At 40.0% G+C, this 70,691-nt stretch overlaps 6 protein-coding genes across 9 annotated transcripts; 5 read left to right on the top strand and 1 right to left on the bottom strand.

Annotated features, from left to right (window-relative positions):
• Positions 1 to 18,974: 18,974 nt before the first annotated feature.
• On the top strand, positions 18,975 to 20,815 carry LOC115742886 (ankyrin repeat-containing protein BDA1-like). The gene is made up of 3 exons (XM_048284829.1): positions 18,975 to 19,541; positions 20,410 to 20,588; positions 20,749 to 20,815. Exons 1-3 carry the CDS (start codon positions 18,975 to 18,977, stop codon positions 20,813 to 20,815), a joined length of 813 nt encoding a protein of 270 aa, XP_048140786.1.
• Positions 20,816 to 24,501: 3,686 nt separating this feature from the next.
• LOC115742885 (F-box protein At3g07870-like) lies at positions 24,502 to 25,698 on the bottom strand. The gene has a single exon (XM_030677406.1). The coding sequence runs from the start codon at positions 25,696 to 25,698 to the stop codon at positions 24,502 to 24,504; it is 1,197 nt and encodes a 398-aa protein (XP_030533266.1).
• A 4,875-nt stretch (positions 25,699 to 30,573) lies between these two features.
• On the top strand, positions 30,574 to 30,939 carry LOC115742884. Its single transcript, XM_030677405.1, has one exon. The coding sequence runs from the start codon at positions 30,574 to 30,576 to the stop codon at positions 30,937 to 30,939; it is 366 nt and encodes a 121-aa protein (XP_030533265.1).
• A 2,486-nt stretch (positions 30,940 to 33,425) lies between these two features.
• LOC115742977 (uncharacterized GPI-anchored protein At1g61900-like) lies at positions 33,426 to 38,119 on the top strand. Of its 3 annotated transcripts, XM_030677550.2 has the most exons (8): positions 33,429 to 33,946; positions 35,027 to 35,197; positions 35,290 to 35,898; positions 36,203 to 36,448; positions 36,565 to 36,576; positions 36,845 to 36,988; positions 37,080 to 37,140; positions 37,664 to 38,119. In XM_030677550.2, the coding sequence occupies exons 1-8, from the start codon at positions 33,895 to 33,897 to the stop codon at positions 37,674 to 37,676; spliced, it is 1,308 nt and encodes a 435-aa protein (XP_030533410.1). In that variant the 5' UTR covers positions 33,429 to 33,894; the 3' UTR covers positions 37,677 to 38,119. The 3 variants fall into 3 exon arrangements, with proteins under 3 accessions (XP_030533408.1, XP_048141321.1, XP_030533410.1); XM_030677548.2 differs by lacking the exon at positions 37,664 to 38,119 and having other exon boundaries at positions 33,426 to 33,946; positions 37,080 to 37,647; XM_048285364.1 differs by lacking the exons at positions 37,080 to 37,140; positions 37,664 to 38,119 and having other exon boundaries at positions 33,426 to 33,946; positions 36,549 to 36,576.
• A 9,775-nt stretch (positions 38,120 to 47,894) lies between these two features.
• LOC115742999 (protein DETOXIFICATION 40-like) lies at positions 47,895 to 55,471 on the top strand. 2 transcript variants are annotated; one of them, XM_048285362.1, is made up of 8 exons: positions 47,895 to 47,941; positions 48,047 to 48,426; positions 48,748 to 49,379; positions 51,140 to 51,196; positions 51,732 to 51,970; positions 54,120 to 54,238; positions 54,335 to 54,421; positions 55,140 to 55,471. In XM_048285362.1, exons 2-8 carry the CDS (start codon positions 48,082 to 48,084, stop codon positions 55,203 to 55,205), a joined length of 1,545 nt encoding a protein of 514 aa, XP_048141319.1. In that variant the 5' UTR covers positions 47,895 to 47,941; positions 48,047 to 48,081; the 3' UTR covers positions 55,206 to 55,471. The 2 variants fall into 2 exon arrangements, with proteins under 2 accessions (XP_048141319.1, XP_030533433.1); XM_030677573.2 differs by lacking the exon at positions 47,895 to 47,941 and having other exon boundaries at positions 47,950 to 48,426; positions 54,120 to 54,235; positions 54,332 to 54,421.
• A 5,093-nt stretch (positions 55,472 to 60,564) lies between these two features.
• LOC115743000 (protein DETOXIFICATION 40-like) lies at positions 60,565 to 67,346 on the top strand. The gene is made up of 8 exons (XM_030677574.2): positions 60,565 to 61,133; positions 61,587 to 61,962; positions 62,804 to 63,059; positions 65,302 to 65,358; positions 65,729 to 65,967; positions 66,135 to 66,253; positions 66,384 to 66,470; positions 66,987 to 67,346. The coding sequence occupies exons 1-8, from the start codon at positions 60,789 to 60,791 to the stop codon at positions 67,050 to 67,052; spliced, it is 1,545 nt and encodes a 514-aa protein (XP_030533434.1). The 5' UTR covers positions 60,565 to 60,788; the 3' UTR covers positions 67,053 to 67,346.
• Positions 67,347 to 70,691: the final 3,345 nt, after the last annotated feature.

The raw sequence follows: 70,691 nt of genomic DNA, 5'->3' as shown, positions 1-70,691 counted from the left end.
CAACAAGATAACTGTGGGCTACAAGTTTCCTATTCCAAGATTGGATGACATGCTGGATAGGTTACATGGCGCTAAGTGGTTCTCGAAGCTGGATTTGAAGAACGGATATCATCAGATTCGTATTCGGCCCGGCGATGAGTGGAAGACAGCTTTCAAGACAAAAGAGGGGTTGTATGAGTGGTTGGTGATGCCGTTTGGGCTTTCTAATGCTCCAAGCACTTTCATGAGGCTTATGAATCAGGTTTTGAAATCTTTTATTGGCAAATTTGTCGTAGTTTATTTTGATGATATCCCGATTTATAGTAGAACCGAGGAGGAGCATTTGATGCATTTGAGGGAGGTATTGACAGCTTTGCGGATCAATAAGCTGTTTGTAAATCTTAAGAAGTGCAGTTTTCTTACTAATAAGTTGTTATTCTTGGGATTTATTATCACCGCCGAGGGAATAGAGGTGGATGAGGCGAAAGTTAGAGCAATAAGAGAGTGGCCAGCTCCTAAAACCGTTTCCGAAGTTAGGAGTTTCCATGGGTTGGCTACCTTTTATAGGCGTTTTATTAAAAATTTCAGTACTATTGCGGCCCCAATTACAGAGTGTATGAAGAAAGGTAAATTTGTATGGGGGGAGGAAACCGAGAGTAGTTTCGCTATTCCGAAGGAAAAGTTATGTACCGTGCCTGTTACGGCTTTACCTAATTTTGATAAACTGTTTGAAGTGGACCGTGATGCTAGTGGAGTGGGCATAGGAGCTGTTTTATCTCAAGAGCGCAAACCAATTTGCTATTTCAGAGAGAAGCTTAGCGAAGCGAGACAGAAGTGGAGTACTTATGACAAAGAATTTTATTCTGTCGTAAGGGCGTTGAAGACACAGGGAGCATTATCCCGGTTGGAAAAGAATTCGTGCTATATTCGATCATGAAGCTTTGAAGTATCTCGAATAGTCAGAAGAGAATTAGCAAAGACATGCACGCGCGTTGGTGTCAATTCTTGCAAAAATTTCCTTTCAGATTACAACACAAGTCGGGTGTGCAGAACGTAGTAGCCGATGCGTTGAGCGTAAGGGCTGGCTTGCTGATTACGTTAAGCCAAGACATTCCGGGATTCGAGCAAATGAAAGATCATTATGCAAGCGATGATGACTTTGGACAGATTTGGGGGTCATGTGTTCCTGGGCAACCCGTGCAAGAATTCTATGCCATGGATGGTTATCCGATGTGAGGTAATCAGCTTTGCCTTCCTTGGATCTCATTACGAGAGAAGGTAATTCGTGATTTACATGAAGGAGGTTTAGCTGCACATCCGGGACGTGACAAAACTATTGTTGCCGTTAGGGAGCGATTTTACCGGCCCCGATTGCGTAGAGACGTCAGCAGGTACGTGCAAAAATGTTATGTTTGTCAAACCGCTAAAGGGCAATCTAAGAATACAAGTCTATACATGCTTTTACCTGTTCCCGACAATATATGGGAAGATCTGTCTATGGATTTTGTGCTTGGTTTGCCACGAACCCAAAGGGGCGTAGATTCTGTTTTTGTTGTAGTAGACAGATTTTCCAAGATGGCACACTTCATTCCTTGTAGGAAAACGTCCGATGCAGTAAGTGTGGCCAGATTATTTTTCAAAGAAGTGGTTCACTTGCATGGAGTGCTTAAATCTATTACTTCTGATAGAGACAGTAAGTTTCTAGGGCATTTTTGGAGGACTTTGTGGAAGCTCTTTGACGCTTCTTTGAATTTTAGTAGCACAGCATACCCGGAGACCGATGGTCGGACAGAGGTGGTCAATAGAACTCTGGGCAATTTGATTCGAAGCATCCGTGGAGACAAGCCGAAACAGTGGGATATTGCTTTATCTCAAGCAGAGTTTGCTTATAATAATGCAGTCCATAGTTCTATTGGCGGATCGCCTTTTTCCGTTGTTTATACAAAGGCGCCTCAGCATACTCTAGATTTGATACATTTGCCTAAGCAAACAGACAAAAGTGTTGCGGCGGATCATATGGCTAAACAGATTGTAGAAGTGCATCATGAAGTCGAGGCGAAGCTGGAGGAAGCTAATAAGAAGTATAAGGCAGCTGTAGATAAGCACAAGCGAAAGCAGGTGTTTGAGGTAGGTGATCAGGTCATGGTGTTTTTTCGTAAGGAGCGGTTACCAGCTGGATCTTACAATAAATTGCAGCAGAAGAAGTATGGGCCTTATACTGTCGGTAGAAGAATCAATGATAATACTTATGTCATAGACCTTCCACATAGCATGGGCATATCCAACACTTTTAATGTTGCCGATTTGTCGCCATTCCATGAGTCAACCGAGCCGATGTATCCGGATTCCGATTCTAACTCGAGGACGAGTTTTTCTCAAGTAGAGGAGAATGATGCGGATGTCATTAGTAATACGTTTCTGGATCGATTGGATCAACACAAATCTAATCGGAAGGCGAAACGGTCTTGCAGCTAGAACCAAGAGATCGAGTCGACGACGTCGGATTGAGCTCAAATTCGGTAGGCTGAAGCGAAACGGCGTCCCGATCAATACTCACCGCCTTTGGCTGTGACTAACGATGAATTTTGGCCGTTCGAGAATGTCTAGATGGGTTTTCCTATTTTTTTTTAGTATTTTTCGGGCTTAATTTTATTTCGGTGGCACTTTTGTAATTTTTTGTTTTTTAATATTTTGATTCCTAATTGGACTAGGGTTAGGATAACACCCTATAAAAGGTGTTTATCACGTTTTTTGAACACATCATCAATAATATTCATAGAATTTTCGAGATTTCTCTCCTTTAGCAAGGGTTTTTTTGCGTTATTCGCCGAATGCTGCGTCGGTTGTGAGCAGTGATGGGCGGTGATTGGTGGAGGTCGGCCATGGGCAGCGGTGGTTGGCTGTTGGTGGCTGGGGGGGGGGGGTGCGGGTGGCGGTGGTCGTGGCCGGTGGTGGTTAGCGGTGGGCGGCGGCAGAGGCGGGCGTGATCGAAAAGAGGGTTAGGGGAGAAGAACTTCTTGTTGACACCTAAATTTTGATTTTTTTATTAAATTATTCATTTCAAGCATAAAATGAGAATTAGTTATAGTTCTCACCAAAAATTAATTCCCCATGCATTGCATATTTGTCAGTCATGTAGAGCTTAATTGAACATAGCAACTGGACCAAACTTAGTTTGAAATTTTCGACTAAGGCTAGAGAGTGTGCCGAAAATTCTAAGAGGGCTTGAGCCTATTTTCAAGTTTAATTCAGCTCACTTTGCTCGCCTAATTGTTAAAGGCTTTTAATTAATTATTCATTTAATTAATTAAAGCCCAATTTGAGTCCGAGAATGCATAATCAAGCCCACAAGAGCATGAAATTGGGCTAGCCCATGACAACCCCTCTTGTGGCCAAAATTATTGATGAGTTTTAATGAGATCGGACTCTCGAAAATCAGAATTTTTAATCCGACGGTCGATGATGAGTCCTACTTCAACTAGGACTAGAAAACCCTTAGTCTATAAATAGAGTGCTAAGCCTAGGGTTTAAGAGGAGGCCAAATTCAATATTGGAACACACGGCAGAGACGGTGAGAGGGAGAACGTAAGAGGAGTTGCGGAGAGAAAAGACAAAAAAGAACGAAGTTCTTTGCTTCCTCCTCCATGGGTTGACACGAAGGGAGAATCAATATCAGCCCATCTTTTCTTCGTGCTCATTGAAGCGAGTCTATCGCAGCCCCAGTGATCGTCCCAACAATTTCACCCGACGGTGATTTATTCCTCCACCGCCGGCAACAACATCCCGGTTATTGACTAATCACCGTTGCTCTAGTTATTGCCCGATATTACCCAACGTGCTCGCGCAACCACCACGACGGAATCAGCGAGTCGTGCCCTACAAGCTCCAGACGATTTTTGCAAGTTCTCTGGCCAACGCATCGGCGACGTAGCTCCTGTTCTAGCCGATTTACACGCAGCACCGCTCGTGGACACCCCGTGAAGAAGCCCTCTCTAACCGTTGCTCCTTATATTGCCAACGACACCAACAATTCATAAAAATTCGAGATTGCATCTCGTTTGCTGGGTGTCTTTGTTTGCGGGTCTTTAAAGTGAGTTCTCACACCACGACTAGTTTTGGCTTCACGGTGTACTTCCTTGCAATCCCTCCAGTGGTACGCACATAAAGTCAAAGCTTGAGAATCTAAGACCAGTGGACTCCCCTTGAAGACGTTGCGGTATTTTGGCGGCTCCTAAATTAAAAATCTGTTGACACCTAATTTTGGCGATCCCATTATTATTATTTGTTAAATAAGAACACGTCTAATTTATTTTCGTCTTATTGCAAAATAGAAAGATAAAAAAATATATATAACTATTTTAAAAAAAAAAAATTTGATATGCCGTTGAATATGCATATTTTTCTTGTTGTACTATAGAATAAAAAAAAATCAAAAATCAAATTTTATTTTATTATTTTATTTCGTTTTTTTTAAAGAAAAAGAAAAAAAAATCAGTTCGGGCCGATTCGATTCAGGCCGGCTTGGGCGAAACCCGGGCCCACAACTCTTTATTTTGTTCTCGCGTGCGGCCCATCCACGCGCAGCCCGGTTGGGTAATTTCCTCCTTCAGCCCATTTTTCTTCCTTCTCAGCCCATCTTCTCTTCTTTTTCTCTTGAGCCCACATCTCTCATTTTTATTTTTATCAGCCCACATTCATCCCCCCACATCACTCTGCACCATCATTACTCACGTCACTCACTGCACGCCTCACGTGGTCTCTCATTAATCCACGTCCACATCAGCCGGATTTTACTCTGGTCCACACATGAAAGCTTGGGGAAGGAGTCAAGAAGAAGATAAAAGGAAGGGGAGAGGGCGGGCTCGGGGTTGGGTTCGGCGACCAAAAAAATGGGAGGAAAGTAGAGAGAAGGGAGAGAGCTAAAGAGGTTTGTGCGGCCCCGAAAAGAAAGGGGAGGTTAAAAAGAAAAAAGGAAAGAACAGGGGAGCTTGCGGGAAGGCTTGCTCACGTTGAAACCGCTCCCCCACGACCGGGTAAGGTTTTCTTCCCTCCACCCTTGCGCCGCCCGAACCCAAAGATCGGCAACGTTTGTCTTTCTTTTCTCCCGCTTTTGTTGGTGTCTTTGCTTTCCTTTTCAAATATATTCGTTGTTCATTACTGCTATAGAGTTGAGTCTCAAGCCTTTGTTGAAAGCTTGTCATCCCTCACACCATTCCCAGCCTCTATTTTAGTTTGCATCAGTAGCTTGAGTGGGTGGGCTTAGCTCTGTCTTTGGCGCGCTGTTTGCTAGTCAAGGACGATGAGGTTGGGGTCCGTTGTGGCATCTCAATGTTGAGTCGACTTAGTTGGTTCATATCTGCGGCCGTTTTGCGTCCGACGTTCAGCGATGTCCCATGAGTTCGAATAGAAGGTGGCGCGGGTAGCACAATCCGACGAGGGAGTTCATGATCGTACCTAAGTGGGGGTCCCGCAGGATAACTCTGTCGAGTCGGTCCAGGTATAGTTTCCGTTTCGAACGCGAAAATAAGTCCCGGTGTTGAGCGATTTGAGCTCGAGCTTAGGTGACGCGAGTCCGAACAATGACAACACGAATCAGAGGCGACACATGAGTAGACCCGAAGCGGTGGCGTTGAAGGTGGATCTCGGCGTTGTTGATCCGGGACATTTTCGGCGGGCGAGTCCAAGCGAGCGAGTCACGGTCGTGTACCCGATAGTGATGCGGTGGTCAAGTCCCGGTGGTGAAACAGTGAGGTTGGACCGGTTCGGGCGTCATGGTGCGGCGATTCTTGGGATGTTGCTCCGTGAAGAAGAAGACTCGTGAAAGCGGCGGCGAGACCAACTAAGCTCGCAAGTATACCCCAACGGTCCGGCGGAGCATGACTCGGTGATAACGCGACGGACAAATCCCGGCAGGTACGGAGGCGATGCAAGCTTGGGCCGAGACGACGCAAGCGTGAACAAAAGTGGCGACGCGTCCGTGACCGATACGGCGCACGAACACGAACCATTGGTGATGCCGTTATGACCAGAAGGAGGTCGGGCGGGACCGGCGTGGAAAACCGGTAGCCGACGAAGCCGTCTTCCAGACCCGCACCCGCACCGGCGGCGTCGGTTTTGTTCATGGCGTAAGCGAAATCGGTGATGCATGAGAGGTGTCGCGCGAGGAAGACGATGAACAGTGAAAATGGGGGGATGACTCGCGTTTTTGTTAGCTATTTTTGGGCGTGCTGGGCTGTTGAAGAAAGAAGAAAAGCTGCTGGGTCTTGAGGTGTGTGGGGTGATCGGACGGGCCGAGGAAGGTGAAAAGTAAGAAGAAGAAGAAGAAGAAGAAGAAGAAGAGGAGCTGGGCTGAATGAAGAGATTGGGCTGGGAAAGATAAAAAACGAGAAGAAGAAGAAGAAGAGTTGGGCTGGTAGAGGGGAAAAGAAAAGAAGATTGGGCATGTGCTATTTTGTTCCGGAAATGAGTAACGTGTGGGCTGAGGGAAAGAAAAGAAGGACTATTGGGCTTTGTGTCTGAAATTATAGAGTGTTTCAAGGCCCGGCGAAATTCAAGGCTTAACTCAAGCTGGACCAAGAGGTGTATGGGCCCATTTTGAGTGGGGGGAATGTGGGCAAAAATCCTTTGTGCCAATCGGGCCCGTTTCTGATCTTCTCTCCCGGGCCGGCTCGGTTCGAATGACTCGATCTAGGACCGGGTCCGAGAACCCGACCCGGACCCGGTCCCTTATAAAAATAAAAATAAAATAAAAAAAAATAAAAAAATAGTAAATAATAAAAATTCAAAAATTAAAAAAAATAATAATAAATAAATAAAAAATTTCAAAAAAATCAGAAAAATTTTAGAAAATTAAAAAAATGGTTTTCATGACCTTTTTACCCCTAATGTGAATTTTAAGCCTAAAATTGGCTTTGATTGAAGACCGATGTCCAATCCGGTCTGACAATCGTTGTAATTCGACCTTCGAGTCGAAATTGTTTGTTTAAATATCGCCATTATAGATTTGGTCCGCATGTGCTTATCCTAATCTTTATTTGGCATATTTACCTGATTGAGTGTTTATAACACTGTCTTCCGAAAAATTGCACATTAATCGCTTTCCCTATATGCTAGGTTAAGGATAAATAGGTAATTGCATGAAATGACAGAAAAACATTATGCATGATCATTTAGTACCTGGTTAGATACACGATAAGTTTAAAATGATATGCAGAATGTGTGGTCATCTTAGGGAATATCGACTAGTTAGGTACCGAAAGGGCGCTAATTATCTAGTTAGCGTAAATAAGTCTCCGAACCTAGAAGTTCAAGTTGCGTAGGAATCGAGATAACTCTCCCGTGTCTCGATTGGTTTCTAGCCAACCCCAATAAGCTAGTGGCGACTCTTAATAGCATTTTAGTTTGCTAATCGGTAAAAAGAAATCCAATGTCACGCGAGGTGGGACTTGGGAGAGTCCACGCCATTGATCTATGGCAATACCTCTAAACCCCGCCAAACCCTCGCGGGAGGCCGAAGGCGAGGTCGCGACAAAATCAAACCTAAGTTGCGAATTGGTAGGGCTTGGGAGAGTCCGTATTAGGTTAGTTAATTCATCTAATTAACCTAATAATCCATTAACCTAAATTAATTTTTAGGTCGCGACGACTTGGCGACTCAGCTTGGGATTGTAATTTAAATTTTTCAAAAATTAAAAGGTGAGCCAAACTTTTCATGAATTTTTCGAAAATTAACATTAATTTTCGAAATTTGTAACCACCTATAATTTTGGGAAAATTAAAATTTTGTGGACTTAAGCCGTTGATTTTCATGATCTATGCCTTGATTGATTGATTGTGAATTTCCTCCCTATTTTTGAGTTCATGGATTGTGATTTGCCTTGAATGTGATTGATTTTATTTTTGGGCCGATTGATTTGGGGTTTGGTTGATTTTCATTCGATTATATCTTGGCTAATCATACTCCATTGTGCTTCATTTTTCTGATGATTTTCTGCAGGTTTACTTGATCTTTTTTATTTATTTTTTTTGCATTTAATTCAGTTGCTCTATCTTTGTTGGAAAACGTCATGATTGAGTGAATTATAACCTGTTGTGCGTGACTCATGGCATTGCATTGGACCTTAAAATGTTAGATGAACCTAGGATGGTGTCCGAGTAAGAATCTGCCTAGCCTCGGGATGGAGGAATGGACGATCTTACTCTAGACCCCGATTATGTTGAGATCTCCCCGTTCAGGCCCGAATCTACGGGCACGAGAGGATTTCTTGACATCCCCCAAGCTCAAGAGGTGCTGGATACGACTTAGATCGTTAAGTCAGATTCGCCCTCGAAAGCTCTAAAACACCTGGCTAATAAAGCATGCATATGTCATTTCGCTTGTCCCCGAACTCATGATCGTCATTTTAGCACATGTATTTTCTCCCCTCATTTCATGAGTCGGTCCATGGCAAATTGGGTTTTTCTTTATGGTCTTGTCGAGTCCCGTCTTTTTACTTGTATCTTTACATTCCTAGGTCTCTTGTTTAGGAAATTTTTTTTTTTTCCTTTTCGGTTTTATGGTGGTCATACTTTGATTACACTTTTAGATTAACAAAACAGCTCTGTTTTCATTCTGACCTTGCTGTCTTGTACGAATTTTTACACCCCTTTCACGTTGGATTCAATTTCCACACTTCAAACAAAAAATGTTCATAAGATCTTGAACCATCGTCTCAAAAACTTTCGTGGTAATCCAGTGTGTTTTCTATTTATCATGGAATTAATGGCTGGGGTGGAGCAGGCTGGGATCTAGCACGTTCTCAGACTACAGATTCATTTTGCGATTTACTACTAGTAAACGTGCCGTATTGCTAAATTTCCAAACATGAAACTTGTAGATCTATGTTTCAGCTAATAGTCTGAAAATTTTCAGAATTAAATTCACAATTTAAGGTGGTCCTTCGTTCTTTTAAAGATAGGCGGACAGAACAGTTTTCTGGACGTGATTTTTCGGAAAGACACATTAAACTGATTTGATCTGCTCATTTCTTGTCTAATCGGCCTACATGAAAGTTGTTCATCAGCCTCTCGGCTACAAGTTCTTAAATTTTCATACCATTTTGACAATATTATGATTTTTCACGAATTGTTTGCCGAAATCCGACGAAACTGGAATTTCATGATAAGGGTCACGAGCCAAGTTTTAGTGGTGTTCACAAGTCTAGATTAACCATGGATCGACTTGACGTCTCTCACAACGTTGTACTCATCACATTATCATCCCTTTAAGGGTAATTTATCATAGATACCCCGCACACTTACATTACTCGATCAAGGAGGAGGCAATATGGCCTACCGTGATGAAATTGCGACTCTTGTCAAACAAGAGGTGAAAGAGCAAGTGAAGGAGTCGAATGAACAAATGAACGATCTAATTGATCTCATTGGACGGATGGTTTATCTCTTGAAACATCTGGTCAAGGCAAAGCAGACATCTCCTCCAAACAACACCAATTCCTGTTTTGGTGTACCCGGTCCGAATCCAAAGACTCTCCCCGACCCGATCGGGTTCAACCAGTGTTCTGGTCCCATCTTTCCCGATGAATGACATGCCACTCAAGTGCCCGTGGAAAACAGCTAGTTCAAGATCAATCTCCGATCTCTGGAGAATCTATTCAACTGTCTCAACCGATATTTGTACTTTAGCCAATATTGCTGAAAAAGGGACTTATCCAAAGGGAGGAAGATTTCTCCGTGGCTAAAGATGCACGAAGTGTGGATCCAAGCAAGTTCTGTGATTTTCACTTTGGCCGTGCCGGCCACTCGTTGGAGGAATGCTTCACATTGAAGACACGGATTCAAGATATGATTGATGCGAGGAATCTCATGTTCCGTAATCGGGAATATTGACGTGGAAGTCCAGACTCGCTAGTAGTCCCAAGCATTCGGTTGGAACATCCAGATTCGGTCAAAGATGGAGGCAACAAGGAGATATGGGATACTTTGGGGCACCCGAGCGGAGGATACAACTTCATGGTTAAATATTCTACACCTCCGAGTCATAATGCTTTTCCTCACGGTGCTACCTGGAACACATGGGATGATTAGCTCTACTAAAGGCCGAGAGAGTTCATCTTTGAGGAAGTGGGCGTAGACCCAAATCGATTTAATCTAGGGACAAGGGGTAGATTTATAACCCGAACAGTGCATGAAGTCCAGCCGACCACCGGCCAGCCTCACGCATAAGTATTGAGCCACGAAGCTCATGATCGAGTTAAAAATCCTTGGTCGATCCCAGTTCTTCGACCATATGAGGCGGATCCATGCTTCACCCTCATCCATTGCTTGCGGTAGCTCCATAGCCGGACGTTCATCGATCGTCGGCGTTGATCAAATGTTCGGCGACCCTTGTGTCGGTCGACATTACTTTTGGCTGTCCCCCGATCAGCCCAAATGACAATCCTTGGGGCAATCCTTACCCGATCCCTCAATCGGCTCACCGGTTGCATCACATTAGCCAACTTGTGCACCAATCCATTGGCTAGTCGAAGCAAATCCATGCTTCGCCCTCGACCGATCCGTTGATCATGCTATGTCGGTCGACGAAAGACAGGACGAACCAAGGCCGCCCAATCTCAAAGGGAGTATCTCTTGCCTTGGCCGATCATTTTTGAATATAACATTCTATTTCTCTTTTTGCAGGCATTAAGCTTGGAGACATGTCTATGATTGCTCTCGCCGAAGCAAGTCGACCATTAGAAGTTCTTCAAATTTTTTCTCTTCAAATTTTTGCTCATTTCATCTTTTTATAACCCTATTCATGCACAGGTTGCTATGCGGGATCAAGCGTGAAAACAAACTGTTTGCCAAAGCTCCAAAATCGAAATCCTCGCACCGGCCATGTCGAGGGCAATCCTACATTTTGGCAAAGCTATGATCATCTAACACAGCCCCTCCCGGTTGAAAATGGGGCAAATTGATAACGACCCCCACTTGTAAAAGGGGTATTTTTCTCCGAATCGTACGATTTAGAAAATGACATTTTCCTTCTTGCGGGATAGCATGACTAGATCACCAGTGAATATAGACAACCAGAGCATCTCAAGTCTTCTCGACCCACTTACATGTTACGGGGCAACTCGAGCTCCCTCATTCCTAATAATTTTCTTGCATTCTTTCATACTCTGTTTCCTAAGCAAAATGCATAAGATTTTCATGAAACATGACTGATGCTTGAGAATTGCCACATTTGCATGCTTGAAAAATGTTCTCACTTTGCATGGTTTATGCCAAATTGTTCTTCATGTTTAATTTACCAATTCCGAATAGGGAGTATAAATTACATATGATGCATTGAATGTATAGAATGGGGCATGACAGGATGATGAAAGGCAAGCCATTCCACATACGTCCTACATTACAATCCCAGTGAGTTGAGCAGTAGCTAGATTCCGTATTCACAAGGCAAAGGGTTTTCTCGCAAAAGGTACGATAGTCGATGTGACAGAGGCATTCAGTTCTCTATCCCAAACACTACGGGTGATCCATTGATTAACCCCTTTTGAGCGGTGATTTCATTTCTTTACCCCTGTCAAGAACCACCCCACATCGGGGCATAAATAAGGAAATTCTACCAGCAACACGAGGTAAATGGTTAGAAATTTTCTTGCTTGGACTAACATTAATCTTCGGGTGTTTCTTTGCATTTATACTCGAATTTTAATTCAAGTGCCTTAGGATGATGAAGAGCATTCATTTCTCTATCCTATACACTTCATTCTTTGCATAGCCCACTTGAGCCTGCAAATTCATTTCTTAAACCCCCGTTGGTGATCATTTGCTCATTCCAAAGACGAAGATAGCATTTTCCCAAGGATTAGAGTTGGAGATGGTCGGGTCAACAGAGAATTCCCGAATGGACTCATTTCTTGTATGCTAGTTTTTTTATGTTTACATAATTTTTCTTTGTAAATGTTTATTCTTGTTGTAATTCCTGGTTCAAAATCATGGGATTGTAAAAAAGGAGGGGCAAACTCAGCCTAAAGAAGAAGGGCCCACTCTCGAAAAAAAAAAAAAAAGGAGATAGCAAATGGGAGTCGGGAGCAAGAAAAGTGAAGGCTGATCCCACAAGAAAATCCCGGGCACGAAAAAGCAAAGTGCCTAACAAAAGCAAGGCCAATGCCCATTCATTTGCGGAGTACATTTGAATCTTGAGTATACGTGGCTGTATGTTAAATTGGTTTGCAAAGTGCGATCCCCGGAAGGGCTCGTACCATTCCTTAAGTAATATCCTTTGAAGATGATCATTTCAGAAGGCCAAGATTGGTGATAAATCTGCAATGATCACCAACATCAAGCCATTCTCATATATTTTTTCGAGCCAAAAACTAGCCTTTTCGTTCCTCGGTCCTTTATCCTAGCCTACGTTACAACCCTTCAAAGTCTCTTCTGATTAGGGCACTTGAGTTAACGTAGAGTTAAATGATTTTAAGCATCGCTCGAAGAAGTTCGAGCAAGATTATTTCTCTCTCATTTTTGCGGGGTTCTTGACTTGTAAACCTGGAGCGGATGACGAAGAAATTCATTTCAGCGGCCTTGACTCAACTAGAGTCCCCTTTGTAAACCTTTGGCCTAGCCCTCATTACGGTCCTAATCAAGACCTCAAGATCAGCTTGGTCGTATCAATTGCGAGATTACTCGGATCCTTGTCGAATGCGATGATTGTAAGATTGAGTGATTCTCTTGAATCCCGCAGTCGGGATGAAAAGCTTTTCTCGAGAGTGAGAGAAAGCCCTTTCGAACCGAAGTCCCCCTTTCCGCTTACATTTGAGGTATTCATGATGAGACAACCTCCCCGAACAGAATTGGTGATGCAAACTTGATAGAATAGTTATGCATGAACCGCATTATGAGTTATTATTGCGTTTGCAAACTCGGTAGGATAGTTTGGCATGAAACCATTAAACAAATTTTAGCATGTATGCTTGCACATGTTATTTTTGACATTGTCCGAACAGATGTATTCTCGATGTTCGAGTCGGCTCCCGAGGTCTCGAAATTCATCCGAAGATTATTGAATGAGCAAGTTTTGCTGGCAAATGCCCATCGGGTTCCTCATTTGATTTGATCAAACTCGTCAAAAGGATCGGATCGATTTCCTTATTGACAAATCCCCGGTGGAGCTTTGCAATGTAAACAAAAAATTCAAGAATTTGTGGACGTGCCATCTTGCGTTAACAATTGATCATGTTCATCTCAAGTGATTAAACAGGTACGATACAAGCAATCTCTTTCGTTCCTTGATTAATCGTTCGGAGAACTCGGGTAAGTTTTCTGAACCTCTTTTCAAATTAACAACTCTTCTGATGATAGTTGTTATGATTCAATTCAAGCAATATGCCCCTTTGGTACTTATCGATTCTATTCGGTGGTACTCCTCTCAAATATTGTTCAAATCGGGCAATATGCCTCTCCTGTCGGGACGTGTAGACATATGCACTGACGATCTTGACATTTTATCAAATCATAACGACGTAGCTCTTATGATTTCGGTCTCGAATCACGAAGACATATGCACCGGTGATCTTGACCGTTAGTCGGCTCATAATGACATAGCTCTTATGATTCTCGGCTCTTTTATCAAATCATGATGACATATGCTCTCATGTTCTTGATCTCCCTCATTAAAGTCATAATCTCGATTTGCTCTTGTGGCTTTAATATTTTTCAGATCATAATCTCGATTTGCTCTTGTGATCCGAATATTTTTCCAGTCCATAATCTCGATTTGCTCTTGTGGTATGGATATTTATTCAACTCATGATTAATTTCATGAGATAATTTATCGAACCAGGATCGATTTGCTCTCATGGTCTCGATAAATTTTTGTTAAAGTCATAATCTCGATTTGCTCTTGTGGCTTTAATATTTATTCAGTTCATAATCTCGATTTGCTCTTATGATCTGAATATTTTTCCGAGTTCATAATCTCGATTTGCTCTTGTGATCTCGAAAAGCATATTTTCAACATTACACATATCTTGCGCTGTCTCGCATTAGGGAGAAGTCTCTAGTAACAGATAGGCCTAGTACCTTGAAATCCTTGCATCAGAATCTTGGAAGTTAAGGGAATCATCAGCCTATGAGGTATCCGGTAAAACAGGTATTCTCGTATGCGATCTATGTGCGAGCTTTTCTAATATGAGAAAAAGAGAAGTCTTGCCACATGTTATTTATCGCATTGCATACCATGCATCATTTCTTATCGCATTGGAAAATGGGATTATAACTCCCACCAAAAAATTATCATTATAATTCATCATTTGCATTTGCAAAATTTAGGTTTCAATTTTGGTCTTTGAGCAAAACCTCTACGAGCCTCCACTCAAAGAGGGGCAAATGTTGACACCTAAATTTTGATTTTTTTATTAAATTATTCATTTCAAGCATAAAATGAGAATTAGTTATAGTTCTCACCAAAAATTAATTCCCCATGCATTGCATATTTGTCAGTCATGTAGAGCTTAATTGAACATAGCAACTGGACCAAACTTAGTTTGAAATTTTCGACTAAGGCTAGAGAGTGTGCCGAAAATTCTAAGAGGGCTTGAGCCTATTTTCAAGTTTAATTCAGCTCACTTTGCTCGCCTAATTGTTAAAGGCTTTTAATTAATTATTCATTTAATTAATTAAAGCCCAATTTGAGTCCGAGAATGCATAATCAAGCCCACAAGAGCATGAAATTGGGCTAGCCCATGACAACCCCTCTTGTGGCCAAAATTATTGATGAGTTTTAATGAGATCGGACTCTCGAAAATCAGAATTTTTAATCCGACGGTCGATGATGAGTCCTACTTCAACTAGGACTAGAAAACCCTTAGTCTATAAATAGAGTGCTAAGCCTAGGGTTTAAGAGGAGGCCAAATTCAATATTGGAACACACGGCAGAGACGGTGAGAGGGAGAACGTAAGAGGAGTTGCGGAGAGAAAAGACAAAAAGAACGAAGTTCTTTGCTTCCTCCTCCATGGGTTGACACGAAGGGAGAATCAATATCAGCCCATCTTTTCTTCGTGCTCATTGAAGCGAGTCTCATCGCAGCCCCAATGATCGTCCCAACAATTTCACCCGACGGTGATTTATTCCTCCACCGCTGGCAACAACATCCCGGTTATTGACTAATCACCGTTGCTCTAGTTATTGCCCGATATTACCCAACGTGCTCGCGCAACCACCACGACGGAATCAGCGAGTCGTGCCCTACAAGCTCCAGACGATTTTTGCAAGTTCTCTGGCCAACGCATCGGCGACGTAGCTCCTGTTCTAGCCGATTTACACGCAGCACCGCTCGTGGACACCCCGTGAAGAAGCCCTCTCTAACCGTTGCTCCTTATATTGCCAACGACACCAACAATTCATAAAAATTCGAGATTGCATCTCGTTTGCTGGGTGTCTTTGTTTGCGGGTCTTTAAAGTGAGTTCTCACACCACGACTAGTTTTGGCTTCACGGTGTACTTCCTTGCAATCCCTCCAGTGGTACGCACATAAAGTCAAAGCTTGAGAATCTAAGACCAGTGGACTCCCCTTGAAGACGTTGCGGTATTTTGGCGGCTCCTAAATTAAAAATCAAACCTAAGTTGCGAATTGGTAGGGCTTGGGAGAGTCCGTATTAGGTTAGTTAATTCATCTAATTAACCTAATAATCCATTAACCTAAATTAATTTTTAGGTCGCGACACTTCTTGATTTTTTTTTTTTGTATAAGAATTAGTTCTTGAGTTGAGAATCAATTTTTTTTTAACTTCTCAAATTTGGGAAAAAATAACTTGAGAAGTGAAAGTTCACTTCAGAAGTAAAAATTTCATTGAAAAGTAAAAATTTTTACGAAACAAACTTTTGCTTCAAAAGTTACATTACCGAATGGATTTCTGCTATGAAAGTACCTCCGGAGCAGAAATTCACTTTCAGAAGTGTTATCATGCATGCCCTTAGAGTTTTTTTTTTTTTTTTTGGGCCAATCACCCTTAGAGTTTGAAAGGCCACGATACACGTGCAGTTTATGAATTTGTCTATTGTTTCTTTTTCTCGTTTGTTCCTTATTTCTTTTTCATTTGCCAGTTTCCGCAAAGCTTTAATATGGCTACACTTTTCTTACTTTCTTTTTAAAAATTAATTGATTGTATAAAGAACTTTCCATGTCCTCATCTATTGCAACAACTTTGTAATCTTTCGGATCCAAGCCATGATTTTTCTCCATAAGTTATATAATATACTATCATCCTTCTTCACGGACTCTTGTCCTTACCGGCCCGACTACAAACCTCGTTGGTTTTCCCTTGTTAGGAAAAAAAAGGGAAAAAAATAATATTACGCTTGCATATTTCTTAATTCCATTCGTTAAAAGGTATGCAGATATAACCATGAATAAACTGTCGTGTAGCATCAAATGCTTTTGGTGGTCTCTAGAGTTAGACAAATTTTATCACACATCTAGTAGAAAGGGAAACTGTCTATAGAAACCATCCTCGTCTTTTCATCTCATGACACTTATCTTCCTTTGTATTTTCTAACTAAATCTCAATGCTAAAGCCAGTCTATAAAATGATAAAACTGTACATGACAAACGAATCAAAAGTAAAAGTTTTCAATGAGTACTATAGCTTCAGATTCCATAACCTTCTTGCGAATTGCGCGTTGCTCCAAAATTTTCAGAATGATGGACTGATGATTTCTGGACTTTCCATTCGTTTTGAAATTGATCAACTCGCACGTCCCAAAGCTTCATCTTGAAAAATCCCTGATAGCTCATATCATCGATCGGAAACTGCTTGAGATCCCGTTCAAGATGGACGTTAGACTTTTTAACCCAACCCCAGTTCGCAGCATCCTCCAAAAGCCATATATACCCAAGCCTTTAGCGTGCATACGGTAGGCATATAACCGACCCTTCGACAACAATAAATGCACATTTTCATGTCCCTCACATGATTGATTCAAACTTTCCCGAACGAGGCATTTGAAACGAAACTCGCCATCGTCTATGCTGAAAGCCATGATGAAATGTGAACACGGTGGCGATATGCAATTCTTCCCGATGGCCATCCAGTGTAGACATCCATTTACGACCGACGGACAAGTAATTTCAATGCTTGCCCAGCCCCCAAACGACTCAGACGACTGTCATCTTCTCTTTCATATTGCGCTCAACGCTCGTGTCCTTGCCCGATCTGCCGCCGAACCTTGAGGCAGCGGCAAAGACCCCGTAGCTGCCTTTGCCAAAATCGGGGATGCTCTCCCAGTCGGTCTTCGACTGGGGCTTGCCCTAGACTTCGCACGCAAGCTCTAGCGTCACCACGTGCTTCGAGGAGCTCGAGTCGACGTGCAACCCGGGCATCAAGTCCGACGTATTGAACTGTACCAAGTTGCTTTGAGCAAGGCCTAGCCTCGAGCTCCCCGGCCTGCGTCATGATCGATGGCCTCGCTGAGGAAGGAGGAAGGAGTGGCAGAGGAAGGAGCCACAGGCGGAGGAAGGAAGAAGTAGAAAAGAAAAAACACAAAAGAGAAAAATAATAATAAATAATATTTTTCGGAATTTAAAAAATAAATAAAAAATGAAAATAAAGGAAAATAATTAAAAAATAAAAATTATGTGCGACGGAAAATACTTTCCTTATTATATGGTGGAAAATATTTTCCAGTTCGTTTTCATATTTCATACAAACATCGAAAAATATCATCATTTTCCTAAAAAATGATTTCGTGGAAAATATTTTCCGAAAACACTTCATTTTTCGTGAAACAAACAGAGCCTAAGGGCGTGCATGGCAACACTTGCATTTCCCACTCTTCTTTACATTTGCAATTTCATCGGTCATGAAATTTTGGAAGGCATTAATTGCACTTATAAAATTTTGAGGGGAAGAAGAAACTTGGAAAACCTAAATAAAGGAGTCTTTTGTTCATTGGAGCAAGAGCCAAACAGTATTCTAAATTAAACTTAAATGCGCTGCCATAATTACCAGATATCCAAATCATCTCGCAATTAAATAAGGCAATATGAATGTGAATATATGGAAGAACCAAATCCAATTTGATCAATCATATATAATAAATGAACTTTCGTCAGTATACAACATAACATGTCCTTTGATAATTAGGTACAAATAGCCGTCTTCATAGAAGAACTTCGTGAAAAATTCCCATCTTCATGGTAAGAATAATGAATCGTGCATTCTCGATCTCTTGCCTCTTCTTGATCCTTTTCCTCATCTTCCACCATGTCCAATCTGCAAAGGACATTGTTAAGGACACCTGCAAGAAGCTTGCCGACAGCCATCCAGACTATAGCTTCGATTTTTGCGTGAATTCTCTTGGGTCAGACCCGAAGAGCCACGAGGCGGATCTTGAGCAACTAGGGTTGATCGGGCTCAAGCTTTTGCAAGCCAACTTGACGGACACGACCAAGTACATTAAGCGACTAATGAAGCGAAAATTGGAACAGCGCCAACGCAAAGCGAAAATTGTCCAAAATCGTTTTCTTTTTTGGGGGTTTTATTACTCATTTACTATTGAACATGTGACATGTGTGCTTCGAGACAGCCATGTAATAAAAACCATCAACATGTTAAGTTGTTAACAATCCAATGAAGTGTAATTTTTTTTTTTTTTTAAAGATAGTACCCCAAGTAAAAACTAGGTCAACATATCTTTTCTTTTTTATATGAATTTTATATGACGGAGTGCAAGCTATTAATTTCTGTATACCCTAAAAGGAAAAAGGGTGATGGGATGTGGCTTTACCATCGTGGGGACTGGGGAGTACGAAAGGCTCAGATTTCTCACTAAGAATGGACGTGTCCCCACACGTTTTTGCTTTTAGCTGGACCGATGACCTGCGCAGCGAATCTTGAAGAATTCCCCACGAAGGTTCCTGGAAGGATGTTGATGTTCAAAGCAGCAGCTGAAGGAGATGCAATTGTGAACCCCACCCCGGATTCGTTACGGAGCTTGAGGAGCAACGATGGACAGGAGGCTTTACAAAGCAGCAGCAGAAGGAGATGCAGCTTCTTTGCTCGATCTGCTCAGAGACGATCCGCTGATTCTCGACAGATGTCTGGTGTGGTCTTACAATGAGACTCCACTCCATGTAGCAGCAATGCTTGGTCATGAGAAATTTGTCGGCGAGATTCTGGATCGAAAGCCCGAGCTCGCAGGAGAGCTGGATTCTCAGAAGTTTTCGCCCCTGCACCTCGCGACAGCTAAAGGTCACCTTGGAGTAGTGAAGAAATTGTTGACTGTTAATGCCGATGTATGCTATGCTCGTGACAAATATGGTAGGAACCCTCTTCACATTGCAGCGGTTAAAGGCCGAGTCGATGCTCTAAAGGAACTGGTTCGAGAGCGTCCCGATGCAGCTCGTCAGAGGATGGAACATGGTGAGACTATACTGCATTTATGCGTGAAGCATAATAATGTGGAAGCTCTGAAGCTTTTGGTGGAGTCTGTTGGAGATGATGAGTTCGTTAATTTGAAGAACGACGATGGCGACACCGTACTGCACCTTGCTGCTGCAGATAGGCAAACTGAGGTAAGTAGAAGTGCGCGAGTCTATCTTTATAATATAAAGCACCTATTATAGTCTTCAATTTCCGATCTCCACCAGCCCATCGGTTTAATCTCGTGTTGACCTTCCCATAGTCCTTTGACATATCCATTCATTCACCTGTTATGCAGATAGTAAGTTTCTTGACGTCTTGTACCACAGCAGAAGTTAACTCTCGGGAAGCGGATGGTCTCACGGCACATAAGCTTTTAGCACAGAATGGAGAACCTGGAACGCATATCTCTAGGAGTGAAATCGAACCCGGGATGCTGAGGGCCTCACGCCCGAATGCTAATGATCAGAATATATCATTTCCCGTGCAGCAAAAAGGTTGGAAGGAGAATCTCCATAAGCAATATGATTGGCTCGATAGGAAGAAGAATGCACTGATGGTTGTAGCATCTTTAACTGCAACAATGGCATTCCAAGTTGGTGTCAACCCTCCAGGTGGTTTTTGGCAAGACACCAACCCAAAAGACAATCTGACAAATTCACACGAAGCAGGATTTTCCATCATGGCCAGCAATAATCCGTCAGGGTACTTCGTTTTCATGGCGGTTAACACAACAGGCTTTCTTGCATCCCTCAGCATCATCCTATTACTAGTGAGCGGCCTCCCTTTGAAGCGTAGGTTCTTCATGTGGGTTCTGATGGTGATCATTTGGATCGCTATCATATCCACAGCGCTCACCTATTCTCTCTCAATACCAGCCATTGTGCCCGGTGACCCACGGAATTCGCACGCCTACATACTCGTACTTGGAATATCAGCGTGGATTGGTCTGATGGTGCTGCTTCTCCTGGGGCTGGGGCACACAATACGCCTGACACTGAAGGCGATACGCCACGTCAGGAAATTGGTCGCAAGGAGAGGATCTTCCGCCTCCGTGGTCATGCGCCCAGACCGCGTCTGATGAGGATGCCATACCATGTCAGTTCTCTGAGTACCTTATATGTGAATCTACAGTGGCTGAAATTCTATAAAAGCAGAAGATATGCAGGGTTTGCTTGTTACTCTGTAAAACAACCACAGTAATAATGTTTCTGAACACGTGAAGAGTGAGAAGTATGCTGTGTTCTACCGGTTATGCTATCCCTGTTGAGAAGAATTGGTTCTCAGTTTCATTCGGTCTTCCGACTCAACTTTTTGAGTTGACAAAGTTTGTGACTGAGCTTGTGTTTTTCAGAGCAGGAATTGTTCCATGCCTATCCTAGACAATTTGCAGGACTTCCTTGCTATGCTATCTGTGAAAGTATAGTGCTGTTGTTTGGAGTATTGATGTTATTATGTCAAGTGCTGTGTCGTGTTTACTTTGTACCATGGAATGAAATATGATGCACAGGTAATTTTGCCAAACGATCACCGCTGTCTTGGTATGAATCCTGAATCATCGTGCAACAAAACCACAAATTTTAGCTTCGTCCGGACAGTAGTGTCGCTTAGACCAGAAACTGACTGGTAGCAGGGAACTGATTTACCTTCAAAAGATCAGAGTGCACCTCCCAACATGAGATTTCGAAAGGTTAGGAAGATTCAAGTATCATGGAGATCAGTTCTCTTTGACTTTGTACATGCATTTTGTCTTCCTTCCTATGAACAGAAGCATACTGTGAATTTAGGTTCGTCTGATTTGGACTATGTACCCACACAAGATTTCATAAGATAAGAACTTCATATATAACACTAAATCGACAATTCCTCTGATACTTGTCGTCAGTTCAACAGATAAGGAATTTGCATTTATAAGGGCCAAGCTAGATCAATTCGTTTGAGTCCATTTGCAGACAGGAAGTCTCTTCTGCTATGGTGAAAATCTAGTGGGTTTGGCTTGAATAATTGTATGACAATTTGGACCAAACAAAAGAAATGTTTGACAATGAGATACAAATGGATTTGGCCTGAATGAATGTTTTAAGATTTCTACTGCACTTTTTCCTTCGATCAGCATCTGTTGAGTCTTCCTTTCTGCATGGCAACTATTCTGATTCTGTGATTTTGTTCTCTGAAACAAAAAATGATGAGAAACATATTTAGTAACGTAAACTGTTCCGATTCTGATTTTGTTTCCGGAAACAATTTTGGAGCAAAAACAAGAATAAGAAAAAAGTTGATTCTGAAAAAAAAGAATCACTTTTCATAAATACAAAAACAGTGTGAAGTCCCATATGTTGCTTTCTTTTTTAGTTCTCTCATAACTTTTCCTCGACCTAAAATAGAAATTTTGTGCAGTTACCAAACACATTTCGATTATCTAAAACTCATCCAGGGAACATAATTAGAAAAAAATCAATTCTAATTAGAATCACATTTTCGGATCGGTATCGTTGCCATGCAATTAAGCACATGAGTGCCAGAAGGTGAGGAAAACCTGTATGCTTTGTGTACTTTGGGGCGTTAAGACACATGATCAATTCTGTTTGCTTAAAATATGAAGAAAAGCATTATAATTGCGAACCAGTCCAGAAGAGCCATCTGGAAAAACCTTTTACCGCCGTGGTTCTCAAGGACAGCGTTCAATTCGGTGATGAGGTCTAATTTAGGTTCAAACGATTTGGGACAAACTCAGTTAGACGTTCAATTCGGTTACGACGGAGACGATGCCGTTTTTGGAGAAGTAAATACAAAATGGTGCGGTTTTGCATATGTGGACCAAGTCACTTAAGCAAATGCCACCTAGGAGAGAGAAATGATTAAACAAGGCAGGTAAGTATTTTTAGTTAATCAGATTAGACAAAGCTAACAGAGGGACTTGATTTCATCAACTTGATAAGTCTTAGGACTTGATTACATTTTTGTACAAGTTTTAGGGACTTAATTGTACTTTTGTGATAAATTTTAGAACTTCTTTATGTACGCGCATGCGCATATAGATATACATATTTTCGGCAAAAATATCAGTTCTGGGCCGGCCCAAGAGGGCCTACATGGGTTGGTTGGGGCCGAAGAAGAAAAGCTTATATGGGCCGTTGAGACACATAATCAATTCTGTTCGAGGACAAATTTGTGCTTAACTTTAAATTACCAAGAAAAGTATTTTAATTGCGGACCAATCTAGATGAGCCATGTGGCATGTCTCTCGATTTAGTCTCTCGACAACTCTAGTTATTAATTAAGCCACCCTAGATAGTAGATACCGTCAAGGCACCGCCATGTATTTTCTCTATAATTCTCGCTGGAGTGATTATTATTATTATTATTATCATTGTTACTGTTCTTGTCATTCTTATTATTACAACTAAATCCAGAAATCTCAAAAAAATATTAGTTATTTATAGGCCTTTAGACGTAATTTCTATACACACAAACTAGTACACGAGACGTGTATTTATAGGCCTCTTCCACCGATTTCAGACGACTTGCTTGGTTGTTTACGGCTGTACGTTTATACATTCCTTACCGACCGAGCACAAACCTTATTGGTTTTCCCTTGTTAGAAAAAAGGAAAAAAAATACGTACATAGTTTGAGATTTTGCGTATTTCAATTCTATTTATTAATGTTGAGTTTATGGCTTTTAAATTAGTGGTGATGATATTTTAGATCGTGCACTTTTGTTTTAGGATTTTTATACAATGCGGTTATAAAAGGGATATGTTGAATAATATATTGTAACCTTTGCCTCCACATTCTAACCCTTTCCCTTTTTTTTTAAAATAGTGAAACCCCTCCCTATCTCTTTCCGTGGTTTTTCTTGTTTTGGGTTTTTTGTCTCGTGCGTTTTGATTTCGCTTCATTCTTCGCTATTTTGCGCCTGAACTCGTGCATCTCTAGCCTTGTTCCGCATCAGTAGGTATGCAAATATTACCTTGAATATACTTTTATGTAGCATCAAATGCTTTTGGTGGAAAGGGAAACTGCCGATAAAAGCCATCCTCGTTTTTCCATCTCATGACCACTTATCTTCCTTTGCTTTTGAAACTACTTATCATTTTCTAACTAAATCTCATCACTGAAAAATACCAAATTGCCCCACTTAAAATTTTCAATTTCTCCGCAAACCATCGCCTATTTCATCACCCAGCAATGACCGCCATCGCGACAATGTGCACGGCGGCGGCCGCTAAAGGTTTTGGTAGCAGCTAATGGCGGTAAGTGAGCTTAGCGTTCGTTGGTTACGTTTTGGGCTTTGTTTTGAGAGTTTGCGCGCGGCTTGAAATACAGGATTGATTTGAGTAATGTTACGCATGTCACAGAAATTCCAATGTTAGGTGATCCGGATGGAGCCACGTTTGGGATTCAAAATTTTTCAAACCTCAAAAAAATTCCCACCCACATTTTTTCTTTTCTTTTCAACACATAACGTGGCTCAAATTAGGCCGTCTATTTTCATTTGGACGGCATGATTTGAGTAATGTCACGCATGTCATGGAAATCTCAATATTAGGCGATCCAAATCGGATCCGGATCCCTTATGCAAGGGCTTTTGCTTTTTGTATATAAGGAAATATCCGAAGATGCCCAATGGTCTCAAATGACAAAACTCAAGATGTTAATAGCCAGCCACAACAGCATTTGTGGCCGGCATTTGACCGTCCACTTCCAAATAGCAAGACCCATGTTAATTAGTGCTATTAAAAATAGAGAAGGGCAAGTGGTAGTGGAAGAAATAGGAAGAAGAAACGTGACCATGAGAGTGAAAGGAATACATTCGCATAAAACCGGTCTATAAATGATAAAACCTTACAGGACAAACAAATCCGAATTAGAAGCTTTCCATGAATACCACAAAACAGCTCAACTAGTTGACATCACTTGTCACATATGGGAAAATAGCTCAAATGGTTTAGATTAATATGCAAATGAGAAAGGCCATAAAGCAAACATAATCACAGCTAATAAGATAGTGTCAAATCCCAACTCGTCCAGCAGGATAAATAAAACATGATCATCTAATAAAGACTGCAATTAGTTTGATCCTCGTTGACCAGTCAATCATGTACATTCCTTACCTTTCACAGTAGCCGCTCAATGACACGAGGCTCCCCGTATACTCGGCACTGATCATTTTAAAACCCTTCTTCAGACGTCCAGATTGAACTTTCATGATTCGTTTCGATTGCCGTTGATACCTCAACAAACCCTTTCCAGGCAACATCAACAACAATTGATCATTCCATACATCCCAAAGCTTCGTTTCGAAAAATCCCTGATAGCTCCTAGGAAACTGCTTGAGATCCCGTTCAAGATGGACGTTGAACTTTTTAACCCAGCGCCAGCTCGCAGCATCCTCCAAAACCCATATGCCCAAGACTTTGGCGTACGTCCGGTAGGCGTATAACCGACCCTTCGACGACAACAAGTGCATGTTTTCATGTCCCTCACATGATTGATTCAATTTGCCCGGATGAGGCATGAAACGAAACTCGCCATCCTCTATTCTGAAAAGCATGATGGAATGTGAGCACGGTCCGATCGCCATCCAGTGGAGACATCCATTAACGACCGGAGGAGCGTTTAGTTCACGAGGGCGATACGGAAACGGCCCTACTTCCCTCCACATCATTGGCCCTAAGCTGCCTATACCAAATCGAAACTGATCATCGCTAGATTGATTGAATCTAAGCAGTTGATACTCATTTGCAAGAGAGTGGAAAAAGAAGCCAAAGACCTTGCCTCCTGCTCTCACGGTGATTAGCTCTTGTATGATAGGGTTGCAGATGTAATAAGTAAAGGGAGCCACCTTCTCGAAATCGTATTTATCAGGAGTACCACGCTGGAATATAAGCAAACCGTTGCAGGAACCACAAAGTTTAAGATGTCTCTGGGTCGTCGATGACATGTGTAGAATTCTCGTGGAGCTTATCTTGCCAATTAGCTTCTTCTTTCTCTTGGAGCAGGTGTCGACATAGAACAAATGGAACCCGTCACGCCGATGATACGTCCAATAAAATGCTTGGAAGACAATCAATGGAGCGGCTTTCTCGAGATGGCGTTGGGCAAAATTAGGAGCAGCAGTTAAGGCACACCATCTTCTACACACGCTTCGCAATTTAACCACTTGATCGGCTTGTAGGCGGCTGAGGATATCGGTCACGACCTCATCAGGTAGGCTTTCGAAACCACCGTCCCCTCGAGTAGGGGACGGGCCAGTCAACTGAGTCCAAACTCGTGAAAGCCATGCAACGCAGCGCGAGTTTTCCATAAGTACCGGTAGTAGGAATATCGGCGAGACCGATTACCAATATCAGCTTCAGGCAGAAAAGAAAAAAGAACAGCAAACCGTCAACATCCATAACTTAGGAAGCGATGCTGATAACAAGCTACTGATGACTGTCAAATTGATACATCATGCCTGCTTTTTAAACTTTCACTACTGTCACAATAGGTATGATGACATGATACCAATTAATCAACGATTTGGACGGAGAAAACGAAGAAAACGTGGCAGAGGATCGTCACATTCGTTCTACAAAAGCCAAACGTGCAGTGATTTTCGCTTCGTGTGATCATCCGTCAACGAACGATTTAACCGAGAAAAGAAAGCAGAAACAGTAACTCAAATCACATTGAGAGTGAGAGACAGAGAGAGGGGCAAACCTGATGGATGGACGAGAAGAAACTTTGTAGCCAGAGTTTTTTCTTAGGGGACGCAGAGATATTCTTGTTCAGCGTTTTCCGAGTAGGAAAGGGAATTATATTTGTGGGATAATTTCCTTTCAATCTTCAGTCTTATCTTCTGCTAATGAGGGTGATAAGTGTGATTCAAATACTTCGTTTCAAAGTACTTTCAGATATCCGTCAAGGGCACCGCCATGTTTTTTTTTTCTCTGAAATCTCACTAGGATAGTAACTTCAAATGGATCTAGAATTTTTAAGAAGATAATCATTGTTTTACTGAAATAAAGTAGGAAAAATTTCACAATAACAACTATTATTCTGCTTGATTAGAAATGAAAAAAAAATTCGGAATAAAACATATTGCCAATCTGCCAAAATTACATCTACAAAATGAACAAACAAATGCTGTCGGACCATGATAAATTCAACAAGAGTAATGTTTTAATTGGGTTTTTGTGCTGCTAATATTCAAATTAAGCGCCACAATAGACCTTGATTTTATTTTATTTTTGGTCGAAAGAAACATCTTGATTGGTTGGTAGAAATATTGGTTACTCTTCACTTGTTCTTAATCAAGAGCTTGTTGGTCGGGTTTGCCCTTTCTTCGGCATGATTTACGTGCAAATTTGAATCCAATGGGCCATGGATCGCAAAATTAAACAACACCAAGCTAGAATGTGTCACTTTTAATGAGAATCTGAAATATTCACTTTAGTTATGTTGCCAATATGCTTTTTTGGAAAGTCACAATAAGGGGTTTACTTTATGATTAAGGAATAAGTTCGTGCAGGTGAATATTGGGGAAAGCACAAAAAAAAAAAAAAAAATCCCAAGCTTCTTGCGATGGTGTCAATTCAATCATAAACCTTTTAATTGCACAAATTTAATCCTAAAGTTTTTGATGATTTGTCAATGTAATTCATCCGGTCAATTTTTGCAAGAAATCGCTAACTTGGATGCCGATCATCATATGTGGCATGGCTGATGTTGATGTGGACAACTTGTTTATTTTATTTTATTTTATTTTTGAATTTTTATTACTTTTTTTCCTTTTTATTATCTTCCCTTTAATTTTTTTTTCAACAGGGGGCCGACGAGGGGGTCGGGCCCTCGCCCAGAACCCGAGGGAGGGTTGACACCCTCACCTGTTGGCCGACGAGGGCCGTAACTCCCTAGCTTGGATTGGGGAGGGCCCTACGCCCTCACCGAGATCTTAGGCGGTGATACCAATGAAGATCATAGTATGGAAAGGGACTAAATCTACTAGTATCTCATGGACGATACTTGTGAATTTGGCGCGGTCATTTTTGTTATGAGGGAAAACAACACTTGCAAATGAGAGAATCCGTTGATGGTAAAGGACGCGAACGTTCAAAAGGGCAGTTGAAAGGTGGACAACTTCTCAAAATTGGCCAAGAAATTCTCCTAGTCGAAAGAATTCGTAGCTGGAAATCAGAAATTATATCGCTTTCTAGGAGTGTCAAAACCGAACAGAAAAATCGAATCGAAATTGAAACCGAACCGAACCGAACTGAAATTTCACGCATTTTTTATTCGGTTCAGTTTTTTATTCGGATAATGAAAAAATAACAGATTTTTTCTTTCGGTTCGATTTATTTTACTTCGATTCGGTTCGGTATAACATTTCACCCGAAATTTGATCTTCCCACGACCTCAACATTTTCTTCTCACTCTAACGTTTAACTTCTCTCTCCTCTCTCTGCTGTCCTCCACGTTTTCTTCTCGGTTCGACATTTATCACTCTGACATTTAATCTTCTCTCTCCTCTTTCTCTATTCTCTCCGCTGTCCTATTATCTTTAAAAATTTCAGACTTCGCTTTTACGGCCCAATCCAAAGCTTCACATCTGAAGGCGACGTGTCGTAGAACACCGGCAAGATCCCCTTATTCCCCTTCGACCTCGCCGCGCAGTCCACCATGGGCGTGACTTCGCGGAGGTACCACGAGCTCGACTCATAGTCCCTAGAGAAGATGGGCACATAGATCTTGGACACGTCGAGCGCCTACATGAGCTCGGCACTGATCTCCCTACCGACACGTAGCTTCTCGTTGTCTCGGTAGACGCGGTTTCCGGCGCCTAGCATGCGAAAGAAGGGCCGTACGTCATCGTGGAACGACGTAGTGCGTTCAAGTTGAACTTGAACCTTATTGCAATCATTGTTGAATTCGGTCTTTGCTTCGGATCTAAAAGAAGAAGAAAATCGAAAATTCGAACCGAACCGTACCGCATCGAACCGAATTTTAGGTTCGGTTTGTATTCGATTCGAATAACAATTCGGTTCGGTTTAATTACTTGACCTATCGCTTCGGTTCGGTTTGGTTTTCTTTTCCTAAAAACCCGAACCAAACAGAACCGTTGACACCCCTATCGTTCTCAACGTCCCGATTTAAGCATGGGCTAAACAATGGATGTTAATCTCCTCTGCTCACTTGCTTATGATATGCTCCTACAGTGAAAAAAATCCTTACCAAGCTCTGTACCATCTGTCCTTCTATGAAGGAGTAGGATTGCGCATTTAACGAGTGACTCGATTTATTCTTCCATTAACGTTGTGAAGACCAGCAAATAAGAATCTATTGATTGATTAGAGGTGGTGTATGTCATTCATGCAAGAAAATATGACTCTAGAAAATTGGTCCGGTCCAGTTGATCCGGTTGGATGGTTCCCACCTAAAACCATGTACCGAACAAGTACCTGTAGGTTCCAGAAAACTAGAACCGAGAATCGGACTGGTACCCGCCTGTTACCATCCAAAATCAACCAATTGGGTACGATATGTTGTGTGGATCCCGATTTTTTTCTCACCCCTACCAGCTACTTTAATCACTTTTCATCCCGTTACCACTTTACATCGTCTAGGCTTTTTTTTTTTTTTCCTAAAACAATTATAAGTTCTCGTGTTGAGGTTTCAAGTTGAATACCAAATGGCATCTCACATCAGTTAACATACTTAAAACAAGGTTTGTTTTCTGAAAAACGGAAGCAAAGCTGTTTATTTCAAATAGGAAGCGAAAGGAAACTTGGGGGATACTTTAATTTAAATATTTAATCTTATCTGTTGTTAGTGGGGGAGATACTTAAATCTATATCAAGATTAACATGGTTTTAAATTTTTAATCTTCCACCCTTAACACTGCAAACTAAGTTACTAAACCATTTGAATCTATTGGAAATAGAGTAATGCTACGTGCACTAAACTTGTACCTAGAAATGTGTATTACATGACAGATTGCTCGGTACGTGCCATGCAATTTAATATTCCTACCATAGATAAAGATAATAAAACTTAAGAAAGCAAAACATAATATATCATTTTCAAGATTGTCAGGTTTCCAGATAATTTTCAAAAGCAGTAGAGAGATTAAATCCTCTATTGCTCTATAGATCGGTGATCTTCCAGGTTTACAAGATTGTCAGGTTTCTAGATAATTTAATATAATATACCATTTTCCTCTTTTCCTAATTTTCAAACTTACGCACACTCTTTTTTAGTAATCTTTCTCACAGCGCAAGAAGCTGACACGTGGACGTCGGGAAATTGTTCCGTGGACACGTCACCTAATGTTTTTTTGTTTCCTTCTCGAATATAAGTCAATGACGTGCACAGAGAAGAGGACTATAGACTATATGTGGCGGTGCAAGCAAAGCAAACTTTAATCTCTTTTGATTAATTGGGGAAGATGCCATCCTTCTGTCCCATTCACATTCTCTCTGGATCTTCTTCTTCTTCTTCTTTTTCTTTCATTACTCCTTTTTGTTTTACCTTTCATTTTTAGGGTTTTTGAAAGCCACTTTTGACAATAATTTTATCCCACGTGTAGTGGCAGGCTATGCATCAACCGAGTTCTCGTTTTATATTTAAACTCCATTTATTTCGCGACGAGTGAACTATTTGAAAAAAAATTATACACGAGCAGCATTATTCACTCTTGACTTGAGGGTTGTAGCTACCCGTTCTCTCGAACCAATGCCGCATGCCGCTTGTGTAAATTTCTCTTTTGCTTTGGTGATTTGTGACGTATACTATCGTCACTTTTAAAATTGATGTAAAAGCACTTAATATAAGCATATTACTTGGGATATAAACTAGGTTTGCTACTTTTCTTGGGATATAAGCAATTTGTTTTAGTAATGTATAACCATGTAAGCATTACGGAAATGTTTTAACTTGTGTTCCTAAATGGGTTCCACATGCAGTGTCATATGGTTTGGCCAGCTAAACCAAGTAGTATATCACATGGGCCAGGTAATCCCCCTACACGTGTCACCCTGTCATAGCTCCCTCTCATCTGTTGACTTTCAAGAACAACAACTATATATGCGTGTGTTGGGCAAACATACAACACAAAAACTTGTTTATATGCTTCGAAACTTCTTATACTTTCAAAAGCAAGAGCGCAAACCAGTAATTGCAAGGCACAAGAAGGGCAGCGACAATGGGAAACTGCTGCGTGCACGAATCGACGTCGTCACCGACAATGTGGGCTGGCGACGATTGGGAGTCGTTATTGGCGACGGGCACGGAGGAGGAAGAGCGAGAAGCTTTATTGCGAGGAGACACGGCGACGCTGTGCGGTTCGGCTTCTTCGCATGGCAGGAGAGAGCGGGTGAAGATAAAGATCACGAAGAAGGAGCTCCAGGAGTTGGTGAAGAAGGTGGACATGCGGAAGCTTTCTCCTCAGGACGTGGTGGAGAGTCTGTTAATCGATGCGAGCGCCGGCGGCAGCAGCCACCGCTGCTCCGCCGAGAAGCACCACCAGCCGTGGAGGCCGGCATTGAAGAGCATTCCAGAGGTCAACTAATAGCACGGGCTTTTCTTGATTTGTTTTGACTTCGACATTTCTTATGTTTGCTGTCTACGTAGATATATTCATATTTTGTAATCGAGTGGTTGTTAGAAGGTGAGCGGACGATGTAGTTTGTGGATGGATTTTTTTGGGATTTTCCTTGTTTTTCTTTGGGAGGGAGGGGAAAGGAAAATGAGGTCTAATCATTATTTCATTATTTTGCGTACGAACTTTACTTTCTTGAATGTTACCAATTTGAGTTAGAAAATCAATTTGTAAAGCGACGTTATTGATCAAGATCAACTAGATAATTAGATTGAATTTTAATCTTGAACGCGAAATATAGTCTCAAAGTTTATGACCAAAAATAGCCAAATAATTATATGCTTGTAAGCCGTCATATATGGAAAACTCTAATATTTTATGTTGCTTTTATGAGTAAAAATATGAAACCATAAGTTAAATTTAACTACTTTCAACTGGCAAAGTAATAACATGGTGCATGATAAGATGATATCTTGTTGAGTATAATGTAGCATTTGTACAGAGAAACTAATAAGAAAGATTATGGTAATAAAGGTAGTGTTTTTTTTTTGTTAGCTTGATAAAAGAAAAGAAATATAAATTGACAAGAGAAAGGAGGGTATTTCGGTCATTTAATTAAAAAAAAGGAGTGCCTTATCCAAAATAGGGGTGAAAATAGCGTCGCCCCGATCAATATTCCAAGTTTGAATATCCAAGTGACATTCGACCACCACACATCATTTGATAGACCAAATTTGTACTATTAAAATTTGGTTAACCATTTTATACACCGATCTAGTTTTCCTAACGTTGTTCACAAAAATTGAAACGAAGGCTTCGTTTATTTTGCGGAAAATGAACCATTTGGAAAACACTTTTAAGAAAATAATAGCCTGTATCGCTTGCAAATAATGAATAGGAAGAAAATATTGATATCGTCCACGAAAATGTTTTGATATTAAATTATTATCGATGATGAAAATTTTTCAATTGATTAATTATTTCAGACGGTACAAGCAATCATTTTCATGAAAATACTTTTCAAATCGTTTATTTTCTCCAGAAACTAGAGTTCTTCTATGGTTCGAGCTCTACAATGGGCTTGGTGATCAGTAGAATTCAGTACCGAGAGGCCCATTAACACCATTTCAAGTTGGTCTGCTACACAAGTAAAGGTTCATGGGCCAAGCCCGCAACTAGATAGGCTTGACTTGACCTGGCCTGGCCATATTCAATTACTTGACCAGTGTCCACGTCATAATTCTGGCCATGATGTCACGATGTTCATCTTTATTCTAGGGTTTTTAAAAAAAAAAAATTCTAGGGTTGATGTGGCCCAGAAGGAGGAACCGACACATAATTTTTTGGTTGGTACTGACTTTAATGCCCCAGAAAACAGGCCCATTAATGAAGCCATGCAACCACCGTGACCACCACCGATTTATGGTGGAACCACCAACTGCCGCCACCACATTACAAAAACCCCCGCCCCCACCTTCGCACGGTCAGTCTTTTTTCAAGCACGTGAATAAAATATATGCACTTGTTTCATCCCCCACACCGCAAGAAACGGTGTAGATATGATAATTTATCTTGCTGGTCGAGGAACATTATCAAGGAAAAGCAATAATATGCAAATTATGTCGAGTTCTTTGATTATGAATAAAAATAAAAAAACGCTGTCTAGTAAGAAAAAGAATATATAGACTTATTTTTACGATTGGTCCGTTTGACGAAATCACGAAAAGCAAATTACAAACACATGTTTGCATTCTTTGAAGCCTGATGTAACGCGAGTCCCATTATTTCGTGAAACGCGATTAAATTTTATTCATTAGAATACATTGTTGCGGAACTATGTTATGATGGCTGATATTGTGTGACCATAAAACGAGTTGATGATATCAAAGTCTCCCTTCTTTAAGGTGTGATGGTCAGTGTAACGTAGGAATCTTTAATAATGGAGTTAAGGATCGGAGATCACTGAGAAATTAGCGTACTTGTAGATCTTGCTTCATCTAATTTAAGTCTGGTAAGTTCATTTAAATAAATTGATCAAATACAACTATATGACAAACCTTATGGACTCATTTGCGATTAAGCAGATGACACAAAGTTATGAACTTGTGCCATTAATAGAACTATATGACAAACCTTATGGACTGATGGATCGGGAGTTTATTTATCTCGCAAGGGCTCCATTGCTGTTAAAAAATTATTGCTTTGCGTATTGAAAATCACAAAGTTATGAACTTGTGCCATTAATAGAACAAGTTTGCGCAATAATTTCAGTTCATACTAGGCTGTACTTTTGTTATGAGCAAGAGGGTCCCTCCCGAGTACCGCCTTTTTTCCTTTCGCTGCTTTTTAGTTTTTGGTGGTTAAGAGAGGGGGACCCTCACACCTGTCACGCTTACTCGATGACTGGGGTACAGAAAGCTGAAGGCAATTGATGGCTTTAATGTAAGAGGTTGTAGTATTTAGTATAGTAGTACTGTCGTTCTGATCTTGATTTTGGTTTCCCTTCGGTTTCGGTCCTAATTTTTTATGATTTGCACTTGTGGGGTCTGTTTAATTCTCAAAAACGGAGACAGCTATGGGGAGAAAAAGAAGAAATTGCTGCCTCTGTCCCCACGGCTCTTTAGCACCCGCATTCATGGCTAGTCCTCGCTCACTCCTGCGCACAGACTCAGGCGCAAGCTTTGCTCTTTTCCTCTCCCATGAACCCTTCTCTTTCTTCTCTCTCTCTTTGACTTCGCACACCCACCATACCAATCCTCCTGAATTCGGCTATGATTAATGTTTCTTGACAGCACCGCTTTACACTCTGCGCCCTTTGTTTTCCTTCCTGTTCCTTTGCACTTTCTTGTGACCGAGGCCGCAGCTTCTTTTTGAGGAGCAAGAAAGGGGAAAAATTCAAATGGAGTAAAGGGCAGGGGAGGAAGGATGTCTCCTGGTCTCAAGATTGTGTTTTTCGAGGCTTTCTTGCTGTTTCATTGTGAGTGATCCTCCTATTCTGCTTTGGTGTATGCTGGGTTCTGTTTTGCATTTTGCATCGTCTTTGGATTGTTATCTGGGTCGTGATTTGCATCTCAAGAATTTATCTGGAGTTGGTTGGCATTCTGATCATATGTGTTAACTGTTTGTGAGGTTCTCAGGGTTGTTATCTTGAGCTCAGAGTTGATGTTCATTGGCTGTTTGATCTTTAGCATGTGTAGGGGCTCGTTCAAAGTTGTTTAAGTTAGTATTAATTGAGCAAATTACTAGCGAGCACATTAAAATAGTATTGAAAGCTCAGGATAGTATGGCATCATTTATGAATTGGGCAGTTCTAGTGCTTCTCTTTCAGATTACCTGGTCGTAAGAACTACATTTGAATGGTGAATTGCAGGTCAGCACATTTTGATGCAACAACGTATCCCTTTTGGTTGCAACTAATACTGTAACTTGAAGCACGTCTAGTAGCTGAGATATCAATGGTTGATGCCTTGATAGTGTTAAGTGCACCGCTTACGAAAGTCCAATGTCAAAAAACTGGAGTCAATAATAGAAACTGATTGGCTCGTATGTCAAGGGCTTAATTTTTTTATCAAAATGAGTCCGACTAGGTATCTATAAGCTGGCACTTTGTGCTCCCTCTTATGATATCCTTCAGTTGCGATCCCCAACGGATCGCATCTTAAGCAGTCACTTGTTTTTGGATTCAAGCTTTTCTTTGTAGCATGTTGAGTTTGAAAATCGTGAAACTGCCAATGAGAAATGATCCAAACCAGAACATCAGAATCATCAGCAAAATCCATTGAGTACACTAGAATTAGCAGAAGAACAAGAAGAAATTCAGCATAAAAGACAGAGCTCTGCAGCCAAATGATCAGCAAAGCTTGCATCTGTGACTACGTGCTTCTGCATATGCTCACTGTCTTTGTTTAGTCCTCAAAGTTTGTGAACTTCTTTATAATTTAGGGAACGGTTGTTTAAATTTTGTTCTTTCCTATCTATTTTGATTGCTGTGAATGCCTATCAAGTTACTTTGATGGTGTTTCCATTTACTTCACATTATTGTTAAATTTTTCTGCAGTTCTGCATAAATGTAGTTGCAGCAAATTGAACGACCGCACATTTGCAGACAAGAGAGTGGATGCTATTTTTCCTGAGATATCCCCAACTGGGTCTCCTCAGCCCCTCCTTCCTCTTCTTGCACCTTCACCGTTAGCTCCCTTTACCAACATTACTGTGCCCAAATTATCAGGTACATATTTTGCCCATATTTTGTTTCTCGAATTCATCTGAGCTTTGCCTTTGATGTCCTGAATGCTACCTTGTGTTATGCTCTTGTCGCAGGACTCTGTACATTAAACTTCTCTGCGGCTGAAAACTTGACGAGCATGACCGCCATTGATTGCTGGGCTGTTTTTGCACCTTATGTAGCGCACGTGATATGCTGCCCCCAATATGAGGCAACACTTACAATTCTCATCGGACAATCCAGTAAAACCACGAATCTTCTCGCTTTGAACGGAAGCCTGGCCAAACATTGCCTCTCTGATATGGACCAAATTTTGGCAAGCCAGGGTGCTGGAAATAACCTGAATCAGATATGCACGATTCGCCCATCAAATCTAACTGAAGCTTCTTGCCCGGTGAAAGATGTTTTCACATTCGAGAACACAGTAGAATCTTCAAAGCTTCTTGCCGCTTGCAAGAAGGTTGATCTCGTGAAAGAATGCTGCGAACAAGTCTGTCAAAATGCTATATTGGAGGCTGCAACTAAAATTGCTTTAAAAGCTTCTGATGATCTCTTAAGCCTGAATGAGCAGCATATTGTGATGGATCATTCAGCCAGGATCGATGATTGTAGAAACATCGTACTCAGGTGGTTGGCAAGCAAACTCGATACATCTCAGGCGAAGAAAGTTCTCAGAGGACTATCAAGTTGCAAAGTTAACCAATGTGAGTTCGAGTGCCACCATAGCTCATATGCACGTGTACACTTGTTTCAGAACATGGTTGTACATAAGTTTGAGTGTCTGGAGTTCCAGTGCACATGGTAGGTGCATATAACCCCAGAAGTTCTACGACACCACCATGTCGATTGTGACACTGATAACAGAAGAAAATGTCACGATTGACTCAGTGATGGCCTTGGTGGGATTTTGAGCAGAGATTTTACTTTTTTTCTCGTTTATTGTACTTTCGAGAAAAATGCAGCGATTTCTCTACTTTTCTACTCCTGATCATGCTTTTCTTCTTTCAGTTTGTCCTCTGGTTTTTCCCAACATGAAACATGTTGCGAAAAGCTGTGCCAACAGCATAAGCAACCAGACAGCATGCTGCAGCGCGATGGAAAGCTATGTCTCCCACTTACAAAAGCAGAGCTTTGTCACCAACCTGCAAGCGGTGGATTGCGCTATGTCGATGGGAGTGAAATTACGGAGAATGAATATCTCTAGGAATGTTTATAGCCTGTGTCATATTACTCTCAAGGACTTCTCTGTTCAAGGTTGACTTTGCTTCTCCTGTCTTTTCATTATCCCAGCATGCTTCTATCTCATTACTCGAACACAATACTAACGTTTGCTCTATTTGTCGAATGATCTTGGGGATCGGCAACTACAGTGGCAAATATAGGTAATATGCGCATTACTTTTTGACTTTATCAGTTCATGACTATATTTTCTTTCACATAGCGACGAGGGCCGGTGTTCAGATCTAGGAATTATGCTCTTACTTATGACGAGCCCGACAATTGTGGGACATCTGAGGGTTGAGTATCATATTAAATACTCATGTGCCCGAGTAATTGGTGTAGAAGCTTTATCACCTTTTGCTTGATTCCGCTTAGTTGTACTCTATCGACACATTGAACTTAAACTCATCATGCTCAAACTCTTCCCAGTGTCCGGATGCCTCCTACCTAGTTTGCCTTCGGATGCCACATTCGACAACTTTTCTGGGGTCGGCTTCTTGTGTGATCTGAATGACAACATTCCTGCTCCGTGGCCGTTGACTAACCAGTTTCAAACTTCATTGTGCAATAAAAGTATGTTTCTAATGAGATACAACTCTTTTGTTTCTCGCTAATGACTTTTTCGTTTTTTGGCCCCTCTGACTTGTCATTTCTTGAATTCTAGCTGTCAAAATTCCTGCGCTGCCAGCAGCGACATCAGATCAAAGTGGTAAGCCAATCTTTTTCCCATTAACTACTAGCCACTTTCCACCTGTAATCTGCATACGTTTTCTTGTGGGACAACTATCAATTGGTATAGTTGATGATGATCTGAAATTAGTTTCATAAAGATTGAAGTATTTAAACATAAACATTGATCAGTATTCTGTGTATTTCCATCAAATCTCGTACGTAAGCTCATACCCTTTGTCAAATCTGGACAGTAGATGCAAGCGGACTATGATTAGGATATGGAAGGCTGGTAGATAATTCGTCATCTTTCGTAGTGCTATAGTATGCAGATGCATTTGGAGGGATTAAATTTGGTTAATTGAGATGTTCAAGCTTGTAGTGTACGCATGGGGGCACGCCTTGTTCCATGGCAAGACAAGCATTTACAGTACAACAATGGCATCCCTAAACTGGATGCAATGAAGCAAAAACTTCAGATCAAAATCTTGTTTTGGCAACTCTGGTGTTTGAAATCAGTAACACTTAGAAATTTCCGCATAGTTGCTGCACTTGACCATAATGCTTTCATTATGAACAGGCAAATATGTGAAAAGCCTTGTGCTTTTACCACTCTTGTCAATTCTTACGATGTTGGCGGTCTAGTAAAAATGCGTACGTGCTGGTCTCGCGGATGTCGTTCAAGAAGCTTCTTTCACTTGAGGAATGTGGATCGTAAATCCGCGCTGTCCCTCAACAGCATCTGGGTCCTTTGACATTGCAATGGAGGTAACGACCGTAAAGATTCCATGTCCTGAAGGGAGGTTTACACCAACCATTACCACCGTAAAAGAACATGCATCTCCTTGAAAGTAATCTGGTGAGAGAAACATGACCCGAGATGACTCAAGATTTACCTTACAGATTTGCATTTCTTCAGAGCATATTGTTGCATGAATTGTAATAAATTCATGTAAAAAGGATTGTTATATATTAAAATTAGTATAGATGATACAGTATTATAGAATACATACCTTATGATTGGTTTGCAGATGATATTGTATTGAATGTCTCCTATTTCATGAAACTTGTTAAGATATGAACCGTGCATTCACTACTAGAAAAACACCTTGAAAGCAGAAAATTAACTTTTGCCTTAAATCGACCCATAGGCGGCGGCAACAGCAGCAACAACAACAAAACCCTAAGGCGACAAAATCAGAGTTTCGTCGGTTAAGTCAAACTTAAGTGATAAAATTTGCACTTTGTCACCAGTGATTCAATCAAAGTTTGGACAAATTTGAACCTATGGCGATAAACATGAGATAGAGGAAAAAATTTCGACCTACGGCAACAAAAGATACAATTTCATTGCTTTGGGGTACGTTTAAAGCGAGGAAAACAGTGTTTCTGTTGCCTTTGGGTGTGACCTGAGGTGACAAAATTGGAAGAATTGTCCAAAAAGTTTTAAATTTATTGTATGACCGTCAATTCGGTCATGAATTTTTCAATTTGGTCATTGCAGTCTGAAATTTTTAAAGATCTTCTAATGTAGTCATCCGACTGTTTTTAGCCCAAAATTTCTTACATGCGGTCCAATTAGTGATTACCGTCCTACATAACATGATCAACGATTTGATTTGTTCGATGAGACTTAAAATGATGTCGTTTTGGAAAAGAAGTAATTTTTCTAGCCATTCTTTTCTTTTTTTTCTTCATCTTCCCAAATTTCTTGCTGACGAGGTCATTGAGGCCTCGATAATGATTGGGCACCCTTGCTGGTCACAAGTGAGGGCATACGCGCCCTCGCCCAGTTTTGGGAGAGGGCTATGACCCCCTCACCTGTGGCCGGTGAGGATGGCGACACCATCGCCTGCATCTCCGGTCGGAAATCCAGGAAGTTAGGAAAAAGAAAGAAAGAAAAGAAACGAAAAGAAAAGGACAGATCTCAAAAAATGACATCATTTTGAGTGGAGTCGGATGTGTTAGATCTCCAATAGTGGTACTTAGGATGATCGGCGCATGTGTCAGCAATTTTTGGTAGAAACTGACCGAATGGTCCACATTGAAAATTGGTCACAAAATATTTTAGAACTACACGGATGAAAAGTTTAGAACTGAATTAGTGGTCGTGCAATAGGTTTATAACTTTTCCAACAATTTTCATCGGCAAAATTAGCATTTGCTCACCTTTGGTTATGGCCCAAGGCGAAAAGCCTAGTATTTGGTCGTCTCTAATACAACAAACATAAAAATTCTCCTGCTCGTTGGGCCTAAAACAATATGGGCTGGAAGTTTTTCAGTCCATTGGGCCCAAAAAGGAAATCTTGTAATTTTTTCTTACGACTTTTACCGCAGCCGGGCATCTACATTGGAGTGGGATCAATGCCGAGATGACTTTTTGATGGATTTCATTGCTTTCTATGTTCGAATTTTATATTCTAGTCTTCACAAAACATAGTAAGGAAATAGTCATAATCATATTCCAATTCAAAACAAACGAACGAAGGCAATGAAAAATAAAAATATTCATTTTCATGCATCGCCTGAAAATTAAACTTGACATGATTAAGCAAGACAACCTATGCCGAAGGTGACAAAATTAGGACCGAAAGCGACAAAATTCATAGCCATTTTTTTTCCTTTTGATTGCACTATTCAGATGTTTGTATTTGTCTTTCCATTAATGTAATATGCACAATCGCCGCAATTCCTAATTGGAAATCGTGCATGAGCTTTTTTGTGCGCATCGCCCCGAAAATGAAACAATGTAATATCCATAATCGATGTGATCGAGTTAAAACACTTAAGAGTATAAATTCGTTTGGGCACATAATTTAATGTTAGATTTAGTTATATGTGATTGAGTAATTTATCACGAATTTGGCAGTTTGGCTCGTGACTCTAGAGAGAGTCCTCTTGGTTTGATGCATGACCAATGACCATAGTGTTAAAGCTCCACTTACTATAAGATTAAAACTAAAATAAGATAGTCACTCATGATATCTGAAAAGATTCGAGATAATTAAAGAATCTTCATATGCTTAATTAATGGTAGACATTTACGGTAAAAAGAAAGCGTTTTACTTGCCATTGTCAGATGCTTGTGAATTGTTTTACATGAGCTTAATTGTTAATTCGAGGAAGCATTTAGCTTTTTAAACTCTTTGAACGAGGGAAAGATCATAGGATAGAGGGCAAATGACACAAATGATTTATGAACTTTAACAAAATGTGTAATGTTGTCCCATAATTCTTCTACAGATAAACTTAAGCCCAACATGTAGTGTCGTCCCTGAATTTTGAATTTGTTCAATGTGGTCCATGAGCTTTTGGTACATAATCAATTTAGTTCATGGATTATATGAATATGTTAAATGTTGTCTCCGAACTTGAATTAATGGAAGGGCAATATTGAATATATATGTAACATATACAAAAAATTCAGGGACCACATTGAAAAAATCAAAAGTTCAGAAACTATATCGAACATTGAGCTAAAGTTTAGATACCACATTGCACTTTTGGCCAAAATTTATGAACCATTTGTGTCACCATTCCTATGACAAACATACAATGCTCTCATAAACATACTCTACAAATATGAAAGATGTTATTTTCGTACAATTAAGGATAAATTACTAAAAAAGTCGTAAATCTATTGCAATTGTGTCAATTTAGTTCTAAACTTTTTTTTTTCAATCACTCATAAACCTTTACATTTATGATAATTCAATCCATTCGGCCAATTTTAGCCAGAAATCGCTGATGTGGCATTGATGTGACAATTTTTATGATATTTTAATATTATTTTTTGAATTGACACAAATGCAAGAAGTTTATTATTAAATTGGCAAAAAAAAAATTAGGTATGAATTGACGTAATTGTAATAGGTTTAGGACTTTTTTCGGTTATTCTAATGTACATTTAATATATCATAATGAGCAAAGTCATGCACTTTAGTCAAGCCTTTTTGGGGTAAATCTCATTTTTTAACTTTCCACCTCCTATAATTTTGAATTTAGATAATAATTTTTATTTTCAAAATTTGCAATGAAAGTACAAGTTTTTACAATAATGGACTATGAGCATTCGATGCGATTTCCAATTTGAAACAATGCATTGAATATTTTTTCCCCCCAAGAAAGAGATAATGGAATATGCGTGATCGATGGGATTGAAAGAGAGCGTTCTTAGTTTGATGCATGACCATGGTGTTGAAGTTCCACTTACCATAAGATTAAAATTAAAATGACATAGTTACTATTTAATGTCTGACAAGATTCTCTTTCACCAAAGGACCTTCATATGTTTTATTAACAGAGTTTGCTAAAATAATCATCTGTCATATTATAGAATGATCAAAGCAGTTGTTTTTAATATAATAGGGCTAAGCGGAGCGAAAAAGGGATCTCAATATATGTTTACTAATATTTTTTTTTTAAATTCATCAAACCAACAGTAGGACCTAGAAAAGAAAAATATATATATTATTCCGTGATGCACGTGGTCTCTCGAGAGCAAGGAGACCAATACACCACTTATTTTCAACGTCAACGACTTATCCAAAGTCAAAGTAACTTATTTTACTTTCCCGCCGGATCCGAATTTTAAAAGATTACACGAAAATTATACGTGGATATTCATGTCAGTATTTTCCGGATGTTTGAAACTGTGCTCTTGGATTATAGGACAAAATTTTATCTATCTGGTTTGATTTTGATTGCACACCGATAAGCATCACTTGATCCAGAATCTAATGGTTATCCGCCTACAAAATCATGGATTTATACTTTCTACCTAGATTTTGGCAGCATAAGGAAATCTCTACACAAAGCAAACTTAAGATGCTAACACGAATTCGAGATTTAATTTTGTTGCTTGTATTAATTTTGTTAAATGATGGATATTTTTCTTTCCCCTTTGCAAGTGTAAAAGAACATTTTACATTGGTTATGTTCTTGTAGTGACCTAAAAAATTCGAAAATTTCCAGGCTAATGGATTATCAGATTAATTATTTAACTAACCTAACTCGGACTCTCCCAAGTCCATACCAAATCGCAACTTAAGGTTCAATCGATTAATATGCAATGTATTTTAATTTTAGAGCCGTCATTAATCATTTATGGTAGGTCGATTAGAAACCTAAATAAAATAGCGGGAGAACTATTTTATTCCTACGAACTAGAGATTAAGAGTTCGGGACTTCATTGCGCCGGATTACTCTAGTGCCCTTTCGGTACCATTTTATTTTATGAAAAATCATTTGAGAAGGCAACATTAATTGATTTTAACCTAAGTCACTAACAAAGGTTATCATGCGGGTGCACAATCAATTAATGAACATCCAGAAGTTAATATAATTAAGGGAGTATGCGTCACACAAGATAGTTCTTTTATTTTCGATTTTTTTTATATGAATGCATGAAAAACTATGCTATATGCAATGCCGTGTTATGAATTAAATGCAAGACTAAACAAGATGACATGCAAATTAAATTAATATACAAGTGAGACCATGGTTTAATTAAATTAATTACGTGACATGTAAATTAATTAAAACCTAGACAGGCAATTCTACTACGCAATATAAGCTAAAATGCAACCTAATATGACATGGCAAGAAATAATGACATGGCAAAGATGACATGGATGACGTGGCATGTATGACATGACAAGGATGACGTGACAAGGATGACGTGGCATGGATGAATGATTTTTTTTTTATATTTTCGGATGAATTAATTTCCTAAAATAGAACTATGCCAAAACAATATTTATCTTACATATTTTAGAGATTAAATTGACCTAAACCCTAATATATTAAGATAGATTATTTTAGGCATAAAATTCTATTTAAACATGCAATTTCTATCCTAAAATGAAATCTAATCTAATTATTTACGAAAAATATTAGATATGCAATTATCTACATGATGCTATTTTTTGAAATATGCAATTTTCGAATATGGAAGGTGAATGAATGCAATTTTTTTTAGAATTTTTGAAATTACATACAATCCAAATCAAATTAGGTAAGTGAATATGTCAATCAATGCAATCAAGAAAGTGGATATATCAATCAAGTTTTGAAATATTTGGTGAATATTTGAGTCAATCTTTAATTCGTAATCCTATGATTAATGATTGAACCCAAATCCTTGCCTAATCGAGTATTCCATCAATAATCCTAAAGATGGACGTTCTCGATCGTGTGACAAGTTGCGGATTAGGAAAGAAAATTTTCCTAATCTACCTGCATTTTGAAAAGATATCCACTTTGATGCAATGCGATCAAGATATGCAATAAATCACAAAATAAGCAAGTGAATATATCAAAGTTCAAGATAGGAAATTTACCTTTTCTTGCAAAATTTGTACTTTCCGCAAATTGCACACCAAGCTTCAAGCGATGGACCGAACGGCTAGGGAAATTCGTACGCACGATTAGGATTAGCAAAGTGAAATCACAACAGCTATTTAGCACCTTAAACAACACCGAACAGTGGAGATATTGCGCCAAAAAAAGTGACAATCGGTCTCAAAGGACTAGCAAAATCTGCACTGAACCATTAGCAATAACACCCAAAAAACTGCATTGTTTTTTAACCTAATAGCGACTAAATTGAGCACCAGTGATGAAATCAGCCTTAAACGACAAAGTATCCAACACCAATGCACAAGGACTTCAAATGCTAAAATCTAGCTCGAAGGACACCAGACAGCAACGGAAAAAGGCTTGGACAGCAGCTGAAACCAGTGTGGACAGCAGCGATTTTGGACCTTGAATAGCAATCGGAAGCACCGAACAGCAACAAGGGATCTTCGGTTGATAAGTAGAGGTGTTGAACAGCAGTAAAAGACCTACGACCCAGCAGGCAAAGGTGCCGAACAGCAGCAAAAATCGGCCTCGGGGGGAAACCTTCAACCTTTCTCACCGTTTTTCCTCTTCACGCCAATCTCACGTGAATTTGATGTACGTGCAGAGAATCTTTGCTCCCCTCTCTTTAGTCGCTCATGGGTCTCTTTTATAAGCGACAGAGTCTAGGTGAATGAGAAAGAAAGAAGATTTTGTTTCCTTTTGTGGCTTTTTTTTCTTTCTGCTCAAGCCCATGGACACGTGAAGATATCTTTTTTCTTTATTTTATTTTTTTGTGTATTGCAAGTCCATATGCCCCCAAGAAGAACGTGCCATGCTTTCATAAAAGATATATTGCTCAAATAATAGGGTGAACTATGTCTTTACGTATGAGATTGTCTCTTGTGCAATATTTCTTTTTGTCCTCTCACCCGAAAAATCTGCATCCTCATAAGATCTGAGATCTTTTCACCAATGGGCTTGGACGAATTTTCATCATTATGGGCTTAGTCCTCTTAATATATATATATATATATATATATATATATATATATATATATTTGTGGCTATATACTGACAATGAAAGTAACCCCCAATGACATTGTAAATTTCAAGGATTTCCTCCAATTATTGCTAAAAATTACATGGAAGCTTGGGTCCATTGCTTGTCAATTTAAGCTCAATTTTTTTGCCGTCGATGCAGATAAATGTTAATGCAATGCTTGAGAAAAATTAAATATGTTATGCATGAAAATTATTTTTGGCGAGAACTAAAGCTAATTCTCATTTTTTTTTTATGAAAAATGAATAATTTAAGGAAAATCAAAATTTAGGTGTCAACGACTCCTAGTAGAATTTCTACATTTATTCTGTCTTGCAATGAAGATGATTAACCATTCATATTTACATTGAATGTGAAAAAAACTTTTCTATTGAATTGATGATGTTTCTAATAAGTGTCGTTTTTTCCCCTTATTTTTGTTTTGTTGAGTTTATTATTATATTAAGGCTCTGTTTGTTCCACAGAAAACAACTTCCAAAAGCAAGTTTTTAGAAAATTTTTGACGTTTGGTTCACAGAAAATAAATTAATCAAGGAAAATATTTTTTACCAATAGAAAAAATACCTTCAAAAGTGGGGAAAATGACTTCCTCTTTTCAAAAAGAGGAAGTCATTTTTTATTCTTTTTATTCTTTTTATTCTTTTTCTTTTTTCCTTCTTCCTTGGTTAGTCACCGGCCATGGCGACGACCGGTGATCAGCCACATAAGCGGCTCGAGCTTGCGATCCGGCCGAGATTTGGTGAGCTCGAGCTTGCCTATGGCCGCCGCCGGCCTATCACAGTGGAGGAAGAAGGAAAAATAAAAAGAAAGAAAAGACTCTAAATAAAATATTAAAAAAATTAGATTTTTTGTATTTACACAAATTGTTCACGTTGGCATGAGCAATTTTCAGCTAAACGACGTCGCAGAAAATCAAATTATAATTTTCTTACCAAACGACGGAATGTGTTTTCAAGATCATTTTCAGGTCTCAATAAAATAATGAAAAATTTTGTTATTTTTCTGAAAAATGACTTCTCAGAAATCACTTTAAAAAATATATCACATTTTTTGCAAAACAAACGGAGCCTTAGTTAAATTTTTTTTACCAGACCAGGAATAAAAAAATTTCTTGGGAAACCGGACAAAATAATTTATCCAGTTTCCATGATAAAAATGTGTGGTGGAGGCAGAACCGTTGCTTTCTTAGGCTGGCATTGATGGTAGGCATTGACCATAAAGACAAAGTGCTGTCATAGCACTGTTCAGATTCGTGTGCATTGTCAGCTCAACTGGTAACTCGAACAGGCATTTAGCTTTTTAGAACTCTCTGAATCTGGGAAAGATCAAATGATAAACATACAGTGCTCTCATAAGCATACTTTACAATTATCAACATGTTCTTTTCGAACATTTAATGTGTCATGATATATAAAATCATGTACTTTATTCAATCTGTAAGAGATGGGATTTATCTTTTAACTTTCAGCTTTCTATGAATTTGAATCTATATATATTTTAAAGTTTAGATTTCGAAGTGAAAGTCACAAGTAAAAGTTTTGAAATAATGGCATGTGCGCAGTCGACGATACTCCTAATTTGAACGCACGACACCCTTTTTCTGTGTTTCACCAAAACAAAGGGAAAAGTTAAAAAAAAAAATTAAATCTATTACATTGATACTAATTCAATTTTAAACATTTTAATTAAATCAATTTAGTTAGAAATCTTTTTCATATTGATAACAATTCAGTCTACCCAACCAATTTAGGCCGAAAATCATAGACATTAATGTCGGTCATCCTACGTAGCATGGCCAACACCGATGTGAACAAAATTTTGAAATATTTTCTTTTTTTTTTCCTTTTATTGTCCACCGACCCGGGGCCATAATCGGCAAGGGCTGGCTTAGTCGGTGAGTGGCGAGTGGCCACCGGCAAAAAGAAAAGGGAAAGAAAAAAACAAAAAAAAATTGAAAATATTTACGTCGGCGCCGATTGTGCCACGTAAGATGGCGTCCACATCGTTGATTTTCAACCTAAATTAGCTAGATAAATCGAATTGGTACCAATGTGAAAATGTTTATGCCTAAATTGATTTAATTTAAAGGCTTATAACTGAATTGGTACAAATGCAATAGGTTTATAATTTTTTTTTGTATTCCCCACCCCCCACAAAAAAAGTTGACGATTCGAGCTCTTTGCCGGCTATTCAAGGTTACCAGGCGGATTTTTTGAGATCAAACTCGAATTCTTTTCTAGAGGCAGCAGCTGCCACATACTCGATCCAATCAAATTGTATCCATGAGCTTTTCACGCATTTCAAACGGCGAAGAGCTCGATCCCAACTTCTATATTAGGTTAGTCTTTCTTTTCACTAGAGTCAAGTCGAGCTATGTCGAGTATATGGAAATCGAATGCTCAAAGTATCCCCGAGCTCAAAACGGCCTTGACCTATCAATCATTCATTTCGAAACTTCAAGTTCGTTCCTCGTCCAAGACAACAAATTGACAGTTTGTTCGGATCCGGCTGAGCTCATGGAGGAACGATGGCGACGACTGGGGTTGAACATTCAAGAGCACCCGCGGACAGTCGTTGGCCCAACCCCAAGCGACACCTGCAACAGTCAATTTACTCACGACTCACGAGTACAAATCGAAGTGAGACTTTCCTTAGCTCCTCGAATTCGTCACCCATGATCGAAAAAACCATCTCTTTCGTCAAGCGGTTCCCTTGATTGCGTAAGCCACGACGCCATCGCAACAGTTGCTGCTCAAGTAGAAGAGTCAATGGCAACCTTAAAAACTTGCCCCAAAAAAGAAAAAAAAAATTTGGTGCAACTAATACTCAGGAAACACTCGGATTATCATTATAAAGGGGATGATTGTCCAAAAAATCTTAAACCTATTTAATTATGTCAATTTAGTCCCGAACAACAATTTGACAATTTAATCATAAACCTTTCAATTATGTTAATTTAATCTTAAGTCTTTTTAAAATTTTTCAAATTACTCCTAAACCTATAATTAGGACAATTGGCCAAAATGACTATATAGATAATTTTAAGGACTATATTAACAAATCTTCGAAATGTTCATGATTAAATTGACACGATTGAAAGGTTTATGATTAAATAGCCAAAATTATCAAAGAGTCCAGGACTCAATCGGCACAATTGAAATATTTAGGAGTGAATTGGCCCGTATTTTTCAGACATTTTTTTCATAAAAAAAAAGGGGAAAGGGAAAGGGTTGGTGAGAAATTGACACGTGTTATTTCTTTTTCATTTTGATCCTTAGTAAGCTGCGGGAATACATAGAGCCACCAAGAGAGATGTTGACAGGGGCTGCGTTTGATTCTTCTTCTTCTTCTTAGCACTCTTGTACACGTGTACGCTCGCATGCACAGTCGCCATTTCGAATCTTCTGTGGCCCACGTTCTTCGCTTCTATCCTCCATCTATAAGACTTAGAATTTGAGCAGATTATTTGGAACCCTTTTGATTTCTGTACGTTCACTCTCTCCTCTCCATCTCAATCCACCCACTCTCTCTCATAAACTGCTGAGAGAGAGAGAGAGAGAGAGAGAGAGAGAGAGAGAGAGAGAGAGAGAGAGAGATGGACTCGAGAGGAAGAGATGGCATAGCCAGTGATGAAGGCGACCTGCACCAGCAACCGCTGTTGCAGCCCAAGCAGCAGCCGACCTCGGCGGAGCCGGTGAGCTCGGCCCTTGAGGACATGCTGTCCGACACCGACTTGCCCTACTTCAAGCGCCTCCGGCAGGCCACGTGGATCGAGCTCAAAACCCTCTTCCGCCTCGCCGCTCCCGCTGTCATCGTCTACCTCCTCAACAACGTCACCTCCATGTCCACCCAGATCTTCTGCGGCCACCTCGGCAACCTCGAGCTCGCCGCCGCCTCCCTCGGCAACAATGGCATCCAAATCTTCGCCTACGGCCTCATGGTACGTAATCATTTTGTCCATGGCATCAGTTTCAATAATCTTTCCTCAAAGTTACGCAAGCATGTTCTACATGATTTGTCCCGGAACCTTAAAAGACCTCGGTTAGATAAGTAAGGTCCGTGGCGGAACCAAAACGTGGAGAAAGAATTGTACTTGCCCCAGACTTCCATAAGTTTTTTAACATTGGACGTAGACTCTTCACTCGTGTACAACAACTTTAACTCGCATAGGCCTAATGAATCGCTTCATTAATGTTCTACTTTGTCACTATCAATTGCAAAAATTGCTGGCCTGTGCATTGATTGATTGTCGGCCGTGTAGCTCGGGATGGGGAGCGCGGTGGAGACGCTGTGTGGGCAAGCCTATGGCGCCCACAAGTACGAGATGCTTGGCATCTACCTCCAGCGGTCGACCATCCTCCTGATGGCGACTGGGATCCCGGTCATGTTCATCTACATATTCTCCAAGCAGCTCCTCCTCCTCCTCGGCGAGTCCACCTCCATCGCGTCCTCGGCAGCGGTCTTCGTCTATGGCCTCATCCCCCAGATCTTCGCCTATGCCGCCAACTTCCCAATCCAGAAGTTCCTGCAGTCGCAGAGCATCGTGAACCCTAGCGCCTACATATCCGCGGCCACCTTCGCCGTGCACCTCCTCCTCAGCTGGATCGTGATCTACAAGCTCGGGCTCGGCCTCCTTGGGGCCTCCCTCATGCTGAGCTTCTCGTGGTGGGTCATCGTGGTTGCCCAGTTCGTGTACATACTGGTGAGCGACCGGTGCAAGCACACCTGGAGGGGCTTCAGCTCGCAGGCCTTCACGGGCCTGTGGGAGTTCCTGAAACTCTCGACGGCGTCGGCGGTGATGCTGTGCTTGGAGACTTGGTATTATCAGATTTTGGTTTTGATCGCCGGTCTGCTCCAGGACGCTGAGATTGCCTTGGACGCTCTCTCCATCTGGTACGTCCCAAGCTGCCCATGTTTTCTCTTACTATGTCGTGGAAGCTTTCGGTTCTTCTTCTTCTTCTTTTCCGATTCTTTCGACCCATTATAGATGGGTACTATTGACTAATACTAGGCATGCTAAAGTCGGTCTACGACAAGGACAACTTAGAATAATACGGAGCTTTCTTCCGGAGGCATATTTCACGTGATCCACTCATTTAAAGGCGCACTTATAAATTATCACATCACGTAAGAGAAAGCACCAAGAAAGTCTTAGACTCATTGCATTGACACTAATTCAGTTCTCAACCTTTCGATTGGACCAATTCAATCCTTAGCCTTTTAAACCGATACCAATTCGGTCAATCCGGCCAATTTCAACCGAAAATTGCTGACATGGACACCAGCTGCCTTACGTAACATGACCGGCGCTAGCGTGGACAAATCTTATAAGGAACCCTTAGGTTTTCGGGGCATTACCCTTTTCCGCGTCATATACTAAAATAGTGATCCCATTAAGTTATCGATCATCAATTTTTGATATAGTATTTTTTTTTCTCAATTTTTTTATTTTTTTTTATTTTTATTGTTTCTTTGTTTCATTTTGGCCAGCGAGGGTGACCCCTCACCCGGGGGTTGACGATGGCCTGGGCGAGGGTCACGATCCTCACCGGCTACCATGAGAAAAACACAAAATAAAAATAAATGAAAAGAAAAAAATACTAAAAATTAAAAAATTTATTTACATCAGCACCAATCGATGCCATAGAGGATGGTTGACATCCACGTTAGCGATTTCCCGCTAAAATTGATCGGACGGATTGAATTGGTATCAATGTAAAAAGGTTTATGATTAAATTGATCCAATTAAAAGATTTAAGACTGAATTGGTACCAATGTAATATGTTTTGAGACTTTCTTGGTACTGATCCCATCACTTAATACATCAAGTTAGGTACCCATAGGCCGACCGATGCACAAGCCGGCCACTGTACCCTATGGTTAGGTGAATACGGCTTTAGGATGGCAAGTTGGACCAGTGCCTACGTACTTGGTCGTTCCGGACACAAGAAAGTGAGATGAACAACGACTTGTTATCGAGCGAGCCGCTTTCATGCAAACGGACAACGATGCATTCATTGCGGCTCGATTCGTCCGTTCACCATCAACCGCCGGTGGATTTCTCTCCTATTCTACAAGAGCACATGATAATTTTTCTCTTACATCCTTAGCAAAATGTCCAAAACCAAAGACAAAGTAGTTGAAAATTCCCCAAAAATAGGACAGGCCGGGCCGGTCTCTCCTTTTTTTCCAATACCCTTTTTCGAAGACAACGGGAAGCGGAAACAGGCCAAGGGGGGCAATTCCCATAACTTACATATGGATTTTGCTAGCATAACAATTTGAGAATAACGGCATGTTATGGGCCATAAGTTCTTGAAAAAGTGGACTCCGTAATAATTTTAAATAATAAATTTTTATATTTTTTTCGTGGCTTAAAACAGAAGGATAATTTTACTGTTACCGGAAGAATGTTACATAATCAGTTATCGAATTTGAATGAAAAGAACATGTGTTACTAGCCCATTTAAGCCAACCATCTCGTGCCGAGCGTCGCGTGGATAATTCCATCCTAGGCGACTAGAAAAATCAAAATCTCTCTTGACACACCTTGTTTTCCTCCATCCTTTACATTGCTTTTGTTTGTTCTAATTATTGTCCCTCTTATCTTGGGAACCAACTGATCAATTTTTTTGTACCAATTGATGTTGCAGCATGACAATATCCGGATGGGTCTACATGATTTCTGTGGGATTCAATGCGGCTGCAAGGTCAGTCAAGAAAGTTATTGCAAGCATTGTCATTGGAGTACAGAAGCAAAAACCGCTTTTTCACGTCCGTTCTCAGTTCAATTAAAATTCACATGCCCTTAACTTTAATTTGGTCAGGCCATTCGTGTTGTTTCGTATTAAATCATACTGGCTCGATGTTATTTTTTGCATCACTACCTAAATATTTTAATGTGACCACGGAAAATTTACCATCATAAATGAGTAAAATGCTGTCAAGTCATGTTAGGTTTAAGCTAGTCGAGCTGGGTACGGATTTTACCTAAATAAATACCTGTGTCGTGTTCTCATGTCACGTGAAGAATTGCAACCCTTAATCAGCATGCAAGGTCTCATGATACTCGCACTTGGGTGAAAATCTAAAACACAAGAGAAGTCGGTATTACATTTGCCCGACGTATATAAATTTCACATATGCATTCATTACATCCTAAATAGTGTCTATCAATATGTATTTTTTTTATATTCTTGTGAATTTAGACACATTTTTTTTCCTTTTTTTAATATTTGAATGCAGTGTGCGAGTGAGCAACGAGCTAGGAGCTGGACACCCGAGAGCAGCAGCATTTGCGGTGATAGTGGTGACGTCCAGCTCGTTCCTCATCGCGGTCTTCCTGGCGATCGTGGTGATGGCGTTGCGCCACGTCATCAGCTACGTCTTCACGAGTGGGACCACCGTCTCCGATGCCGTGGCCGAGCTCTCTCCCTTCCTCGCCGTCTCCATCGTCCTCAATGGCATTCAACCCGTTCTCTCTGGTAAAGTCCCATCACATTTTACTCTCTTTTCTTTGTCTTCCTAAAACCGATACAATTCGAACATGTTTATCTCAAATTATTTTTCAACTCGCGGAACTGAAATTTACCCTCGGCCGCAATCACTTCCAAAATGATCGTTAAGTGTCCTATACGTCATCCATTGAGGTTGTCATGCCGGATTTGTTTTAAGCATGAGTTTGTCAAATTGGATGACATGAGAGAGACCGATGGTTGAGTTAGGCGGAACTGTAGCAGTGTGTTAAATTAGGACCATGATATCACTTTAAAGGTTTCCGTAGTTCGGAATATAATTAAGGATAATTTTTTGTACCAGTTTAGAACTTTGCATGATATTAATCTATTTAAAAAAAAAAGTGAATTCTAAATCATTGTTCACATATACAATTGGAAAAATCAACAGACGAATGAATCATGACAGAGAGATATTTTAAACTCATTCTACTAAATCAAATCGACATCTGAACTCTACTTGAAACAAGGTATATTTCGCAAACTTTTCGCCCTAGAATCAACAATACCTCTTTCATACCAATGGTGGAAAATAAATATATAGTCTTCAAATATGTCTACTTTAAGTTAGAAAATTTTTAACTTCTCAATGTACAGGGATTGGAATGACTAACATAAAATTCCACGCCGGCGCTATCTACCGTATAAGAACTATAATTTATTCGAAGACTATCGCAGAAGACCGAAATGAAACGCAAAATGAGAAAATTCTTTCAACATTGCAATAAACAAAAGACATCTTTTAAACTAATTAGATTCCAACATACGTCATGTGCTCGGAAAGCAGTGGCCAATTTGAACCGTAACTCCTCCCAATAAAGACAAGAAAGATGTACGTTGGGACCCCACGAGTAATAATAAATCACTAGCTAAGTTCTTGCTTGCTTGTAATTATAGGCTTTTCAGTGTCAAGCAATCTATTGATTAAGTAGTTGAGAATTGGCTTATTGTGCTTGGTTAGTGGCAAATATTTGTGTCTAATCAATCCCTATGATCATTTGTAACCTCTAATTGCTTGACTTTAGTTTGATAAGTCATCACTTATGTGGCAACAATCAAATCCCATATAATCATTAATCAGCACATGGTGCTTAACTTTAGTGTATTTTTTTTGGACGGATTACTTTAGCTTGGACTAGCCCAAATCTCGTGTCATACCCGAGTTGAAAATACTTTTTGATTGAAATATTTTGTTCTGCTTTCGCGCGCGCACACACATATATATATGGAAAATTGCAAAGGTTAAAGAAAAATTGTATATTTATATAAAGTAATCAAGCCCTTCTTTGTTTTTGATTTTACTAGAATAATGGGATGGAGCTTTCTAGTGCTTGTGTGGTGATGTGGTCCGAACACAAAAATCCATTCCACCTGCTTGTCTATTTGAATGTTAGATCATGCTAGATTTGATTAGAACAGAAAGTCATCGTCATCCATCCCATTGGATTTGGACTTTGTACTTTGGCATGATGTTGGTGTCGATTATATTTTCAGAATGAGTTTTTTCTCTTTCCGCGACGAATTACCTAAAGCAAGTACGATAGAGACTCCATTGTTGATTTATTTTCCTTCGTAATTTTCTTATCATTAGTAGAAAGATCAGAAAAACTGGCTGAGTCACGACCTAATGAGGTCGTCCATTAGCGAATAGTCCTAACATTTTGGAAAGAACATGGTAATGTGGCTGCTCTGTTGGCCGTTCCCAACATAGAAACCAAATCAAACTAGAATGAAAGAAGGGTATGTCAGTGTTTCCACTTGCAACATAAAGAGTCCAACAAGTCATTATCGTCGTTTTCATTATTACATCCATCTAGTGATCCCTCTGGTGAAAGATGACGAGTGTGAGGAATACGATAATGGGGTCTTGTCGGGATGTTCTTGTTCGTCTCTTCTCTCTAAGTCTTTCTCTTTTTCTTCACCACGAACACCAACACAAGAAGCAACACAGCAGCTAACAGTCCTAGGTTCTGTTTGCTCTTTCGTGGGCTGGTCGTTGAAAGTATCTGTCTGTGAAGACACACTTGTCTCGAAGATGAATTTGCTTGGAGGAAAATGATCTTGATCACGAAAACTTATCTTATCTTCTGCGTCCTTTTTAATATCTTCTTTTATATAGGGGTGGCTGTTGGGTGTGGGTGGCAAGCTTTTGTTGCGTATGTCAACGTGGGATGCTATTACATTATCGGAATTCCGCTTGGTTGTCTCTTGGGCTTCAAGTTTGATTTTGGAGCTAGGGTATGGAACTGAGAACTCTCACGAGCTTAATAACATTTCTCGGAAGATTAGGGTTAGACGAATGATAATGATCTAAGAGATTGGGTTGTGGTGCAGGGAATTTGGTCTGGTATGATTGGAGGCACTATGATCCAGACTTTGATTCTTATCTGGTTCACGTACCGGACAAACTGGGACAAAGAGGTAACTACAATGGGATTTCCCCCAACTGTCCTTAATTTCTTTACCTAGGTTTCATGATCGTCATCATGCATGCATGGACAGACAAGATAGAAAAAAAACAAAAATATCCTTCTGGACCTCATGATCGATGAGTGGGCAAGGTTTATTTTCTTTGAGCTTTCAAAGATGAATGATGGGAAGCTGATAAGTATCACTTTGGGTCGAGTAGGTTTTGGCCAACTTTATAGTGATGTCTGAAGTGAGTTAATAACTCTAAGGCAAAGGAGTTGCTTAACAAAAGATAAAGTCGACCTAACGTTCTTGGTTGACTTGTTTATAGCCTGCGATTCTCGACACTTTAATATCAGTCTGAGCAAATCTACGTTTCGACATGCGGATAAGACAACGTACTCGAAGGGTGAACTCTGAAAAATCATGTACAGCACTCCTAACGTAATTTTAATTGGATTTGATTTTCACTGTGCTTCCAAATCATGGTTGGCTATTAGCTATTGGTCACACTTCAAATGTTCCCATCTAATGAATCCTAGAAGTCACATCTTTAGCAAGTGGTTTGCTTTCAAGAATTAGAATGCGACAACCGCAAATATCATTATCTCGAGGAATAGGCTCGAATAGAAAAGATCATTTTGCTGAATAAAGCCATGATTATTCTTCTCTTTGTATTTTTTTTTTCTTATTGTAATCTTAATGTGCGTATAACATTTGGATTTTTCAGGTTGAGAAAACGAGAAGTCGCCTGGATACATGGGAAGACAAGAAAGAGCCTCTCTCACATGAGTAATGTGGATCTTCCAGCATGACAATTTTCCAGCAAAAATAAAGGGTGAAAAAAAAAATAAGAAAATCAACATTTAGGACAAGATACGAGTACCTTTCTTGATTGGAAGCAGCCATTCTTGGTCCCCATGTTCTTTTTTCCTTGTTCTGTCTTTTCATAATCTAAGCTTGGTTTATTTTCATTGTTATTTGGAGGCCTCAGCTCGTTGACTTATTTGTATTCGCCCATCATTAGTTGGCCAAAAGATTTTCCTTTCACCATCCAAACAATTCCTCAAGTTTCCATGCATGTTTTCTACTCTTATATATACCTACAATTCTTTTCTCAACTCGAAGTTCTCAAGAAAAATTAGGGTTTGTACCCACCCCAGTCATCTCGACATGCGAAAGGACGAATGTATTGCTACCGCAAATCAATTTACGTCTCGTGTGAGCCGAACACGATCATGCAAGTATTACATTGCTCTTAAGGTGGATTGATGAATAGATTGCTTTTGTCATCAAGTAAGGGTTGGGCTAATCAAGATTACGCAGCCCATACGGAGGTTGTGTCCAGATTCATGGGCAAGCACCACCATAATGCAGAATGTGCACTACTGAAAGATATATAAGCTTCTCAAATATTGTCTCAATGCTTCTGGGATAAGCCAAAAACTTGAGTTACAATTTCATAGCTCGGGGCAACATAAAGGAATAAATTTATCTGGATTTTCATAAATGCTACAAAAAATACATATATTGTAAAATTGTATTAAACAACAAAGGAAAAATTGTCAACAAAACCCTAAACCTTTCATACTTTTGTCAATTCAGTTATAAACTTTTTAAGTTTGCCGATTCGATTCTATTTACCAAAAATCACTGGCGTGGACACCAGCCGTTCTATGTGGTACCACCAGCACTTATGTGAATAATTTTTAGTAGTTTTTAATGCTTTTATAAAAAAAAAAATCATTTTCTTTTTATTTTCTTTCCCCTTTTTTTTCTTCTCTGGCTTTAAGGTTGGTGACCCCGCCGGATTAGGGTAGGCAGGGGTCACCGGCCCCTAGTCAAGGGCCGTGAAGCACTCCGCAATCGCAGGCGAGGGGTCACGGCCCTCGCCCAAGGTTCGTCGGGGGTTCGTAGCCAGCCTTGAACCAGAGAAAAAAAAAATAAAAAAAATATTCAAAATTTGAAAAAAGTCAAAAAAAGTATTAAAGAATTATTAAAATTTACCCATATCAATGCCGGCGATGCCATGTTAGAGATTTTCGACGAGTAGGACTGAATCAGCTAAAAGGTGAAATGATTTAGGTTTGAATTGGCAAATTTAAAATGTTTAGGATTGAATTGACAAAATTGTGAAAAGTTTAGGATTTTTTTGATAATTTTTCCAAACAACAAGCAAACGAACGGCAAAGGCCCCATGACCCCACTTTTGATCCGTCGATGCTGGCTATTGTAAAAGTTTAGTCAACCTTGACATGACATATTTGGGAACTTTAGTGAGCGGAACAACGGCGTCAATTCATCATACATGAGTTTGAAGGTCAAAGGTCGGACGTCGGACTTTGAAATCTTATCCGATTTGATTTTGAGCTAGAGAGGCTGGTTGAGGGTCATCTAAGTGCATATGAGATTGATACGGTAGCACTAAGATGTATCACAATCTTAGTTAGAATCAGAATTACTTGTGAAATTAATGGCAAGAAGATGGAGATCGCTCGATACTTAGTAGTTGCAATCCATTATAATAAGAATTACTATTGAGTCATAGACCTTTTTCCCTTTTTTCTCAGCCTATTTTTATTTATTTATTTAGAAGAAATCAATAGTTGAAGAATTGAAGCTGAAGATAGTCAACCGATGGGTAGGTTTTGAAAGGTAGACAACCATTTTCCCGGATATCGATAAAGTAATCGATTCCCTGACCTTCATGCATGTTGCAGTGCTTTGAATGTGAACTTCAGACATTGTTCCCCACGTGACAGTGAAAAACCTTTAGCCTTGTACAAAGATTTTATTTTTTTAAATGCTCCTATGAGGACATTAATTTATTAAGTTAATTTATTTAAGGAAATTTTTTTTTACAACTTTCCTAGCTAATTGCGCTAGGTATAACCTCATGTTAGGTTTGAAAATCTATCATTTATTTGTTAAGTATATTTAACGAATGTATAATAAGAACCTTTTAAGAAACTCTTATGGGAATAATTATTGAGGTCGCGTTAAGAGATTTTCTCGCTCGCGATGTGTGTGTGAGCATTCGATGATCCCATTACAACTTTTCTAGCTAATTGCGCTAGGTGTAATCTCATGTTAGGTTTGAAAATCTATCATTTATTTGTTAAGTATATATTTAACGAATATATAATACGAACCTTTTAAGAAACTCTTCGGGAATAATTATTGAGGTAGCGTTAAGAGATTTTCTCGCTCGCGATGTGTGTGTGAGCATCCGGTGATCCCCTCAATAAGCTTGGACTATGACCTGCCTTAATTGCTTAGATAACTGAAGTGTTGCCGATATAAACGTGATAGCTAGGAAGCTATTGCTTGCATGGATTGCTCTCGACAAAAAACTAAGATACATGCAGGGTGTACATACAAAAAAAGGGGTTTTTTTTTTTCAAGAAGATTTACTATATGTTATTCTCCATGTCGATGGGAAAATTGTCGGAAAATTCTTAAACCCATTTTACGGCGTCCAATTCAATTTTAAACATTTTTAATTATTTCATCTTAGTCCTAAATCTATTGTACTGCTGTCAATTCAGTTTTGAACCTTTCAATTATGCCAACTTAGTCCTAAACATTTTGCCAATTTGTCAATTTAATCTTAAATATTTTCACGATTTGTTAATTTAGTCCTTCCGAGCAATTTAATTGAAAATCGCTGATATGGTGGTCTAGTCAATGCCAACAGTCCTACATGGTGCAATAGACGTTGACGTAGATGATTTTTGCATTTTTTAAATTTTTAAATTTTTTTCCTTCTTTTTTATTTTTTCCCCTTTTCCTCCGCTAGCCATCGCCGGGCTTAGCGAGGTTCGCCTTTACTTGGGCTAGTGAGGGCGACCCTAGCTCGAGGCCGATGAGGGCGAGGCGAGGCGGGCCCGGCAACCTCCCCGGGAGAAAAGAAAAAAAAGGAAGAGAAAAGAAAAGGAAAAAAAATTCAGAAAATTAAAAAGATTACCAAAATCGTCCACGTTTGTGTCAACCGTGCCACGTAAGAAGGCCGGCGTTGACTAAATGGTCACGTTAGTGATTTTCAGCTAAAATTAGGACTAAATTTGCAAATCATCAAAAAGTTTAGAACTATATTACCATAATTGAAATGTTTAAGACAATCCACAAATTCAAAATATAATTAAAAAAATGAGTGGCAAAACATGACAGAAAAGTTATCCTTATCAGAGTTCCAAGCAATCTTTTGCGTTTGATCATTAATACACACAACACAAAAGAAATGATTTAAAAAAATCTAAAAAATTTGTATCTTAGTTTTATGATTTTCTTGGACAATTTTTCATTGTAATATGCTTAAAGAAAACGAAAAAGTTGACAAAAAGTGTTCTCTGCTTTTGATGATGTATACCGATGCGAACTACCATACAATGACTACAGACCTGAGTTGACGTTAAATTCATGGGCCAAGTAGCAGCTATAGTACGTGCAGTTTAACTCGCGCGAGGAAATAGGCTGAATAGTTGGATTGGTATATACGTCAGCTGACCTAGACAACAAACACATTCATGTCTGCTTAAAGAACTTCTTAGGTAAATGGTTTTAGCAGGAGGGATGAATGACGGTTGGGAAAATTGTGGAAAAGTCCTAATGCTATTGGACGATGGAGTTCTGCATCTTACAACTTTATTTAGTGATAAACCTTTGGATAATTTATCAATTTAATTCTGAACTTTTTATAACTTTATTTAGTCCTAAACCTTTTGACAATTCGTCAATGTAGTCATTTCTATCAATTATTTAAATGATAAGTTTGTGACTAAATTGACACAATCGAAAGGTTTAGGATTGAATTGACTAAGGTTTAGGACTAAATTGGCAAAATCGAAAGGTTTAGGACTGAATTGGCCGTCGTACAATAAGTTTAAGACTTTCCGCACAAGTATCCTAATAACAGTTAGCATGGATGCTATTGTGAAGGGACATATTATTTGCATTGGCTGGTCAAAGGAAAACTACATCAAAGTAGAGAAATTTAACATCTTTAGCATCGTCGCTTGGGAACCAATTTTTTTTTTTTATTTTAAAGATCATGTTTCCAATGCCAAAGATGGGAAGATGTGTGTTTTATCCATAATATGTGTGTTTTTCTGCATAAGCCAAGAAACTGTCAATTGGATTCTAGAGGTGGAAAATGAACACAAGCATCAAAAGCAATTTCCTTAAACTTTTCGGTGGCAGATGTCCTCATAGAATTTAGTTACTAAGATATGAAAAGATAATGATACACGTTTCCTGAAGTTTGGCTCAATGGTCCATGAACTTTAAATCTGTTGAATGTGATCTCCGAACTTTAACCTAATATGCAATAAGGTTCCTAAACTTTTAATTTATTTAATGTAATCAATATTGAACATTTTCATACAATCCAGGGATTAAATTGAACATGTATCAAGTCCATGGATATTATTGAACAGATTAAAAGTTCATGGACAACATTGCACATTAGATTAAAACTCATGGACCACATTGAACAAATTAAAAGTTCATGGAATACATTGCACATTGGGCTAAAGTTCATGGATCATTTATGTTATTTTCTTTGATTTAGATGGTGTTTTGGAAGAAATAATAGAGTACCTAGTGAAAAATTGGTGAGAGCACCAAATGCTAATTGATAAATCATTGACAAATATGGGAATGAAGCAAATAGTAGTGTATGTGAGTGAGTCAAGAAAAGGGTAATTTTGGAATTGGCTGGAAGTTCACACTCTACATGTTCGACTCCCTAAAGGTCGAATATATGTTTGTCGAATTATGTACCGGACATAATCCATTTGTTCTGTTCCCCACATTAATATTTCCACACCATACATATGAATTTGTCAACCATATGCGTTGGAAATTTTTCGATCAATTAAGTATGGCATTAGGTTTATAAAATGATAATCATGATTCATGTAAAGGCGGTTTTCAAGTGGCCAATCAATGCATCTTCAGCGACTGAATCCATTTTTTAACTTTTCGAGCAGCATATTTTTACCACTGTCACTATCAATCTAATGTCAAAATCAACATGACACTAATGGTAATTAAGAAAGAGGAATTGCATGATCATACAATTAATTGCTTAATTGACTAAGAGCATCTCTTAGGCCAAGCTTCCAAGTACCAACTCAAAGCCAACCAGAAGATTACAAAAAAGAGAGCATCAAAGCATCACCACAATGGAAAAAAAACCAAGAAAACGAAACACCTTCTCAAAATTATTCCTGCTTTCTCCTACAAGATTTCCATTACCACCACATATGTGCGTGTGTCCATTCTTTTGGGCCTCCTCATAATTCATCACATTCGATCCCACCCTCATCAACAACAGAAGTCTAGCAGGTATCAGCACCCACCAAGGCTTGCCAAAGCCATGGAGTCCGGAGATGAGCAACACGATCCCACGGCGCCGCTGCTTTCGCCGCTGTCCGAGCAGGAAAGACTGGCGGCCGCTTCTCCCTCGCCGCACCAAGTGGACTCTAAGTTGGAGACCGTGCTCACCGACATGGAGTTGACTTACTTCAATCGCCTTCGGTTGGCTTCTTGGATAGAACTCAAGCTGTTGTTCTACTTGGCTGCCCCAGCGGTTATGGTCTACCTGATCAACAACTTCATGTCTCTCTCGACGCGCATCTTCGCAGGCCACCTCGGGAACCTTGAGCTCGCCGCCGCTTCTCTCGGCAACAGTGGCATCCAACTCTTTGCCTATGGCCTTATGGTTGGTGTAGCCATTTCCTTTTATGCCAGTAGCTAAATCAATCTCTCAAATATGTACTCGGATTTTTCCAATGAAACAATGACTTTTTAACCTAACTTTTGTTTCATTTCCAAAATGCTACGGTAAAACCTTGATTCCTTTTTCAATTCTGATGTCCTACAGGAGTTGCAATACATTCAGATAAAGTTTTAAACTTGATCTTCTCCATCAATAACACATCTTCTTTCTACGGACACAGGTCAAGCAGTCAACTCGAACATCTAGTATTTCATCTGGTTGTTTTGTTTGAAAAAAGAAGAAGAAAATGTTCTTGATTCTCAAACACTACCTCGTTACTAGTTACTTACTTAGTAGTTGACAAAAAACCTCTTTGACATGTTTCCTCAACTAGGTTAGAAAGTTCATTGGCTTTGTAAAAACCTAGCATTGATTTTTTTTTCCCCTCTTAAACAGTTAGGGATGGGAAGCGCCGTCGAGACACTATGTGGCCAAGCTTATGGGGCAAGCCGATATGACATGCTGGGCATTTACATGCAAAGAGCGACGGTTGTGCTCACCGCCACCGGAATCCCGCTCACGGTCATCTATGTGCTATCAAAGCCCATATTGCTCCTGCTCGGAGAATCAACAGAAGTGGCGTCCGCGGCGGCGGTGTTCGTGTACGGCCTCATCCCACAGATATTCGGCTACGCCGCAAACTTCCCGATACAAAAGTTCCTGCAGGCGCAGAGCATAGTCCGGCCCAGCGCTTACATTTCGGCGGCCACGCTTTGCGTCCACCTCCTGCTGAGTTGGCTTGCTGTGTACAAGTTGGGTCTAGGGTTGATAGGTGAGTTGAGAGAGATAGAAGGAAAAATTCTTCTTAGAGTTTGATGTTTCGTGAAAAGTGGATGGAGTCCCCAGGGGATATGACGTTCACGATGACGTCCACGGTCCCCACAACAGTAAAACCAATCGAGTTATAACCCGACTATAGGTAGAGAGACAGATGTTCTAGAGAAAATACTGTGTGGGGCCGCCTCTCCACGTCGCCATGGGGGCGGCCTATCGCTGGAAGACACGTAGCGCCACGTGTCCTCCGACGTTCTCGAGTCCTTCGGCAATATCGTCGTGCAGCAGTGCCATAGCGTCTGGCGGTACTCATGCACGTACTACTACTTGGGTGGTTCTCATCTGTCCAAGATGGCCATCACACGATACTCTTGAAATACCCAGTAGTTACTCCAGCCAATAGTTCCAAAACCATTGATCATGTACCATCACCTCTCTTTCGATTATGCACGTAGTTGCTTGTTTGGACTTTGTCTTCCTCGAGTAGTCCCCCACCTCATAGAACTGTTAAAATCATGCAGGATCCACGATCTGTGATCGGTCGTGGTAGATCCATTCTGTGACATGGTATTTACAGTCTGAGCTTCGAAAGGTCATCATTGAAGTCGCCGGAGGTCCACACTCTATAGACGTACTCAGAGCATGATCAGATCCTCCAGATTGTCACAGAAAAAACTAAACCAGCGGGGTGGTATCATGAACTGTGTACGTCTATGGAGGAAATGCTTTTTGAAGTCAAAGAAGAAAGGAAGCAAAAACGAACTTCGAATGACCTTTGCTTCTCGCTTCCTATGCTTATTGTGATTACTCTATGGTGACTGTGGGATGATCTGTGGTAGGTGCATCACTGGTGCTGAGCTTGTCATGGTGGATCATAGTAGCGGCCCAGTTCATTTACATCGTAACGAGCCGCCAGTGCAAGCAGACGTGGACGGGGTTCAGCTTGCAAGCCTTCTCGGGGCTGTGGGACTTCCTCAAGCTCTCGGCTGCATCGGCCGTGATGCTGTGCCTCGAGACCTGGTACTTCCAGATCTTGGTGCTGATCGCCGGCTTGCTTCCCGACCCCGAGCTTGCCCTCGACTCCTTGGCTGTTTGGTGAGTGAGCTTATTGTATTTGTCTGTTGCGCGGATCACCAATATGACAGACAAAGTCGGTCGTACTTAAAAGACTTTAAAATATCTCTGTCTCAAATATTTTGATCGCTGGTATGTATAATGTAAAGTTAAGGATGGTAGTCTGTACGGTGCAAGCGTGTTCGTACGTTATCCATGTATTTCGTGTCATTGCCAGAATGTTTGGATGTGATCCATTACTTTACGTTAGTTCTAATGAGCTCAAGTGTCTCTCAGTCTCTCGTATCGTGTCAAGAGCTGTCAATTCCTAAGTGAAATCAAATTTCATGCTCTAGTACTGAAGATCAGGTGTCCACTCATGCATGAGAAAAAATGGAAGTGTTATTCATGGTTTTTTTTTTTTTTAAGATAGACAATCTGTCATCTTATTATTTTTGGTATGGCAGATCTTGGCTTGCAGGAGTCGGGTGTCTTGGTCATGGCTTGTAATGTCAGTAAGATTAGGTCTTGTCTTAACACCCTGTTTCAATTTGGTCTTGTGTGGAAGATAATTTGTCCAGGACTTGTCGTGGACCCCTAAGCATCTCACTTGGGTTTCGGACAAACGCCTCAAAACTTTATCAGCAATATACAGATGAAGTGGGTGGGTGGCGACAAGTGCAAAAGTACAAATAGATAGCTGAGTTGGATAGACAAGTATTCTGTCATATCCACCGAAGCATGGTTAACTTAACATCGACTGTATTAAAGAGATGAAGCTTATACGGTATACACTAAAAATAAGAGAAAAAGCCACCAAAAACGCTAATTTATATTCACTGTGACACATTTATTTCAAACTTTTTTTAATGACACAAAAAAACTCAAACTTGTACTCATATGACACATTTACCCCAAACTTATACTGGTATAACACATTTACCATAAACTTTTTCTCGTGAAAAACTCTAAATTTGTATTCATGTAATACATTTACCCTAAAATTTGAGGTAAATATGTCACACATCTACAAGTTTAGGGTTTTTGGTGTCCCACAAAATTAATTTATGGTAAGTATGTCACATGTTGGGGATGTTGGTGTCGCAAAAAAAGAAGTTTGGAGTAAATGTGTCGCACAGGTATAGGTATAGGGTTTTTTGTGTCACCTAAAAAAAAGTTTGGAATAAATGCGGCATAATATGCATATTTTGTGGTTTTTGGTGGTATTTTTCCTAAAATAAAGAAGCTAAAAGATTGCTGACAGAATATTAAGACAGTGGGAATAATGACCACCAACTTTGCTTCCCATGTGTGAGAACTTATTCCAATCTCCTCTTCTTAGAATATGTTCACCTCATTTTGATGGATGCATGAGGCAATGTGGGTTCCATTAGCGGCTCTTCGATTCTTAGTGACATAAGATCAGAGAAAAGGACTACTAGCTTTACTTTCTGCCGTACAATTGTCTTTTAACCTTTCATCTCCAAGAACTAAAAGCCCTTCCTCGACCTCATAATTGATGTTTGAACAAAGCATCAGCATGTTAACTTGTTAGTTGAAAGCTTTGCTTGTACCTCGTTTCAATCATTAATTGAAAAGCATCAGAGAAATTAACTTTGATGATATGAGCTAAGTAGAACCGACACGTGACACGACATGACACGCCGACACGTCATTATAAAAAAATAGAGAATTTTGACACGTTGAGACACGTTGTATATTAAATATATATTTTTATATATACATGATAAATTATATCAGCAGTGAGTTTCTTCTTCTTCCGTTATATCACGATTAGTTTTTTTTTTTTTTGCTGGCTGAGTATATTAATTTTGTGGTGACTTGGCATATGACTTATGTATATATATTTGTGTTTGATCCCTAATTTATTGAAATTACTTAAAATTGATCCGTGCGTGTCAAAATGGCATATCAAGATGCTAGACTCATGTATCACTAGCGTGTCCGGAGCGCCGACCACAAGTTGATCGCATGTCGGAGAGTGTCGAACACGACATGTAGATCCCCAAAGCGTGTCCGCACTTCATAGGATATGAGAAACCGATCGATGTACATAGCTTTTTTCCGTGACAAAGAACTTAAGGATGGTAGCACTTTGATTGATGCTTGCTTTTCTGAGCTATTGTCTTGCCTGTACCATGCTTTTCCTTCTCGATTATTTTGATACGGATAAATTTATTCACTGAATGAAATCATGTATACTATTTTTGCTTTGAGATGTAAATGTTAATGGACAGCAGCACCTGGTTTTTGGGTTGTGCAGCATGGCGATACAAGGACTGTTGTTCATGGTCTCCGTGGGGTTTAATGCTGCTGCAAGGTACAATTTTTTATCACATGATTTTCATAGCATACACGACCGGGGTAACTTTCGATTACACGGGCTAGTTTGGACAAAAATATGCGTACTTTGAAAGCAAAATCGGTCGAATGCACGCACATCAGAGACTGATATCTACAAACAAAAGGTTACATAGTCACAGTCCATCCGTCAGCATGCACATTACTCTTCCAACAGTACATTGTGGTCTTCAAATTTTTTTTTTTTTTAAAGTAGATATATAGCTACAGCTCCATCTTTACTCGCTATATTTAAAATGAAAGAGAGAAAAACCATAGTCTAGTTGAGAACAAAGTTGTGGTATTTGATAATTCGAGGTTGACTAATCATGTGTGTTATGTAAGAGCAGTGTGAGGGTGGGGAATGAACTAGGGGCGGGGCACCCAAAGTCAGCAGCATTCTCAGTGGTGATGGTGAACTTGGTCTCCTTCATAATTTCTGTGATCGAAGCAGTTATCGTGATGGCGCTGAGGGATGTGATCAGCTATGCATTCACAGAAGGCGAGTCTGTGGCCGATGCCGTTTCTGAACTCTGCCCATACTTGGCCGTCACTCTCATCCTCAATGGTGTTCAGCCTGTTTTATCTGGTACGTCGAAATTCGTTGACAACACCAACACATGACTAGTGTTTTGCTCTCATATGATCGATTGATTCTCAATACAAGCGGATGATTCTCATATGATCGATTGCTTCTGCATTTTCCTTCTGCATTTGATACGTCTATTCCATAACTTTTGGAGTTTTGAATCGAAGGGGTCGCTGTGGGATGTGGGTGGCAAGCCTTCGTGGCCTACGTCAACGTCGGATGTTACTACTTGGTTGGAATTCCGATCGGTTGCGTCCTAGGATTTAAGTTCGACCTAGGCGCTAAGGTAAAATCCTCTCACCATTAAGCATCATTCTTCACATGCTCGATGTGCTTCATATTAAGCAGTTGAAGAACTAGTGAGATCGACCGGCCCGGTCATTGTGATACTAGAAGGTGTCTGATTTTGATTGCAGGGAATATGGTCGGGGATGCTAGCCGGGACGGTCATGCAGACTCTGATATTAATTTGGGTCACATACCGCACAGACTGGAAAAAAGAGGTAAACTCTTGTGCAAATTCACTAGCTTTTTTCATCAAATCAGCCTTCAGTGATCGTATAGCTTTTAGCATTGTCGCTTCGAGTGACATTACCATGATACCGTTTCAACGGTTAGCATACCAATACGAACGATTACCAGAACGCCTGAATTGCTGCTCATATGGGAAGCAACGCCGCGCGACCTTTTGTCTGCAGGCTTCGCAATTAGCGCTGGTTTTGCTTTATTGCAGTTCATCGTCCAAGTTGAGATCACTTTGTAAATCTAAATGAAAATGGATTGCTCAGACAAAAATGTCAGCCAAAATTCATTTCGGAGTACTAACATGAATAGCAGACAATTTCATTTATCTGTCCCCCTCACGAGACTCTTGACCCACTTGGCTTGAGCTCATCAGACTTTCATCCACTTGACCGTTAGTGACACAGCTACATGCATAGATGTCTTTCCAGTTAGCAAGTAACCCAACTGAATACATCTAAAGAGAGGGCTTTGGTTGTTTTTCTCACATGTTTCAGGTGGAGAAAGCTAAAGAACGCTTGGACAAATGGGAAGACAAGAGAAAGCCCCTCCTAAAGAGCTAATCCTTCGATTGCGTGGACTCCGGTAGCGTCACTATAAAGGCCGAGCAAACTGTTTTGTTCAGCCAATAACCCCCACAAACTCTAAGCCCAACGGCAACGAACACATCCAACGAATAAACGCCTGAAAAATCACTGCGACGAACCAGTGATCGCCCACTATGTCATTGTCTTTCCTGAAACAGAAAATGCAGCAGTATTGGGATTGGACTGGAATGGAATTGCATATCCCGATTTGGTTTCTTAGTCGATAAACACATACTAAGATTTGGCTGCTACTAATGGCCGGTCATTTTCGATTGCTGATTGTTGCAATTAGCGGACATGTGATCTTAGTCAACAGGCCGAGAATCGTGCATGTTACAGGTACTGAAAAATGAAGACAAGATTCACATAAACTTTATTCTTCTAAGACATAGAGGATCAGTTCGTGGCATACATGCCAAAATATGGCATGCATTTGATAGCAGGTTGCTGCTATGAAGAGCGACGATTAGGAAGGATGTATCAAGCTCACGCTAAGCCGGTAAACGGGTTCCGATTATGTCTTTGGTCGGCTAAATCACATTGTCATCAGATCATAGTCATTCAAAATCTGGTATTTATACATCGTTGTGTTTACTACTAGACGTGATGGTGGGCCTATGAATCAGATGGATCCGACAATATTCGGGCGAGATTTGGTGAGGTCTATTGCTTTTGTACCTGGCCCAAACACAAGAAAGATGTTAACGGTGCGGACTTATGCGATGCTAGCTCTCAATATGCTGTCATCTTCTAAATTAATGAATGGTATGAAGGAAATAATTTTGAGCGGACCAAGTAAAAATAGAAGATGAGTGAGTTGGGCTATTGGGCCTAGACTGATATAGAAATCAGCAGCAAAAGCAATCCCTTTCATATCAGCTAAATAGCACCAACACACGACACGACATGCTTGATACGTCATTTCTCAAAAAATAGAGAATTTCGACACATTGAAACGATTGTATGTTAAATGTATATTTCTAGGATACATGATAATTATCATGTTTATATAAAAAATCAATGGTGAGCTTTTTCTTCTTTTTCTTCTATTAGGGATTCAAAATTAGGTTTTTTTGGACTGGCCGGGTATATTAATTTTGGGATAATTGGCTATATGCCTTAAAAATATATATTATATATTTATATTTTGATCCCTAATTTATTGAAAATGTTTAAAATTAATCTCATGTGTGTCAAAATGACTTGTCGGAATGTCGAACTCGCGTCATTGACATTTTTTAAGCGCCGGCCACATGTTAGATGTCCGACACCTATTGATCACGTGTCGGTTGCTTGTTGGAGAGGGTCGAATGCGTGTCGTTGTCCAACACGCGTCCGACACGATACAAAGATCTTGGGAGAATGTCCGTGCTTCCTATTATATAAGCAGTACACCCCATGCTATGTTTGATTATATTACCTTGAACTCAAAATTAATGTGATGAAGAATCCTATGATAAACCTTAGTGCCTCAGCAACATATTTTTCTTTCATTGGAGCCCCAAAAAATATGAACAAGCAAGATGCCATTAAAAAGAGACCAATAATGATGTCCTGGCCATACTTAATAATCTAGGTCAAGAAATATTGAATATTCAAAAGTTTCATGGTCAAGTTGCGCTAACTGTCAATTATTACCTTATTCTAATGACTTCTCTTGTTATCTTGAGCTTGTTTTATTTTCAAATTATTTGAGATTTGTCTTGATTTGAAGTTATGCTTCTTGAACTGAGACGTTTCTTTCTTGTATTTCGATTGAAGAAGTGAATGAAATATTATTTCGACAGAAAAAAAAAAAAAACGAGAATTTCGGGGAGCCAAAACTATAGATAAAGAAGGTACGAATGGTGGGAATTTATTGGGAGAGAGTACAAATTTCCCGGGAGATTCGGACAGTACATGCATGTAATATTTTTCGTATTTGTTTATTTTTTCATTTCAAAAGGCATTTTTTAGTCAAAAAAATGTTAAAATATACACACTAAATTAGATTTTTTTTTTCAAAAAGCTAAGTTAGATTATGGAATAATAAAAGAACAACTAAAAACCAAAAGAAAAACTCAATAAATGCCGGAGCCAAGTCCTTGCCTAGTGGCCGCCGCACAGCCGTTGGGAAGGGCCAGCGGAGGTTGCAACGGCCTTCCCGAAGCCCAACAACCCTCACTGGCCCCGGGCGAGACCTCACCTATCCCCGGAGAGGGCATGCTGGCCCAAATTTGTGGGAGGGTGCAACCCTCACCCCGGATCCAAGCGAGGGCTGCCGACGAGGCCTCACCAAGCCTTGCCCACCACCGGTGAGTCCTCGCCAGCAACCCTCTCTTGGATCTAGAGATCTGGGCCGATAGACCCTCATCGAGACCGACGAGGCCTCACTTGGGTTGGCAAGGGTCACAGGGCTTCGGGAAGGCTTAAGCAACCTCCGTCGGTCCTTCCCCACGGCTATGGCAGTGGCCACTACCAAGGGCTTGGCTCTAGCCGTTGATTGAATTTATTTTATTTTTTTGTCTTTTTTTTTTAATCTAATACAGTTTTCTCGACTAAAAAAGTCTAATTTAATTTTTAATTTTTTAAAAATTTGAATAGTACTTGAAATGAAGAACACTTAGCTTAAAAATTATAAAAAATTATCCACATTAGTTCATGTTGTGCCACGTAAGATGGCCGACATCCATGTCGGTGGTTTCCGATCAGAATTAGCGATATGAACTCAATTGGCAAAATGTGAAAATGTTTAAAATTGAATTGACAAAATTAAAAGGTTTATGACTAAATTTACAATTATGCAAAGACTTTTTTGAACAATTTTTCCATGAAAATGACGTTGGAATGCATGGTTTTTGCGGACTCGCAATGTCGTCATAGAAACATACGTAATGACAAAGAAACCTCTTCATGTTATAAATCGCCGCCCATGTTTTTGTCTAACTATATGTTTCTTTTGCTACTTGTTTTACTGCTCATAGCCAAATGCTTCTTTGTTGGGGTAGCTGGACGGCACAATGCTTGTTAAGTCGAATTGAAACATATCATTTGACTGATCATTAATCATTTTGTGATCTTGAAAAAAAACAAGGGATTTTAGGAGGCAAATGATCTCGTGTCAATATGTAATCAAAATGCCCAATTCCTTCAAATGACATTAATGACTGTATTATTATCTCAAGAACAATTAATCCCAATACATAAGGGATAATATGAAAAGGAAAATGTTTTCCTCACAATACTCGTCGATACGATACAATATCAACTGTAAATTCACATACTATTACCGCGTGTTTTGCATAAAATACTCATTGATTAGAAGATAATGTGGTTAGAAATAATTGACAGATCTGTTAGATTGTCGGGCTAGCAATTTTCAAATGAAAATTTAAAGAGAGTCGGAAAACTTGATTCATGCGAGTAAATGTGGAATGGTGGGCTTGGTGCTCTCTCCAAGCCTGAACAAGCGCAGGCAGCTCCTCTTTATCTGCTTCATCACCTCTTGCTTGTAAGCACCGACTCTGGACTAGGAGACTGTCAACAGCAGGCCCTTCCTCATCTTCTTCAACCTCTTGCCGACTCTCATCTTGAGCTGGCAGAACCCGATCCTCAAGAAAGACGGCCTCCTCATTT

This window comes from Rhodamnia argentea, chromosome 9, assembly GCF_020921035.1.
Source record: "Rhodamnia argentea isolate NSW1041297 chromosome 9, ASM2092103v1, whole genome shotgun sequence".
Classification (NCBI taxonomy): domain Eukaryota; kingdom Viridiplantae; phylum Streptophyta; class Magnoliopsida; order Myrtales; family Myrtaceae; genus Rhodamnia; species Rhodamnia argentea.
Note: the sequence above shows the minus strand (reverse complement) of the source record. Positions and strands in the feature narration are given on the sequence as shown.

What these genes read in the sequence shown, in the direction of transcription:
- LOC115742977 (XM_030677548.2), top strand. Translation starts at nt 33,895, where the DNA reads ATGTCTCCTGGTCTCAAGATTGTGTTTTTCGAGGCTTTCTTGCTGTTT. An exon ending in GGCTTTCTTGCTGTTTCATT is followed by an intron (nt 33,947 to 35,026) that starts GTGAGTGATCCT and finishes ATTTTTCTGCAG; the next exon opens with TTCTGCATAAATGTAGTTGC. An exon ending in AAGTTGCAAAGTTAACCAAT is followed by an intron (nt 35,899 to 36,202) that starts GTGAGTTCGAGT and finishes TTCTTCTTTCAG; the next exon opens with TTTGTCCTCTGGTTTTTCCC.
- LOC115742884 (XM_030677405.1), top strand. Translation starts at nt 30,574, where the DNA reads ATGGGAAACTGCTGCGTGCACGAATCGACGTCGTCACCGACAATGTGG.
- LOC115743000 (XM_030677574.2), top strand. Translation starts at nt 60,789, where the DNA reads ATGGAGTCCGGAGATGAGCAACACGATCCCACGGCGCCGCTGCTTTCG. An exon ending in GTTGGGTCTAGGGTTGATAG is followed by an intron (nt 61,963 to 62,803) that starts GTGAGTTGAGAG and finishes GATCTGTGGTAG; the next exon opens with GTGCATCACTGGTGCTGAGC. An exon ending in TGTTCAGCCTGTTTTATCTG is followed by an intron (nt 65,968 to 66,134) that starts GTACGTCGAAAT and finishes TTTGAATCGAAG; the next exon opens with GGGTCGCTGTGGGATGTGGG.
- LOC115742886 (XM_048284829.1), top strand. Translation starts at nt 18,975, where the DNA reads ATGGACAGGAGGCTTTACAAAGCAGCAGCAGAAGGAGATGCAGCTTCT. An exon ending in CTGCAGATAGGCAAACTGAG is followed by an intron (nt 19,542 to 20,409) that starts GTAAGTAGAAGT and finishes ACGCCACGTCAG; the next exon opens with GAAATTGGTCGCAAGGAGAG. An exon ending in TACTCTGTAAAACAACCACA is followed by an intron (nt 20,589 to 20,748) that starts GTAATAATGTTT and finishes TTTTCAGAGCAG; the next exon opens with GAATTGTTCCATGCCTATCC.
- LOC115742885 (XM_030677406.1), bottom strand. Translation starts at nt 25,698, where the DNA reads ATGGAAAACTCGCGCTGCGTTGCATGGCTTTCACGAGTTTGGACTCAG.
- LOC115742999 (XM_048285362.1), top strand. Translation starts at nt 48,082, where the DNA reads ATGGACTCGAGAGGAAGAGATGGCATAGCCAGTGATGAAGGCGACCTG. An exon ending in GGATTCAATGCGGCTGCAAG is followed by an intron (nt 51,197 to 51,731) that starts GTCAGTCAAGAA and finishes ATTTGAATGCAG; the next exon opens with TGTGCGAGTGAGCAACGAGC. An exon ending in AGTTTGATTTTGGAGCTAGG is followed by an intron (nt 54,239 to 54,334) that starts GTATGGAACTGA and finishes GTTGTGGTGCAG; the next exon opens with GGAATTTGGTCTGGTATGAT.